Source organism: Callospermophilus lateralis, chromosome 8 (assembly GCF_048772815.1).
Source record: "Callospermophilus lateralis isolate mCalLat2 chromosome 8, mCalLat2.hap1, whole genome shotgun sequence".
NCBI lineage: Eukaryota > Metazoa > Chordata > Mammalia > Rodentia > Sciuridae > Callospermophilus > Callospermophilus lateralis.
The window spans coordinates 57,277,287-57,349,375 of NC_135312.1; the positions used below are offsets into that span (position 1 = coordinate 57,277,287).

At 36.2% G+C, this 72,089-nt stretch overlaps 3 protein-coding genes and 2 pseudogenes across 4 annotated transcripts in view; 4 read left to right on the forward strand and 1 right to left on the reverse strand.

Annotated features, from left to right (window-relative positions):
* The first annotated feature begins 2,641 nt into the window (after nt 1-2,641).
* Nucleotides 2,642-3,388, forward strand: LOC143406486 (large ribosomal subunit protein uL30-like 1 pseudogene; annotated as a pseudogene).
* Nucleotides 3,389-13,885: 10,497 nt separating this feature from the next.
* LOC143405684 (kazal-type serine protease inhibitor domain-containing protein 1 pseudogene) lies at nt 13,886-17,180 on the forward strand (annotated as a pseudogene).
* Nucleotides 17,181-23,300: 6,120 nt separating this feature from the next.
* On the reverse strand, nt 23,301-39,687 carry Rchy1 (ring finger and CHY zinc finger domain containing 1). The gene is made up of 9 exons (XM_076864317.2): nt 39,478-39,687; nt 34,475-34,594; nt 33,642-33,757; nt 29,018-29,096; nt 26,895-26,939; nt 26,730-26,788; nt 26,614-26,640; nt 25,565-25,685; nt 23,301-23,954 (listed from the first exon to the last, which is right to left on the reverse strand). The coding sequence occupies exons 1-9, from the start codon at nt 39,565-39,567 to the stop codon at nt 23,826-23,828; spliced, it is 786 nt and encodes a 261-aa protein (XP_076720432.1). The 5' UTR covers nt 39,568-39,687; the 3' UTR covers nt 23,301-23,825.
* A 46-nt stretch (nt 39,688-39,733) lies between these two features.
* Nucleotides 39,734-54,473, forward strand: Thap6 (THAP domain containing 6). Of its 2 annotated transcripts, XM_076864318.2 has the most exons (5): nt 39,734-39,799; nt 40,695-40,797; nt 42,151-42,358; nt 45,914-46,039; nt 52,103-54,473. In XM_076864318.2, exons 2-5 carry the CDS (start codon nt 40,718-40,720, stop codon nt 52,340-52,342), a joined length of 654 nt encoding a protein of 217 aa, XP_076720433.1. In that variant the 5' UTR covers nt 39,734-39,799; nt 40,695-40,717; the 3' UTR covers nt 52,343-54,473. The 2 variants fall into 2 exon arrangements, with proteins under 2 accessions (XP_076720433.1, XP_076720434.1); XM_076864319.2 differs by lacking the exon at nt 39,734-39,799 and having other exon boundaries at nt 40,727-40,795.
* Nucleotides 54,474-70,240: 15,767 nt separating this feature from the next.
* Odaph (odontogenesis associated phosphoprotein) overlaps nt 70,241-72,089 on the forward strand; it is a 7,399-nt gene continuing 5,550 nt past the window's right edge. Inside the window, exon 1 of the mRNA XM_076864044.2 lies at nt 70,241-70,307. Coding sequence (XP_076720159.2) covers nt 70,241-70,307 — 67 coding nt within the window. The remainder of the gene's footprint in view (nt 70,308-72,089) is intronic.

Consider the following 72,089-nt stretch of genomic DNA (forward strand, 5'->3'; position numbering starts at 1 on the left):
ACACTCCTCCTCACAATATTCTATTTTTTATCTTCCTCATAGTACTTATTATTCATTCATACAGACCTTATTTCTGCATTTGTTACCTGTCTTCTTCCACAAGAATAAAGCTCCTTCAGGGTAAGAACTTCATGCAACCTAATCGATTTAATCACTGCTGTATTCTCAGTGCCTATAAGAGAGCCTACTCATAGTAAATATTCATCAAATATATAACACGAATAGCCAATACTTTCTGCATAAAATCTAAATGTCTTATCATGGCAGTACACTTCTTCTTCACGTAGTGTTGGCTCACATCATCAGTCTCAAACCTTTCTTCTCCACCTTCTGCATGAAGCCACTGGGAATCAATGAAGTATTGCTGGTATTGTTTATTGCTGATAAACCTAAAAAGTAACTCTAGGGGCCGGGGTTATGGCTCAGAGGTAGAACTGCTCGCCTAGCATGCGTGAGGCACTGGGTTCAATCTTCAACACCACATAAAATTAAAATATTGTGTCCAACTATAACTAAAAAATAAATATTAAAAAAAGAGTAACCCTAGTTATATGCATGGTTTATATAAAATTATTAGCACAATCCAAATACCCAGAGGGAAGATGAGAAGGGAAGAATGGACAAGGAAGAAGGGAGGGAGGGAAATGCATTCTATGTGCTGGGCCTGTGTCAGGGTGGATGACATTTACAAAAGCACCAAAGTAAAAAGTTTATTTCTCATAGAAGAGGATTTGGATCAGGAAAAAATGAGAATAAAGAAAAGGTGAGCTTTTACTGCACATAGAAAATTACAATGCAAAAGAGAATAAAATCATGGCATTTGCAGGTAAATGGATGGCGTTGGAGAAGATAATACTAAGTGAAGTTAGCCAATCCCAAAAAAACAAATGCCGAATGTTTTCTCTGATATAAGAGGCTGACTCATAGTGGGGTAGGGAGGGGAAGCATGGGAGGATTAGAGGAATTCTAGATAGGGCAGAGGGGTGGGAGGGAAAGGGAGGGGGCAGGGGATTAGCAAGGGCGGTGGAATGTGATGGACATCATTATCATCATTATCCAAAGTACATGTATGAAGACACAAATTGGTTATCAACATACTTTATATATAAACGGGTATGAAAAATTGTGGTATATATGTGTAATAAGAATTGTAATGCAAAAAAAACAAAGTACCTGTATAAAGGCATGAATTGGCATGACCATATTCTATATACAAAGATATGAAAAATTGTACTCTATATGTGTAATAAGACTTGTAATGCATTCCACTGTTGTGTATTTAAAAAATAAAATCAATAAAACTAAAAAAAGAAAGAAAATTAGAATGCAAGATAGAAGATGTCGTAAGTGTTATAAGCAAGAAAGGCATTATAAGGCACTGATAATTTGCTGTGGAAATTTTAAACAAATCTCCAACTAGATAATTAGTTTCCCAAAATCAGCCATCACCTACCTTTCTTCCTCTCTTTCCTTCCTTCCTTCTTATCTTCCTTCCTTTATTTTTGTGGAATCCCCATCATCTTTATTATAGCATTCCTCATGCAGTGGGAAATCAGTAAATGCTTGCTGGTAGAAAGAGGGTTTGTGGGGTAGAAAGAGGGTGAGAAATGGGTAGTATGTGGCAAGGAAAAGTTGATGCCTCCTGCTATGAAATCAAGAACATCACCTTGGAGGCAACCATGAACCCATCCTTGCCAAGACCAGGGTCAGAACCAAGAGCCAGCCTTGGTAGAAAGTAGAAAATGTGTCCTGCCAAGAGTGAAAGTAAGCCCATAAAAGCATCCATTAATGTAGAGAAAAAGAAACCTGTACCTGGCCCTCTGACTGAAGCTATTGCATGCTTTCAGAGCAAAGAGATAATTTTCAAGCACAAGAGCAGAAAACACTTAATATAATGATTGGCCAAAAAGCACAATTATCTCTACTAACCTCCCACTCCACCACAGGCAGAAATATGGCTGCCTGGGTCAGAAATAAGGGTGCAGTGAGACTGAGCAGCAGCTGGAGGGAATCTGCCTATTTCAACAATCTATGGAAATGCATTCCCAGAGCATCTGACAAATGATGCTGAGTGCCTGGGAATGGCAGGCTGATGGGGACCGGCCACCCATCAGTTCCTGCTCTGCTTTAGTGTCTGAGCAACACTTTCCTCTGGGCATGTCAATAGCACTTGTCTCTCTATAGATGAGCAGCAAGTACAGATGTTTAAAAAGTCAAAGCATATTCTCAGTTTAAAAGCAAGGGGAGGAGACGAACATAAAGTTCTTTAAAAATAATGAAGAAATCAGTCCTCCTTCCCTCCCTCGCTCTCCCACTCCCTCATTTCTTCCTTTCTCTCTTCCTCCTTCCCTCCCTGCCTTCCTTTTTTCTCACATGAAAAGTCCCAAGCACTCTGTGACTATGAACTCGTTAATCCTTGTAACATTTCTATAATGTAGGTGCTTTAAACCTCTATTTTATGAGTAAGGCAGCTAAAGCATAAAGAAGTTATATGGTTTGCCAGGGTCACAAAGCAAAACAAGAATTCAAAATACACAGACTGCCCCCAAATGCCAGCCTCTTAACCAGTGCTATTTCAATTCTCATGGTTATGACCTGCTGGTAACTACCCTAGAATCAAAGTCTAAAAGTAAACTTGAGTAATTGTAGCACTGGAGAGATGGCAGAGGAAGAGCAAAGAAAAAAGATACCTTTGGTTCCAGAAAAATCTCCTGAAAAAGAGGAAGGCTTATCAGGCCCTCAAAGCTACCCAGGCAAAGCAGGTACTTTTGGCAAAGAAGGAGAGAAAAGGAAAAGAATTCGGATTCAAACGACTAGAATCATTCCAAATGATTCCTGGCAGCAGAAACGTGACCACGTGCGCATCAGACGACTAGAAGTGAAACCTCATGCTTTGGAAGCACCTGATAAACATTCCTTGGCCTTTGTTGTATGCATCCAAAGGATTAATGGGGTGAGTTTACTGGTGCAGAGGACCATTGCAAGACTTCGTCTGAAGGAAATATTTAGTAGTGTCTTTGTTAAAGTCACCCCCAAAAGCCTAAAAATGCTATGGATAGTAGAACCTATGTGACCTGGGGATTTCCAAATCTGAAGTCTGTCCGGGAACTCATCTTGAAACGTGGATAAGCAAGGGTCAAGAATAAGACCATCCCCCTGACAGTGATTGAGGAGCATCTGGGAAAGTTTGATGTCATTTGTCTGGAAGACCTCATTCATGAAATTGCCTCCCTGGGGAAGTATTTTTGAGAGATCTCTGGATTATGGCGCCCTTTCCACCTCTCTGTTGCTTATCATGCTACCAAAAATAGAGTGGGTTTCCTCAAGGAGATGGGCTTACCTGGCTAGGGGTGACTGCATCAGTCAGCTCACCCACCAGCTGAACTAAACCCAGAATATCTGAAAGCAAAGCATCAGAAGCATGTGTTTCTGTTAGATGGAATTGTTGCAAAGTATCTTCACAGAAGATTATTTTCTGCCTTAAGAAACTGGAAGGAAGGGATTGGGGAAGAGACAGTAGGTCATGATCATGGTACGCACCTCTCATCACAGCCCCGTTCCAAGGAAAATTGTTTTCCACGTTGACCACCTCTGCTCTGAAATCAACACATGCCGTGGAGAAAGGAGCCCTACTTTGTCTCATCTTCTGTCCTGCGGTTTAATATTGGTGAATGAATAACCCAGGCATGTATACAAGTCTCCCTAAGCCCCTTGCAGCAGTGGACCAAGTCCAGGAGCACACTTGAATCTAGATGTCCCAAGAGCCGTGTTTTGAAAAGATTTAAAATACTTGGGAAGAAAGCACAAAAACCAAGTACTCTTATGTCCCTGTTGTGAGTCCATGTTCCACCTTTCACCTGACAGCTTTATGAACTGTCAGACTTGCCTTGGCTCTAAGTGTATAGGGGGCTTTTCTATCCTATCCTGCAACAGACTTCGGTTCCCTTCACGAGCTCAGAGGTTGAGAAAGGAGGAACCCTTCACCCTGAACACAATGTACTCAAATTTTGCCTAGAATTTCAGGGTGTTCATAGACCCTTCTCTTTCAGGACTTACACATCTTCTCTGAGGAAGTCTTGTTCTTATTAGCATTTGGTCACCCAGGCCATGATCTTGCTAGACTTCTGGTTCCAAGACCTGCAGAAGACCAAAGTTTACCCAGCCAATTGTGTTTCTGTAAAGAACATAATGGCGGGCCAGGTGCAGTGGCACACACCTATAATCTCAACAATTTAGGAGGCTGAGGCAGGAGGATTACAAATTTGAGGACAGCCTCAGCAATTTAGCAAGACCTTGTCTCGAAAATGTAAAAAAGTGTGTGTGGGGTATAGCTTCGTGATAAAGACCCCTGGGTTTAATCCCCATTGCCAAAAAAAGAATAGAGTGATAGATTTTTCACTTTCTACATCATCTATAACTACATTACTGATTATTTTCTCCCCTGGGATTCAGGATGCAATTTCCAGGTTTCCCTGATCAGCCTTCTCCTTAAAATCCAGATTAGGAAAAAGGGAGCCGTTTTCTTGTTTGGGCATGAATGAAATTAGAACTATTTTGACTTTTTAGGACCCAGGCAGGCAACTCAGTTGGATTTCCACCCCCACTTATTCTGGACTTAGGAAGTATTGTCCTTTATCTTTCTAGTAATGAGGGAGATCAACAAGGCTTCTGAGGATGCTAATCCTGAAAAAAATAGATACTATTGATTTTCATCAGTGTCTATCCTTAAAGTGGTACTTCCCTCTATTCCCTCTTGATTGCTTCAGTGTCGAGTTCCACAACTAAACAATCAAGGTCACTCCAGGTGAACTGGGCTGACACAAAATAATCACTCAGAGACAGAAATGCCTTTTTAGGGGTCCTTGGAAAGAGCGAGCGAGGAGCATGTGCTGAACCCTTTTATTGGGGATAAGCCATTCAAATGAGGCAAGAGGTCAGGTTTCAGGGGATTGAGTCTAGCTTCATGATGCCTGCTGTCAGCATACTGACTGACTTTTGGGAAGGCCATGCCCATCTCATGAGCTGTGTGGGGATTGTGGCAGAACAAGCAAAAAGACCGGAGCGAGGCCCACCCAGAGAGGCCACATGGGCTCAGTCTACTTTGTGCGCTCAATGCTCAGTTCACACACACACAGCCCATGGCTGGCTTGCCACATCTCCACATTCTCATCGCTCAGGGCTAAGGGGCACTCAGTTCCCATATGGCAGCTCCCAACACTTCAGCTTATCATCTAAGCAGTTGGTGAGAATGTGTTAGAGCCCAGTTAAACTGAGAACATGCTTAAACATTACGTTTCCTGGTCCTTTGGGATCAGCTCTGCAGCAGTTTGGTTCTTAAGACCCTCGAATACAGCTATGAAAATTGAGTGAAAGATATAGGAATGCCTTAAAATGTGCCAGGTTATGAGGTAATTAATTGGGTTTGGTTCCAGAGTTTAACTTCCAGAAACAGATATTGTAATAAATGTTACTTTTTTTATATTGGAGAGCATTGTGAAATCAGATTATTTTAAAATGATGTATTGCAAAGTCATGGAAAAATAGGTGTAGGTAGGGAAGCCTTGGATTTATATCCCAGATCTCTTACTAAATATGGAAACAGGCTGGGCTATAGCTCAGTGGTAGAGTGCTTGCCTAATATGCTTGAGGCCCTGGGTTTAGTCTGCAGCACTGCAAAAATAGAGCTGATATCCTCTAGCTTGTTTGCTACACATGGTTGTTAAAACAAAAATGGTTTTAAATTTATAATCTTACATGAATAAATAATTGTCATAAAAAATAAATAAAATTAAAAAATAAAAGTAAACTTATCAGTACGTTGTTAATGTTTATTATGAAAAATACCAACTATATAAAATAGTAGATTAAATAATATGCCCTAGTACCTATATCTCAGCTTCAACAATAATCAAGTCACAGCCAACCTTTTTTCCTTCAGAACCTTAGCCCCTAATAATGAACTAAGTTCAAGCAAATCCCAGACATCATGTCACTTCATCTGAAATCATGTTTTGAATGTAGCTTGACCAGATTTGGTGGTGGTTGGGTACTAGGGATTGAACCCAGATGTACTTTATCTCTGAGCTACATCCCATCCCTAGAGTTTTTGTATTTTGAGACAAGGCCTTGCTAAGTTGCTAAACTTGGCCTCAACCTTATGATCCCCCTGCCTCAGCCCTCTGAGTTGCTGGGATTACAGGTATGCACCACCAAGCCCTGTTTAGCAGATTTTTTAAATAATAGCTTTATTAAACTATAATTCACATACTATAAAATAATTGAAGTATATAATTCAGTTGGGATTTTTGTATATTACACTTGCCTGATTTTAATCACAATTTTTTGTGTGTGAAAAAATATTTGCAATACACATACTTATTTGCAAAATATACAAAGACTGGAAAACTCAATAATCAGCAAATAACACAATTAAGAATTAACAAAACACATAAAAGGTATTTTGTTGAAGAGGATAATCAAATGAAAAATAAGCATATGAGACATAACTATATGTTCTATACATATATCATACTTTAAATATCAATACACCAATAGGTTAAAATCAAAAGGAGAAAATAAGCATGAGAAATCTGAAGTAGAGCTATTAATATAAAATAAATTTTAAGAAAAAATATTTTTAGAGATAAAGAGAACATTTCAAGACCATAATAGGGTAACTTCTTCAAGAAAGTATCACAATCCTAAATGTGTATGTACCTAATAACAAAATTTCTAAATACATGAAGTAAAAATTAAATAAGACTAGGAAGACAAATGATTATCACATTTGGAGATTTCAATCCCCCTCACTTTGCTGGAGGGAGTAATGATATAGAAGGTTTAACATTATCAGCCACCTTGACCTACTTGTTATTTATAGAGAACTATATACAAAAATTATAAGTAGAAAATTAATAAGAATAGACCATATTCTGTCACAAAGTAAGCTTTGAGAATTTTAAAAATGTGAAACCATGCAGACTGTATTTCCTGCATGATATATTACATTAAAATCAATCTCCTTAAGATATATAGAACCCCACCTCCATGTCTTAATTACTTCAAAATTAAATAGCACTTATAAATATTTCACAGGTCAAAGAAGAAAGCACAAGAAAAGTAAATAAAAAGTACTGTGAACTAAGCGATAATAAAAGCTTAAAATATCAGAATCTCTGGGACAAAATAGTACTCAGATGAACACTTAAAGTATTTGTATCAGAAAAAAACTTAAACAATTATTTTCAAATTAGGTAGTAGGAAGGAAAAAATAAGAGGAGGAGCAGAAATGTGCAAAACTGAAAAGAAATAATACAGCTAAAAGTTGATTTTTAAAAATCTAACAAGTCCTAATCAAGAAAAAAAAATACTATCGATGGAAAGAGAGCTATCAAATCACCCCTACAGATGCTAAAGATGCATTAAGGTAATATTACAATTATATAGCTTACATAACTTAGTGTATTTCAGAAAAAAAATCCTGCTTATTTTCTTGATCCATGAAAGTATGTTTTCTCCCATTCTTTCACCTTCAATCTGTGGATGTCTTTGCCTATGAGGTGAGTCTCTTAGAGACAGCATATGTTTGGGTCTTGTTTTTTATTCCAAACTGCCAGTCTATGTCTTTTGATTGATGAGTTTAGGCCATTAATGTTCAAGGTTATAATTGAGATATGATTTGTGTTCCCAGTCATTTTGGTTTATTTCTAGTTTTTAATTTGAATTAATGTCTCCTTTGTGACTATTCCTTTGGTGTAGTTCCCCCATTCATTGATTTTCATTTTTTTTTTCATTTCACCTTCATGGAATATTTTGTTGAGAATATTCTGAAGTGCAGTCTTTCTGGTTGCAAAGTTTTAAAATTTTTGCTTACCATGGATGGTTTTTATTTCATCTTCAAATCAGAAGCTTAATTTTGCTGGATAGGATTCTTGGTTGACATCTATTTTCTTTCAAAGATTGGTATATGTTATTCTAGGACCTCCTAACTTTGAGGGTCTGAATTGAGAATCAGCTGAGAATTGGTTTCCCACTATATGTAGTCTGGTATTTTTCTCTCCCAGCTTTTAAATTTTTATTCTTATTCTCTGTGTTAGGCATTTTCATTATAATGTGCCTTGATGTGGGTCTGCTATAATTTTGCACATTTAAGGTCTTAGAATAGTTTTGATTTGCATTTCTCTAATTGCTAGAGATGAACATTTTTTTCATGTTTGTGGATCAGTTGTATTTCTTCTGTGAAGTGTTTGTTCAGTTCCTTAGCACAATTATTGATTGGGTTATTTGGGGGTTTTAGTTTTTTGAGTTCTTTATATATCCTAGAGATTAGTGCTCTCTGAGGTGCATGTGGTAAAGATTTTCTCCCATTCTGTAGGCTTTCTCTTCATGTTATGGTTGGTTCATTTCTTTCTATAGCTGAATAATATTAATAATAATATTCATTCATCAGGTTAGGCTCTTTCAACTTTGGGGATGTTATGAATATTGCCACTATGAACACTCATATACACATTTTTGTCTGGACGTATGTTTGCTGTTTTCTTAGGTATATACTTAAGAGCAAAACTGCTGGTTCATATGCAACCCTATGTTTAACCCTTTCAGGAACTGTTGAACTATTTTCCAAAGCAGTAGCACCATTTATTATCATCAATATTTGAGGGTTCTAGTTTCTTAAATCCTCATCAATATTTATTTTTTTTTATTTCAGTCATTCTAGTAGGTATAAAGTGATATCTCATTCTAGTTTTGATTCCCTGATAGTTAATGATGTTGAGGGTCTTTTTTATGTGGCTAGCAGTTTCAGTCAGCTATCATTTTAGGCATCTCTTTGAAATTTTCATACTAAAATGGTCATCCTCTCAGCTGGGCACAGTGGCACACACCTGTAATCCCAGCGGTTTGGGAGGCTAAGACAGGAGGATTGTGAGTTCAAAGCCAGCCTCAGGCACTAAGCAACTCAGTGAGACCCTGTCTCTAAATAAAATATAAAATAAGGCTGGAGATTTGGCTCAGTGGTTGAGTGCCCCTGAGTACAAAATAAATAAAATACCTAAGAAAACAGCAAACATACGTCCAGACAAAAATGTGTATATGAGTGTACAAAAATAAAATAATCGTCCTCTCAATTTCTATCAATAAAATGTTCATCTACTCTGATATCCCATATCCTGCTTCCTTCATTGCTCATCCTCACACTTCCAATGAATCAAAATTTATTGTGTATCCGGAGGTCCATAAAGAGCTGTTTTTTTAAAGTAACCCCTCCAATATTGTGTGATCTCACTCATAGGTAGAATCATAAAAACTGACCTCATCAAAGTTTAGAGTAGGTTAGCACAGACTAGGGAGAATCAGATAGAAAGGGATCAGGAAAGGTTGATAACAAGTACCAAGTTACAGGTAGACAGGAGCAAAAAGTTCTATTGCAGTCCGTTGACTGTAAATAATAAGGTACTATACATTTCAAAAGTTAGAAGGAAGGATTTGGAAAGTTTTCACCAGAAACAAATCACAAACAAGGAGACAGATACATTTAATCTGATTTAAATATGACAGTGAACATGTATGAAAATATCACAAAGTACCCCACTAATATGTGCAATCTTTGTATGTATCAGTTAAAAATAAACTTAACTTAAAGTAACCCCTCCACTGTCTGAAATAAAATAAAGTAACACTCCACTGTCTGAAACAATCTTATTCACTTGTTAACTATCTTTCCGTACACACTCTAAAATATAAGCATTTTGAGAGGACAGACCACTTACCACTGTGTGCCCAATGTTAAAGGAGTCATAGCAGAAGTTCAATAAATATTTGGTGATTGAACACATTGTTCTCAGACTGTGATATTCTTATTTGATTTTGTTATGTTACAGTGAACAGTAACCTTTCTTACCACTTTAAATGACATATTTCTTAAAGATAACATCTGAAACATAGGCCACGTGTTGTGTATTGCACTCTTCATCACACCATATTTGCAAATGAAAAACACCAGTAACACTCTAAATGTTCAGCATCTATAAATTGAAACACTGTTCAAGACACTTAAATGATATTTACAGAGAGTTTGTAGTATTACAGGGATATGTTTGTACTATCACATGAAAATTAGCAAGATATAAATACAGATTACATTATGATCACAAACAGAGTTTTTTTTTGGGGGGGGGTGTTTAATGCTTAGATAAGAAATTATAAAGAAACAAACCAAAATGCTCAGAGAATTGTCTTTGGGTAGTACAATTAAGGTCCACTATTTTTTTTCCTTCTTTTCTACATATTCTAAATTTCTATCATGAACATGTACTACTCTAAGCATAAGAAAACAAAAATGGCTTTAAGAAAAATTGTCAGTGTTACATTGGCAATCTTGTTGCAGCTATCTTAGACTATTCAATCTGCCACATTTTATATCCCCCTTGGTAAGCCCATTTGATTATCTGGCTCTGAATAGTTTCCAATTATCAGCGGGTCAAACAGTACTTTCCCTGCTTAACACTATCATCTATTTGGTCCTGTACACCTCTTAGATTCCACATACTACCAAAACTCATTAGTATAGCAATGGTGCTTCTGGCTCCCAGATCCCTGCCCTTACTACTTGACCTCTTAATCTTTCCTATAACCCTTGCCATTCCAAAATGTATACATAACATTTGTAACATTAACAAAACATTGATCATATACTCTTGAAAATACTCTGTCTTTATAGACCTGACCCAAGAAATACATTAGACTTTATCCTATTTAAACCCTGCCACACAAACCCCATCTATCCCCATTTCACAAACAGGCAGATATGAAATATGTTGGCAACAGACATGCTTAATTAAATTTTAGAACTATTTAATGATTGTGCATTCTCAATATTGGTTTGTGTGACTATTATATAATTGACAATAAAAGTCCTCCTGTCAGTGTCCTGAAAAAGCTCTTTTAAATACCAGGTAGGGAAAAATCATTCTGCACAGGTTTCTGTCACTAAAAACATTATGGCACCCTCTGCTGTCAGGAAACAAAGTATAAGGGTACCCTGAGTTGGGGGTTTTTTATTTTTTTTTTTTTTTCCTGGAAGATTCTATAGCATCCTTGTACCATAGGCTGTGTCAGTCATCCAGATGTAAAAGTATAATTAAAGAGAGGAGGAAAGGCACTGGACTTCATGCAGGCAAGATACTAAAGGTAAAAGAATGAAAATCCAATTAGTGTGTGTAGTTAAATAGTAATAAAGGGGAAAGGCAGCTATATAGAGAATTTCAAGACTTAGCAGATATCAAAGACATCAAAATACAGCTACCTTTGTCTAAGTCCTTTATATAAGTAAAATTAATCTTGATAAATAACTCATGAAACACAGAAAGGTTAAATGTGTACACAAGGTCACGCAGCAAATTAATGGTTGAGCCAAGATACAAATTCCAGCAATCTGTCTCCAGAGCCTATATTCTTTTGCCACTACTTAATAAATAATTAAGACTACTAATGAGCAGCACAACTTCCTTAAATATATCAAGAATTATTGTTAGGGATTATTTCTCTTATCTAAAAAAAAACTGATTGCTAGGAAAATTTCTTGCTCCATACTAAGCAGAGAAATTAAGAATTCAAGTCTCACACCCACAATTAAGCCATTCTGAAGTTTAAGAAGATTCTTTTCCCTTCTATATTTAGGAACAAATGTGTTCTTTTGAGAAATAAAACTTTCCTACAACAACCTGAAAAGTAGCATCCCTCCTTACAACCCCATTACAGCACCTATAGCAGGCTTGAAGCTTATCCAGCCTGACTGTTTCATCCGGCAGCAAACCAGTCAACTGAGCAGAGTCACTCAGAGTATTCCAAACACAAAGAATGGTTCACTCGCAAAGTGACAGGGGAGTAGAAGTGGGGAGAAAATAGGTCTTTCCTTGTAAAGGGTAGAGCAACCAGTTCCCATCCATCTCAGTGAAAAAATGAACCTCTGAGCCAATAGAAGAGGGGGTTGGAGAACTCTAGGCTGCAGGCTGCAAGAAGGATGAAACTCTGGTATGGTCCTGGAAAACTACCTGTTCTAAGAGACCCTCAAGGCAGAGCAAGGAGCAAGTCCCAAACCACTCAAGGCTTTCTGTCCCTGGGAAAACTTCCAAGTCTTCCCTGCTCAGAACCCAGGTGATTAAAGGTAGGACCTAGACTATTCCAGCCACTGGAATTTGGAGAAATTGGTACAGCTCCCATATGCTGGAAATTACCTCAATGCTACAAACAGGAGGGGCCTGAGCATAATATCTACTGAGGCCCCATATGCACTAGCACAGTCCCTAGTGCATCAGACTTTATCCTATTTAAACCTTGCCACACAACCCCAAACTTTGCCAATTCACAAAGAGTAGTGTCTAAAAACTCAAGAACCATGGTCACACACCAGTGTATATTAGAATTCAAATCTCTCTCTGCTTCAAAAGTTAAGCCACATCTATCATATCGAGCTGCCTGTGCAAAAAATGATTCCTGAGACTGGGAAACTCTGAAAGTTGTTGCTGGGCCTCTACTCTGAAATTCTAGACCAGCCTTGAAGGTCAATGCTTTACAGCCTGATTGTGAAACCACTGCGATCGGGGAGGGAGGGAAACCAGCTTGGAGAGGATGTCTCCCCTATTTACTTACCTCTCCATGGTTTCCCTTCCCCTATCCTAGATGACCTCTCTTGATCTGTAGGTCTTGGGTAGGTGTTTCTCAAAGGGCACAATCCTATTATTCCAGCATCCATTTTATTCACACATGGAAACTTAAAGGATACAAATGCTGAAAATAAAGAATAACTTGTCCTTTGCAGGCCTTCTAAGAAAGCTTGGACAAATCAATTGAAGTTTTCTGGGTTTCAGTTTGGTTAGGCAAAATTAAACTAAGTTGGACTGTATGATGTCTAATTCCCTTTCAACTCTCAAGTCTGATTCTTTAAGTTTAAACTAAATCCATTAATCTTCACAATGAAATAGCCCCAAAGAAACACATCAGCTCATAAAAAGAATGATTTATTTCAACAAATACGGCTATGTGCCTGGGACATCAATGATTTAATCAAAAGATTTAAAGTGCACAGATTTAAGAATGGCCAGCACTACTTCATTCCTGAGATGAGAGAGGAAGCGGGTCTTGTCTGATGCCACAACCAACTGTCCCCAGAGGTCAGGCCAATTTTAGTCTTTTCTTGAAAAAAGTTATTTATCTCATCCACCACAAGTTACCTAATGCACAGGGACTGATTACCTTCCATCCATAAATGCCAGGTCAATATGAGGGCTGCATCAGGATCTTTGGAATGAAGATCTCCCCATCTTCTTTCCTCAGCTAATCAAACAAAATTCTGCCTACTTAGGCAGTATTCGGGAAGAAAACATTCATCCTTCATCTACCCCATCAGAGGAAACAGTTACCTTATTGTGAGATCTGGAAAAAGTCATTGCATTACATGGCCTAGGCACTTTGGAGGCACTAGCCTTCCCCAGACAACTGCAGTGCTTGTGACTTGATGCATCCCTCTCCAGGGGAGAGCGCCTGTGGAAGTAGGCCTGCAGTCAGTGACTGGGTGGGTAAATCCAATTTAGAGCAAAGAAGTACAAACTCAATTTGATTGGGTTTCCAAGCCACAATCTCCTTTCCAGTTTTATCATTGATATCTGCCTCCCACATCTACATCCCAATTGATTCCTCAGAACTCCAGAGGAACACAGCCCTTTAAAATTATAAGAGAAGGCACAGATCACATTAAGTTCAATATCAGATACTGTACTAGAAGCTCTAAAGGAATTCAGAATTCAGTAAAGAAAATTACCATGTAAATAATTTAAGAACATAAAAAGCCCTTCCAAGATTCAAGCAAATGTTGTTGTGCTGCCAAATGAGAGGCGTGGTGAAGTGGGTAGTAGACAATCATTCAGGATCACCAGGGATGGGTTTCCAAAAGAAATCTTCTGATGTGAGACCAGGTCCTCTGAGAAGACGCAGAATTTTACCTTATTTTCAAGGTTCTCCAGGCTCCAGCAGACTCAGCTTCTTAGGGCCTCTATATACTTGAGAGGAACCAATGGCCAAGTCCTACCTAAGCCAGCTCTACTGGCAAAGGCTGGAATTACAGTAGCCTCCAAACAGGCTACAAGGTGTTTGGCATTCATAGCACATTCTGAATTCTGACTAGAAAAACAGAATATGCATGATGAGGAAAAGTACAAAGAGTGAAAAATGGGATAGGATAATTGGAAGCAGGTGGATGATAACAGGAAGTTTTGACTCCAATTTGAACATCATATATTGTTTGCCTCAGGAAAAATAAAAGTGAAAGCAATCAATTTGATCTTATCAGATGTTTATAAGTCTAAGTGCTTGTCATGCCCAAGATACAAAATATGGGTAAATCCTTACTGAAATAAAAATGGCCACCACCACCCCCAAAATAGATAGATAGATAGATAGATAGATAGATACAGCCTGCCTTAGACCAGGGATCCCAGGCATCACCCACCACATACCAGGCCTCTGCTAATTGACATCTATAAGAATTTAGGCTTGACTGCTTATTCTAAAAGAGAAAAAACACAAGTCACAGGCTTGCACACCACCCAAAGACAATACTTTTGTGATCCCTATATGGCATAACCAAGCCAAAAATTTGTTGCGAAGAGGCCATTTCAAAGAACTCCCTACTGACAGTCACTAAACATGGATGTTAGAAATTAGTCCAAGCATTTTGTATCCATCACACATCAACCTCTCCTAGGTTAGGAATAACTTGAGGTCATTCACTATGTCTTATTCATATACTTTATAACCAAGCTCTAAATTGTCTCTGGCATGTAACTGGTCCAAAATAAATTTTGTTAAATGGAACAAATGAACCTATTAGCCAGATTTCAGCATGAATAATTGATCCCTGTCTTCTACATGATCAAAGTGTGATACCATCTCATATATTAGTCAATGTTCAATTAATTAAAATTTCTGGGGAACCTTTGCAAAGAGTCTTTGTCCATATATGTGCACACATTTCTAACCACATTTGCAACTATGGTGAAAACTTGGGAACAAATTATTTTTACATCTCACTAGAAATCAAACAGATTCTTATGAGTATCTATAAAACTAATGCTAAAAAAAGGTGAAAGGCTCCATCATTGTGCGCAAAAACAGGTTCTTCCTCTTACCTCCCCCACCTTAGGTTTAGGGTCCTCCACAGCCCACTTCCTTTACCACCTACTTAGCTTTCCTCACCATTATCTCCTGTGTTTATATTTTTTTGGGGGGGGGGCGGTACCAGGGATTGAACTCAGGGGCACTCAACCACTGAGCCACATCCCCAGTCCAATTTTGTATTTTATTAGAGAAAGGGTCTCACTGAGTTGCTTAGTGCCTTGCCATTGCTGAGGCTGGCTTTGAACTCCCGTTCCTTCAGTCTCAGCCTCCGGAGCTGCTGGGATTACAGGCATGCACCACCACACCACGCCCAGCCTTTCCAGTGTTTATCTTCTACAAGTCACTACCAGTAGCTATAGCTCTTCAGAGCTGTAGCTCCATCCACTAACCCAGCTTTTATCTATGGTGAGTTTTATATACATTGTTTAAATGAGAAAAGCAAAAAATGAATCATAATAAAGAAAACGCTTAAGTCCTTTAAGAGTAGAAAAAAGTGCTATAGAGTTTAAAATAGAGTGAAGGTACAAAAGAATCTGAGTATTAAATGATATTTATGGAGAAGGTAAACATGAGGTGGACCATGAAGACTAGGCCAGCCTTTTCTTTTTATACGTGGATGAAACTAGGCCAGCTTTTGACTATATTTTTTAAGAATGGTTGCTCCAGGGCTCGGGTTGTGGTTCAGTGGTAGAGTGCTTGCCTAGCACGTGTGAGGCACTGGGTTCAATTCTCAGCACCACATATAAATAAATGAATATAATAAAGATCCATCAACAACTTAAAAAAAAGAATGGTTGCTCCATAAGGGAACTGTACAAGCAAAGGCAAGAAGCAAATTAAAAAGGAGGCAAGGGCTTTCGGAAATCTTCAGGCGGGAGCAGAGGTGGCAGGTGGGCCCAGCCGACTGTGCACCTCTACTGTTTCCACCTCCTGCTCTTTCGGACTGGATTCACCAAGCTGCTCCTAAGGGCCTAGTCCGGGACAACAGAGCCTCAGATCGTGTTGCAGCCGTATGACATTTGGAATGTGACGGGGCAGGATGTGATTTTTGGCTGTGAGGTGTTTGCCTACCCCATGGCCTCCATTGAGTGGAGGAAGGACGGCTTGGACATCCAGCTGCCAGGCGATGACCCCCACATCTCTGTACAGTTTAGGGGTGGACCGCAGAGATTCGAAGTGACCAGCTGGCTGCAGATCCAAGCTGTGCGTCCCAGTGATGAGGGTACCTACCGCTGCCTTGCCCGAAATGCCCTGGGTGAGGTTGAGGCTCCTGCCACCCTGACAGTGCTCACACCAGATCAGCTGAACTCTACAGGCATTCCCCAGCTGCGATCACTGAACCTGGCTCCAGAGGTGGCTGAGAGTGAAGAGAATGAGGATTACTACTAGGTCTAGAGCTCTGGCCCATGGGGGTGGATGAGTGGGTATAGTATTCATCCCTGCTTGAGAAGACCTGGAAGAGACCTGAAAAGGGCAAGCGAGCAGAGAGCATACATGAAATAGCTGCAGATACCAGAATCCTCTTTCCACCAGACTTCCCTCCATTCCTGCTTAGCCAGTTTCTCCTAACTGCCTTTTCCCACAGACCCTGGTTCCTGCAGTTGTTTTCCGTGTTCCCAACCTTTGCCTAGCCTCAATTTATTCTTCCTCAAAACTCATATTCCATCCAGGCATGGTGGTGCATACCTCTAATCCCAGCCAATAGGGAATCTGAGCAGAAGGATCACAAGTTCAAAGACAGCCTTAGCAACTTAGCAAGGCCCTGACTCAGTGGTTAAGTACCCTGGGTTCAATCCCTGGTACCAAAACAAAACAAAACCCTCATATTCCAGAAGTTTTCTCTCTCACCCAGATATTAACTGTAGTTCTTTTTTGTTGTTCACCATCTGTTGTACAAGAGAGCACACTGAACATGGTTTAGTTCAGTGCAGTAAAAGGGGTAGGGCCAGCTCCAAATCTTGTATCATTCTGTTGTGGACAAAGCCTACCTAGCACAGGATTAGGCACAATAGGCAAGAATAAAGATTTATAAACCAAAAAAAAAAAAAAAAAAAGGAGGCAAGTTTAATATATGTAAAGGAATAACAAAAAATAAAACTAAAAAAGATAAAATTGGAACTACACTATAAAAATTTCAAAACAAAGAATCTGGGCTTAATAAAACAGTAGGGAATCTATATACTATTCTAACCATAATCACAATAAAGCCTAATCACAGGAAAAGTAATACAGCAGGATGGACATTAAGGCGAAATAATGTAAAACCAGATGTAAGTCCAGGTAGGTGTGAGACTACTATGAAAATAAAAATGGATGTATAAGGACAAATAAAGGCAAAAAGCAGTCTCACCAGTGGGTTAACTGGACAAACACAAGGGGGAAAATCCACTGCTTGCTTAGTAAGAAATAAACTCAGGTAAATATGATGGAACAGCAAAAATAAAAAGAACTTAAAAGGAGATGATTAAAGTGGCATAAAGTTCTTTAAAAGAAAAGCAAAATTAACAATCCTTTGGCCAGCTTAAGAAAAAAAGAACAAATTATAAATCGAGAAAAGAAAGAGACGACAAAACAACAGGTATTACAAAACTACAAAGAATGAGTCCAGTATGAATAATCACATACCTCCAAATTAGAAAACCTAAAAGAAATAGATCAATTACTAGGAACATTCAACCTGCCAAGACTGAATCAAGAAGAAATAGAAAATTTAAACAGACCAACAACAAGTAAGAAAATTGAGTCAATAATTTAACCCCTACCACAAAGCCCAGGACCAGGAGACTTCACAGCAGAAACCTGCCAAACATTTAAAGAACTAATATTAATCCTTCACAAACTCTTATAAAAAAAATCAGAAGGAATATTTTCCTCATTTTATAAGGTCATCATCATCCTGATAACAAAGCCAGATGAAGACACTATAAGAAAGGAAAATCAGGGGCTGGGGTTGTGGCTCAGCTGTAGAGCGCTCACCTAGGGCGTGTGAGGCCCTGGGTTCGATCCTCAGCACCATATAAAAATAAATAAAGGTGCAACAAAAAAATAAATATTTAAAAAAAAAAGAAAGGAAAATCATAGACCAATATCACTGATGAATGCAGATGCAAAAAAATCTTCAAAAAATACTAGCAAACCAAATTTAATAGCACATTAAAAGGAGATTCAATATGAACAAAGGGAATTTGTCTTGTAGTGCAGGATAGTTCAACCTATGAAAATGAATAAATAAAATATACCTAACAGAATGAAAGACAGAAAAACAAATGATCATCTCAACAGATTCAGAAAAAGCATTAAACAAAATTCAAACTCCTCTCGTGATAAAAAAGAAAAGTGAAAAATTGTCAATAACTTAGGCTAGAAATAATGTACCCTAAACAAAAAAGCCATATATAAATAGCCCACAGTTAGCATCATATTTAACAGTGAAAAGCTGAGGTTTCTCCTTGAATATCAATAACAAGACAATGATGCCCAGTCTCACCCACTGTTTTTTTTAACAGTATAGAAAATTCTAGTCAGACCAATTAGAAAAGAAAAAGAAAATCCAGAGGTGTTTAAATATAAAGAAATGTTTGCATAAGACATGATCTTATAACAGAAAACTCTTATTAAAGATTTCATCTGAAAAACATCAGAACTGATAAATGAAGAAAAAACTAAAAATCAAGTCCATTCATAATCACATAAATAAGTACATACATACATACTTAGCTGTGTTACCAAGAAGGTGAAAGGTCTGTATACTAAACACGATAAAACACTGATGAAAGAAATAGTAGACAATACAAATAAATGGAAGGTACACTGTGTTCATGGATTAGAAGAATACTGTTAAAATATCCATAACTAGGGGCTGGGGTTGTGGCTCAGGGGTAGAGTGATCGCCTAACATGTGCGAGGTGCTGGGTTTGATCCTCAGCACCACATAAAAATAAATAAATAAAATAAAGGTATTGTGTCCAATTACAACTAAAAAAAAAAATTCATAAACACCCAAATTGATCCGACAGACTCAACACAATCCCTATAGCAATCCCAATGTCATTTTCTACAGAAATTTTAAAAATAACTTAAAATTCATATGAAACCAAAAGACTACTTCCAATAGCCAAAGCAATCTTGAGGAAAAACAACAAAGCTGAGGCACCATACTGACTGATTTCAAAATCTATTACAAGGCTAAAGGAATCCAAATAATATGGTACTAACACACACACACACACACACACACACACACACACACACACATTAAAAATGGACCAGGACAGTGAGCCCCAAAATAAACCCACACACCTAACACTCTGGGGGAAGGGACACTATATTCAAGAGGTGGTGCTGGAAAAACTGGATATCCATATACAGAATGAAACTGGAACCTTATGTCACACCACATTCAAAAATCAACTCAAAATGGATTAAAAACATAAATATAAGATTTAAAACTATAAAACTTCTAGAAGGAAACAGAGCAAAATGTTATATATTTATCTGAGCAAAGATTTATTCGATAGACTATTAAAAGCACAAGCAACCAAAGCAAAAATATACGGAATTCCATCAAATTAAAAAGCTTCTGCAAAACAAACAACTGATAGAAGATGAAACAATCCACAAATTGGAAGAAATTGCAAACCATTGAACCTCATAAGGTGCTAATATTCAAAATAGATAAGGAACTCAATAGCAAGAAAATAAAGAAGCCAATTTTAAAATGGACAAAGATCTAAACATACATTACTAAGAAGATATACAGATGGCCAGTAAACATATGAAAAAATTATCATGTTCACTAAGCATCAGGGAAATGCAAATGAAAACCACAAGAGACATCTCCTTACACTAGTTAGAAAAGCTATTACAAAAAAGGTGAAAAATAAGTGTTGACCAGGATGTGGAGAAAAGGGATCCTTTGCACACTTGGTGGGAATGTTAATTAATAAAGCCATATGGGAAACAGTCTGAAGGTTCCTCAGAAAACAAAAAAACAGAATTTCCATGTCACCCACAATCTCACTTCTAAGTATGTATTTAAAGGATTTGTAATCAGAATGTTGAAGAATGACATCCGCACTTCTATGTTCACCACAGCATTATTCACAATAGATATGGAATCAAAGTATCCATCATTGGATGAATGGGTAAAGAAAACACGTACACACAAACAATAGAATATACTCACCTATAAAAAAAAATTCTATTATTTGTATTTACACAGATGATCCGAGAGGGCACTATACTAAGCAATCCAAAATAAAACCAAACTCAAAGAAGTAGAGTGGAATGGTGGTAACAGAGGCTGAGGGAGAGGGATGGCCAGATAAAGAAGAGATGCTGATCATAAGGTTTAAAATTTCAGTTAGACAAGAAGAATAAGCTTTAATGATGTTATTGCACAGAATGGCAACTACAATAAATAACGTACTGCATTGTTCAAAATTACTGAGTATATTGTAAGTGTTCATCACATAAAAATGGTATGAGAGGCAGACTTATTAACTATCCTGATTTAATCATTTCGCAATGAAAATCAGAAGGAATATTTCAAACTCATTTTATATGGTCATCACTATCCTGATAACAAAGCCAGACGATAACTAAGCACAGGAAAATAAGCAAAAATATCAAAATATCACACTGTGCCCCAAAAGTACATAATATATACAACTATTTGACATATTAAAATTTTTTTAAAAAAACAAAGTGTCATAGTTCTGAGCATCTATCATATCAAACTAATTCATTTCAAATCAGTCTATTCACCTCCTGGACCCCTATTAAGTGTCAGGTACTTATAAATTGGTTCCTTAGTTCCTAATTTTAATTCATGACCAAAATTTAAAGAATATCATACAAAGCTCCATGTACTGGTTAAGAAGTAACCAGAAACTAAAAGATTAAAAATGAATATCTTGATACATATTTCTTTAATTGCAAAAGAAGTTGATAATTAGCTATGCACCAAGAAACTCATAAACATTGAGCTACTGATTCTTAAAATAAGTAAACCATAGATAACAAATTTTGTGGCAGGGCAACCTGACTTATTTTAGGGACACACAATTCTACTAAACCTTATTTCACAAACTATTATTCTACTAAAGATCAAGCTAAGTGTTTAACATTCCTGTAAGTTTTTAAAGTCTTCATGTACAGTAAAAGACAGAAGTTTCTGTTAAAATACTAAAAGTATTTATTCCTGAGAGTGTTTTACCTTTGCTTCTTTCCTACAGCAAAAATATTTTTAAAATTAAAAATGTAAAAGAAAATTAAGTATTAGATTTCATATTATTATATATTATTATATGCTAAGGGACTGCTTTTATTCTGATTGTGAATGAGAATTGAATCATTTTAAGTGCTGGGTTGACATATCATGGACATATCCTTGAAGGAACCCTGAGTACCATACTCTGAGGGCAATTGAAAACTGTTCCAAGTATATGATTGGATAGAATTAATAAGTGATTGTATATTATTTTGCATTATCTTACACAAATTTGGATCCTGAATTGCAGATAAAATCAGATTTTGAAATAAGACATTTCTAAAAACTATAGTCACTGAAAAATAGGTCAATCAAATAAATCATGAGTTCTTCAAAAACAGATGATTAGCTATCAGGGGTATTTTAGCACAATGGAAGTTAGGGTCAAAGACAACGTGGTATAGTGAGTTTGAAGTCACAGTCCTGGATCTGATTCCCAATTCGGACACTCAGAAACTGTTATTTACTCAAGTATGTTACATTCTAAAATTAGTTTAGCAGGATGAGGTAACAGAAACAAAAAGCATTACATCTGGAAAACTAGTCTCTCTTCTCTGTACACTGGCCAGTAATACCTGGCAACATATCATACACCTTCTCCAAATCAAGACAGCACTGCTACCCTATTCAGGCCAAGGAAACACATAAAGGGAGAAAACACAAAGAGTATAAAACAGAAGATATAAACATTGGTGCAACAGTTTGGTGCAACAGTTTGGATATGAAACAACAAAAGTCTGTTAAAAAGGGTTGCTCCCATATAATATATCAAGAACTATGTAATGTTTTGAACAACCTACAATAAAAATTAATTAAAAAAAAAAAAAAAAAAAAAAAAAAGGGTTGCTCCCTAGCCTGTAGTGCTACTTAGAGATGGTGGAACATTTAAAAGGTGGAGCCTACTTGGAGGAAGTTAGGTCAGTGGGGGCATGAACTTGAAGGAGGTATAAGAACACTGGCTCTTTTATATCCCAACCATAATGTTCTGCATTACCATAAACCCAAAAACAATTGACCTTGGACTGATCTCTGGAACTGTGAGCTGAAATAAACCTTTTCTCCTAATAAGTTTATTATCTCATGTATTTTACCACAGCAATAGAAAGCTGGCTAAAACAATGGATAACATAAAAATCTGAGCCCCAATATTGTTACCTTTATCCAGGTAAAGAGATTTCAACTAAAGAAAAAATAAATATACCCGAACTGTTAGGATTTCTAGTTATTAGACTATCTTCTTATACATTGGAGATTCAACTGGTGCTTATTAAGTACTCATCAGTGAACATACATTTTACTTCCTAATGCTATCTACTGAATACTGACACTACTGCAAAAGTTAGATTATCAAGAATGTTAACTTTGTTCTTGAATAAAGTATATTTAATTCCATTACACAAGCCCCCCAAAAGTATTACAAAAACAGATCTTGCCAGGCATATCCAATACAAGCCTTTAGGGAAGAAATTAACCATTCATTTACAACAAGGACAAACAAGGAATGTGCTAATCAAATATGTGCAACACTAGAATGTACCGCCATGAGGGCAGGGACTTCTGTCTTTACTGTTCACTGCTGTCTGCAACTTTAGAACCATTTCTGGTACACAACAGTTATCCAATAAATACCTGCTGAAGGATGACTAATTCTTTGAAAAATAATTTTGGGCCACCTACATAAATTATTTTCAATATTGCTATTTAAGCAAGGCTCTGAGAAAGTCACAGTATTTTACATAACATTTTTCTAACTGCTCTCATAGAAGAATACCTCAAAAGAAAGGAGGATTTATTTTAGCTTATGAAACATCATATTGCCGTTATGAGTCAAAAATACACAATCTTGAGAAAAAACTTCTATAAAAATCTTTTGATATAATTTTATTAGCATTTATTACATCAAAATTCACTTAGAGGATCCTAAGGACTGTCTTAGAAAAATTGAAAGCATAGATAATTAGGTTTAAACAATTAGGTAGAACTTATTCTCATTATAGCACAGCCCTTAAAGTCAAGAACACTACTGAGAATTAAGTGCAGTTCTATCAATTCTGTGAACACAGTGTCACTTAGTTTCATGAAAATATATCATACTTCTATGAATATGTATATCAATGGCAAACATCATTGGCTTCCAAACAACTGACACTAAAGGAATTTCCAATCAAAACACAAGCACAGAGGCTTTCATCCAATAAAGAGCTATGATAATTCTATAAAGAGACCCTGAATCCATAAGTACTTGTAATATGATTTTATGCTGTGACACTAGTACAAAACACATCAACTCCAATGCACAGATTATGACACAGTATAACATCAGCCATTGAGCTTTTTTCTGTATCACAAAAGCTGAGTTTTCCAGTGAAGTATAGGCTGCTTATTGCTGATCTAGTGAAATTCTACGTCCTCCAGCTTGAGCAGTATTGTAGGATTCACAGATCTTACATTTCATGCCTAAAATATGGAACTGGACTGTAGATCGTCCATTGCAGTCATTGCAGAGAATCTGAAAAGTGAAGAGATGAATTCAAGGTAAGTACTTTAAATGTTATTGATATAAGTGGCATTGTCTGCTTATAACAATCTCTTGACAAGCATATTAAAGATGCAAAGATACACATACTTAAACATTTCCACAAGTAGAAATCTCTTTTTTCACTGAAAACTCTAAAAAAGTATCAAAAACTTCAAACTTAGAAAATGAAAATACAGTGCTGGGCATAGTGGCACAAGGTTGTAATCCCAGCTGCACTGGAGGACGAGGCAGAAGGATCACAAGTTTTAGGCCAATCTCAGCAACCTATCAAGACCCTGTCTCAAAATAAAAAAATAAAAATAAAAATGAAAAAATTTTAAAAGGAGTGATTTCTAAAATTGAGTAGAGACAGGAGACTCTTGTCTCATCCCCAAAATGACAATAAAACACCCTTTAATAAAATTCATCTCTTTAGGTACAAAGTGAGCTCATGAAAAATTAGGCATTAACCTAAAAACAGATCAATATCATCACTACACATTAAAAGCATTCATTTCAGTCATACCATCATAAGCAGAAAATTTCCAAATTTGCTTTAAATTATAATTTGGAAAACTATTCTTTTAAAAATACTGTCTAAATGTGGAAAGATTAGTGGTTGTCTAGGCCTGAGGAGCCCAGTGACTACTACTGGAAACAGGATTTCTTTGGGAGGTAATAAAAATGTTCTAAAATTATGGTGATCTTTGTATAATTCCATGAATATACTAACAAAGGAATGAGGTGTGCACATGAATTATAACCTAACAAAGCTATTATTTTAAAAAAAAAATCTACATGAAATAGCACACTTCAGCCTCTAGTAAAACATCACAGGATTCTCACTAGTCTAAAAATGATCATCTTTCACTGTCTTAACAATTCAATTTCCCAAATGAATTAAAAAACTTTCCAGAGTGAATAAAATTTTTAAAAATTGGTTTTATTCTTGTTTGAGGAAGTATTTTATATGTGCCAAAATTATTAAAGCATCAGAAAGCAATTTAGCTTTCTCATTCTGATCTATAACTCAATACTATGCTAAGAACAGACTAGTAGAGCTGCACATCTCAATTAGTAGAATAAAGATGGTCATTTTCTGTAAAGCAAAAGGCATAGAAATACTTCTTATACTTTAGGTTATAAGCTAATTAGTTGAGACCAAATAAAATAAGACTAAGATAGAATAAAAAGGGTAATAAACATCAAAAAACAAAATTTAAACTTCAAAAATCAGAGAACATGTTCTCCTTCAATAAACATTTGAAATAAATACAAATAAAAATGAAAATAAAACATCAGTGATCCACCTCTATCCAGTTTCATTATTGACTGGCAGGTAATGTGCAAATAATTCAGAATAAAGTTTTTGCCTGCCATCTAGTGTTGGGAAAAACCACACAAAGGTATTCTTAGGACTTTTTTCTTGGGTTTAGCTCAACACAACTAAAATTTAAAAATCATTTTGTCCTTCCCATTAATCATCACAATGCAATTTATATCAAAGTTATATTTTCCAGACAAATCTAAGTAAAAGGATAAAAATTTTTTAAGAATATCAATAAGAAACCTGAAAAGTTTTAAGAACTGATTCTACTCACATCCACAGTCATGTTCTGATATTCTGATGGCATAGGAGTCTGTGCTACCTCATCATCCAGCTGCCTCCAGTACCGAGTCATATCTAAAGCAGAGTGCATACATAACGGACATCTGTAGCCTCTGGAAGAGACAGAAAAGTTATTTTCTGAATATTTAATAGAGGGTATTTCAACTTGAGCATATAAGAAGATGCAAGCTAACTGGCACATAAGTCATCCAAGATAAGGCATTATTCTATAAAATTTATTCTATTTCAAGAAAAATCTCTTTAGGAACCCTTACGTTATAAAAGCTTTAAATTAAATCCAGTATCTTACAGTACTTTTAAACCCTAAGTCTTTTTCCTCAGTTTGCTAAAATGGAGAGAAATCAGTTCACAGTCTTTGTAAAATATATTTCATATACTTAAAAACATCAGTCAAGCTATTCCTTAGTTAAGCAACCTCAGGTTCTTAATACATTCATGCAAGGAAGAGACTGTATTCCCTAAAAGATATTCAGATCATATTATTTCCTTTCTAAAAATTTGAAAAAATGTTTCCTTCTGTTTGGCTATTAAATCACAATTTCTGATCATCAATTCATAGAACCAAAATACATTATACAGTCTCTTTTTTCCTAACTACTTCTCATATCATTTTAGTTCCAGTTTTAGATAATTTCTTTACCAATTTTCTTTGCAATTTATTACTGGACCAATACAATAACCAAACAAAAATTTCAGCAACATTCCTCAGTGTCTTTCAAACACCATGAACAGACTGTGTTTCCTGATAAGTATACCTACATAACAAGAGATATTTAACTCAAGTTATGGAATAAGATAAAGCATAATAGAGATGATAGAGACATGGGGACAAATGTGTAGCTCTATATCCTCCAAGATGCCTTACCTGGTTTAACACTATTCACCTACTTACTCATGTCAATTTAAGTATATGCCATGCCTAATACAGTGTGAATAGCAGTCATGTCTGCCTACCTCCCTACCCCCAAAAGCACACACAAAAAAGACATCTCACAATTACTTAAAATCTCAAATACTCACTCTTTCAGCATTTCTTCATAGCATGTTCTGAAAGAAAAAGTAATATTGTTTCAGTAAAAACAAAAACTCTCTTCACTATTTTCAAACATCTTTGAGGAAAAAGAAAGTTATTTTACCTATGTAAAAGATGTCCGCATGGTAAGACATGAGCAACAACACGGGATGTATGAATGTCCTATAAAGAAAAAAAATGTTAGTGCTTGTTTGATGACAATATAAATATCAAAGTATTCTAAATTCAAGAAGGAAGATTTCCAAAGTGAAAAATATTTTAAGCTTACCTCCAAACATATTGGACAATTCTGCCGGGAAACATTTTCAATACACTGTTTTAAAAGAGAAACATTAACAAAAGCTTAAATAGATAAAAATGCCAGATATAATAGTAGTAGTAATAATAAAAATGATAGAATCAACTTACTAAAAACAATAGGTAACCCTAATACACATTTCTTGTATGTCAGATAAAATTAATAATTCCTTGATTTTCACAACTATGTCAGAGCAGACACAATACCTAAAACAAGGAAAATGTTCAATAAATCTGCACTATTCAGAGTACCTTCATTAAAAAGATAAGGAAACTGAATCAGGGAATCAAGTATTACTTACACCCAAGCTCCAAAGATAGTAATGTTTGAAAACTTTCTATTTTATATGTGTTTTACTACAAAGTAACTGCCCTAAATTGGTATGCTAAGCCAATAAATAAGAATATTAATAGTAAAAATAATAGCTCATACTGAGATTTACTATATGCTATTTGTTAAGTAAAGTACCACATAAACTCAATTAACTCTCAACCCTAGATGATAAAAGGTAAAATTATAACTTCATTTTATAGATTAGAAAGGCCTAGAGAAGCTAAGTAACTGACAAAGTTGCACACTTAGGAGGCGGAATTAAATTTGAGTCCCAGGAGACTGACTTCAGAGCTTGAGTTCTTAGTTTAGTAAGGCTTAATATCTGATTACATGAAGAAAGAGAAGGGAAAGCATCATACCATCCCTTGCTTTTAATGGAAGCACCTGAAAAGAACTTACTAACATACAGGCAATACAAGATAACTTACCAAAAAAAAAAAAAGAACAAAAAATCATAAAAGAAAATATGTATAGTTAAAGACAATGGAGTATAATGCAGAGTAAAGTCCTCAAAATAATAAATTTTAAATCAGGAGATTGTAATCCCTGCTCTAACATTTATGAGCCCCTAAAATTTAGACAAGCCACCACTTCTTTAGTCTTATTTTCCTTATATATAAAATAAAACTAATAGATATTTCATTTTGTTCTAAAGCGTACTTCACAGACATTTTAAGATCTCTGCAACCATAATGTATCTGACAGCTTTGAGTTGATGAAATGTAAAAGATGCTGTAAGCATGCAATGAATTGGTTGTATGCACTTACACAAACTCTACACATGCTTTGGAGCATAGAACAGCACCACAAGAACACAATCTATAAGAGGCTATCAACTTCAAATTCTCTCCACTACCTTATCTAGCTCTCACCCTAAAATTAAGTTTATAAAGCCAAGTTCAATCTTTAATAAATTCACTATCTACTAATCAAGTACCTTAAACCAGGACTGAAAATCTTGGAATTCTTCTTTAAAAGCCCCAGTTCTTTTCCCCCAATTCCCTGTTACCATCTCCTACATGTTCATTACTCATCTTTATTATTTAGGCCAGGTACTAGCTAAGATTATATTTCTACAAGAACCTCTTTTCCTTGTCTTCTACTGAACCTAGTTGAGTGCTAAGCAAATTATTTCAAATACTTTCTTTCCAATCTCTAACACATGCACACAATGTTGATACTCACTGTTCTCCCTTATCTGGAATTTCCTATACCTGTAAAATATCATTTATACTTCACTCCACACCAATTCCCCATTCTCCAAATTCATATAGTAGGTAGAATCAGTACTATAAATTTAAACCTTTATTAGATAGTTTTTAAACAATAAGGGAGAGCCTGGGATTATAATAAAATACCTGTATCCAGATTTAAAATATTTGTCTTAATTATGGAAATATAAAAATCTTTCTAAATTTTCACAGAATGTTCAGTGAATAGGTTATACTGCTCAGTATTTTTCCTGTAAATCACAAAAGCAGCACCAATGATCAGAATCTATAAACCAACTTAGAATTTATCAACATTATGCTAATAACTGGCCTCAGCATTCTTACACTACAGAAAAGAAATTGTACAACATCATATGTTCAGGTGTATATTTTAGAATACCTACTTAATAGTGCTTTTTTAAAACGTAACATATAGAGTTGTACTTGCTAATATCTAAAAATTATCATACTTCCAAAATATATTAGAATTTAAGCTGATTTTTAAAAACATTGCAATATTTCAAAAATTATGCAAACTGAATTATATACCTTATGTTTTCCTTGAAGATTCATAGCTAGGCATAAGTTACATTTCAAACAGTGGAAAAAATCTTCCTTTGGACCAATCCTAACAAAACATATGAAAGCCAAAAGATTAGATTACTTTTTACTACAGTGACAACCTGAGGAATACAGGGTAAACCCCCATCTCGCCAATGTCCCTCTCCAAAATTTAGCACTGTAAACAGAATGGTATCTACCCTTCAAGGCTTTCTCTTTTCCCTATAAAATGAACTTATAGGGAGAAAAAGAGGTGTGAAAGATACACACAATTTGCATTACACTCCTTATATAAGTAGATTCTTTCCATATATGCTGTTCTACAACTTTTTTACTTAACAATTTATCCTGAGGATTATTTTACTGTCTGTATAAAACTACTTCATTCTTAATAGCTACAAAGTATTAACATGGTATGGATATATGCTAAAAATTTTAAGAATGGTCTCTTATTCATATAATTTACAATCTTTCGCTACAGTGATACCATAAACACTCTTGTCCAGATAACACTTAGCCTACATTTTGATTATTTTTTACAAGATTCCTAAAAATGAAACTATTGATTCAGAGGTTATTAGATCATTAATTGTGATGCAGTCAAACAGCTCCAAAAAGGCAGTACTAATTTACATTTCCACCAACTGTGCATGATAGCATCCTTGGATCCCATAAACTCACTAGAACTAGTTACATATATAACAGCCTTTATAAAATATGCAATTTTAATTTGTGTTTCTCAAATTATGAGAAAGAATACACTTTAATGTTTATGAACCATTGGATTTTTCTGTAGATTATCTGTTGATATACTCTGCCTATTTTTTAAATTTTACTGGAGTATTTGTCTTTTACCAAATTCAAAGAAGGTCTTTATATAGCCCAGATATTAATCTTTTTCATTTGCATTTGTTATGTTTACTTTTCTGGTCTCATCTCTTTGTCATACAGCCGTTTCTCCCACCAAACCCCAGACAGGGTCTCACTATGTTGCCCAAGCTAGCCTCAAATTCTTGATCCTCCTTTTTCAGAAAACTCACTTCAATTGCCTTAGCCTCCCAGCTAGTTGGGACTACAGGTGTGTGTCACCATGACCAACTATAGTCATTTTTAATTCCCACACACTAAAAATGGCATCAAATGTTTCCCTTTTACATCTTGTGCTTTCTGCCTATTATTTAGGAAAGACTTCTGTAAACTACAAATTATAAACACATCCTCCTTTGTCTATTAATACCTACAGCTTTTCATTCATTTATTTTTTCCTCAGTCCATTTGAGATTTGTTACATATGGTCCAGATGACATTGCTAGTTGTTCCTACATTTCTATTCTCTGCTCTTTCATGATAATAGAACATTTAGCTAGGCACTGAGCTTTTCGGAGTCATCCTAAATAAAGGCTATTTTCTAACCTTTTTGGAGGTTGCAAACAGAAGAGAAAAACAAAATTTTGTGTGGTACCCTTAAGAAGAAAGGGTTTGTCTTCCCCTCACCTACCCGCTTTCCACTGGTCAGAATATAAACCATTAGACTACACAGGCAAGAAAATGTCCTAGGGACACAAGAACAAGAACATGTAAAAAAAAAAAAAAAAAATACTGGGCTCCTGTTAACTACATAATTTAGACTTTCCCATGAGAAATAAACACCTACCTTGCTTAAGCCACTACTGTATGTAGTGTATTTCACAAGATGCTAAAACTACAATCTAATGAAAATACAGAGTTTTAAGAGTCAATTTTTTATTTCCCAGAGCGGTGAAGAGTTTTGCTGAATGATATTTCAACCACAAACAAAGCAGAGTGTTCTCCTTGAGAACACAGTGAATTCATGCAGGTTGAAGCTGCTAGCACAAACTACTTCTGTTTGGCATTTGCAAGCTCTTCTGGGCCAGCTCATTCTAAGCCCAGTTCAGCCCTTTCACAACTCAGTGCAGGCACAATATTTAACGTGAATTAGCAAGAGAACCTTTGTTAGTAGGTCACCAAATTTGGGGGGGAACAAGGAAACGTTAAGGGGATTCCTTCAACAAAGTTTTATTGAAATCCTTTTGTTAAACTTTTTCAGAAAATTCACTTCAATTGCATTTGCCCACTCCCAAAGAACAGGCAATTAGCAATGGCACAGATAATCAATTATCCTAATACTCTTTCCTCTGATTTAAAATGTCAGTTATTCATAAGCATAAATGTGTATCAGACCTTTAAATAAAAATGTAAGAATTCATACACTAATGAGATTATTTTTTTAAGTTATGAGAGGGTTTCCAACAATGCTGCAATTGCACAAGTTATCTTTTACTTGTCTTTTAATCGTTTTTATTTAAAAAACAATAGTAATATTTTGATGGTCTCATCACTTCTGAAAAAAGATAGTATTTATCAGTCAATCTTATTTAATTTTGCTCAGAGTATCTTTTAGCAAATTTTTAAAAAATCAAAACAAGAATTCTACAGCTCTTGGTGAATTTTCATTGTGCTATCAGCACTCACCAAAAACAACTGCAAAATAGACATTTCAAAGATTTTTGAACGATGACAACAGATATAATACCACCTAAAATACCCACTTGAAGTGGACTCTAAAACTTGAGTCACACAATTTTATAATAGTATAAAATATGAAACATTTTTATTTGAGAATTTCTTAGGTACTCTATACTTTAACTAGACATTACTAATTATGTTCCAGTGAATGTAAAAAGGACTTTATAACCAACTATTAAAACCCTAAAAACTCTTTGAGAAAGGATGTAAATTAAATTCAGCCTTTATCAAATCTTTATAGTTGCAAAAGCTTTTATCATACAACATCCAGTTTATTGTCATACCACCCCAAATGTACCCAATCTCATCAACTATACAACATCCATTCTGTACTCTGGGTCAGTTGTTTTTATAATCAATTCTATTTTAAAGATTAATAATTTATGACATTATTGAGATCTTCTGAAGAACAAGGAGAAAATGTATTTTCTTGAATAAGCTAAATTCATTCCATTTTGCAACTACCATATAGGTTGCTGAACCCTTTTATAAATTTGACTTACGGAATCTTAATGATCTTATTTTTCCTATACCTTGAAACATTCTGATATTTCAGTATCCAAGTAATTTTTTCACACTACTTATCAATTTTTCCCACTATCCCAACCAAAAGACTAAAATGGGAAGTATGTTTGGAACATCCAAAAGAATGATATACTATTAAATTAATCACTACTGCAAGATCAGTTTGTTTTTGTTTTTTTCATGCTGTGCTGTATCACATCAAGAAGGTATAAGAGTCTGGACACAGTTGAAAGATCAGAATTTTTCCTTTTTCACCCATAATGGCAAGTAGAAAAAAACCAACAGAAGAAATTTTAGACACAGAAAATAAATGCAAAGAGGCAGATAGCAACATTCTAATCTGGGGTTTCTCTCCACCGTTAATATTTTGGGCCTGATAATTTTTTTGGGTTGGGGGCAGGGGGGAAGGATAGTCTAACTTGCCAAGGTTGGCAATCCTTCTGACTCATCTCCCAAGTCACTGGGATTATAGGACTGTATCATCATGCCTGGCTAGAACAGAAAAATGTTGTGGTAGGGAACTGTCTCATCTTTAGCAGCATCTTTGGCCTCTATTCAATAAATGCCATGGTATCACCCCAATTCCTGGATGTGACAACCAAACAATGTCTCCAAACATTGCCAAATATCCTCTGAGGGAAAAATCAGTCCCAGTTGCGACCATTGCTCGGGACTCTAATAATGATGATAAAACTGATGCTCTAATCAATAAATCAGATTATGGTTTTCAGATGATGATATCTTAGATGAATAGTCTCAGTCAGGAAAGGACAGGGGCTAGAGATACAGCTCAGTGAGAGAGCACTTGTGTTCCATGTGCAAGGCTCTGGGTTTAATCCCCAGCACTCTCCCTCGCCCCCTAAAAAAAAAAAAAAAAAAAGAGAGAGAGAGAAAGAAATGAACCATGTATTTCTAAGAACAAAAGAATATATTATGGCATCCTCATCTAGTCACATTATTTATTAGGAAGGACTTCAAAACACAATTTAATAGGAAGAAATTCAAATCACAAATATTTTGAACCAATAATGCCATTTCACTTTGCTTAAACTACGTGATAGTGTTTTTCTATCTTTTATGTTTTTACCCAAAATTTACTTAATATGGTTTATAAATGGTCGAATGCTGAAGACAGATATGTATGCAAAAGTATTTAGAAGGAAACAAATAATGTGAAAATTTAAAAAATTCAAAAAAAATTTCTGCAATTAGGGAATAAAGAACACATTTTATGACCCAATATTAACTATATTTAATATTCCAAAGTTAAAATTTAATATAGCTACATAGTAGTTGATGGGAAAGTTAAATGATTATTACAAGAAGAGGCATGATAAAACTTTTTAGAATATGTAACAGATATATAGATATAGATAAATACAGAGATAGATATCAACAGAAAAAGATATCAAAACTCACTGGACACTTCAAATAAATGAATTTTATCAGATGTAAATGATATCACAGTAATGTTGATTCTAAAACATCAATTGCCCAGGTATATTAGAAGTATTAGAAAATAATATTTTACACACAGTACCTACAAATTCCACAGTTTTCACAATGATACTGCTTCTTATCTTTGTCAAACAGATGGCAAATACTGCAATAATATTCTCCAAACAATGTGCTACACTCTTCACAAGTCTGTTGGGCCTAAAAAAGACATAATTTAAAATTAGAGTAAATTTCAGAAAGTCAAGGGTCATGTTTTCTCTCATGTGTGAAAACTAGAGGAAAAAGGAAAGGAAAAAAAAAGGTAGGGGATCTCATGAAAATCAAAGGGAACGGGGGCAGGAACAATAGTGGAATGAGATGAAAATCATTACCCTAGGTACATGTATGCACTTGTGGTATGACTCTGCATTGTGTACAACCAGAGAAATGAAAAGTTGTGCTCCATACATTCTGCTATCATGTATAGCTAATTAGAACAAATATAAAAAAATAGAGAAAATTCAAATTGCTGATGATCCGATCACCTGGAAAATCACTGTTAACTTTTCATTGTGTTTCTTTATCATACACTGTACAAAAAAAAAAGGGAGACCAGTAGAGTAGAAGAAAGGGATCATTTGAGGGGGGGGGAATAACAGGGAATGATGTTATACCATATGCATTAACGAATATGTAACAACGAATTCCACCAGTATGTATAATTATAATGGACAATAAAAAATACAAAAAAATTTACTAAAATATTTTGAACTACTATTTGAATATCTAGAATTTGTTGAAGATTAGCTTCTTTTAAGTTTTTAAATATCTAACATATTGCTTACTTCAAGAGTTATGTCTAAAGTCTTATTTGCAATTTTTAGTAATATTTTTCAAATCTTTAAAAAAAAACAGAAATATGACATAAAATCTTACATGTTGAATTTTTTCACAGTTTATACACTGCACTTCCTTTACTTTAAAGCGGTCTAGCTGATGATCTTCATTGTTATCATGACACAACCGGCAAGTATAAAGCTTGTCACAGCAAGGCGCCTAATACCCAGGGGAGAGAAAGAGACATAAAAAGCAAGAGAAGACATGTTTACTATCAAAAATAGAAAATTTCTTCCTCCTCCTGGAACAAAATCAAAGAGTACAATCAATGGATCAGTTGCTTAGTTTCATTGTTTCTTGGACTATTTTATTTTAATGATTCCCTTCAATATCTGTATGTTTGTATAAAGTTAAAAACACTCTTAAAACACAAGAATTAAGAAGGATGGAAATACCTAGACTGACAATCTACTAAAAACAGTAGTCAGGCTACCTGTCTTGGACATGCATTTACATACTTCAACCCCTACACATAGAATATTATACTTTTGTTTCACTAATATTCATTAATCATCAACTATCTTCCTAATATTGCAAATAAAAGAGCTCTTATTTTCAAGAGTGGCAAAGACTGTCAGTTGTCCACAAAAAGCTACTCTTTCCATCCTGGACACATGAAAATCCAGCTATACTACAGCTGGATCACACAGACATAATACACCCTAAAACATGGAATGGTGACATTCAACAAAGCTTCATCACTAATTGGGACCACTCATCTTGAAATTGCCAAGCAGAAATAAACAAACTTTTTTTTATTCTTTAAACATTATTGTTGGGTCTTTTCATTAACTTCACCCTAACTAGTATATCAAGAGATTTTCAGGGGCTGGAGTTGTGGCTCAGTGGTAGTGCACTTGGCTGTCATGTGTGAGGCACTAGGTTCGATTCTCAGCACCACATATACATAAATAAAATAAGGTGTATTGACAACTAAAAAATATTTAAAAAAAAAAAAAGAGAGAGAGAGAGAGAGAGAGAGAGAGAGAGAAATTTCCAGATCAACACTATACTGTAATCTTGTTGGCTAACCAGTACAGGCTAACCCAGTACTATACTATAATCTTGCAGATCCTCTCACTTCTGAAGACTTCCTATGCCATGATATAACCACAACATAATTCATTCTTTAAAGATTTTAATACTTGACTTCCTTTTTTTCCAACACTGTTCTTGTCCTCAATCTTAGTGATCTACATCCTTGCAAAGAGAATTGTTCCAATAGCCTGAACTCTGAATTCTTTGCCTTCCTTACTTTCAATGGCCTAGTCCTCCAACCCTCCTCACAGAGAGTTATACCTCAGAACATTGTTCTACAGGGTCTCAGGATGACTTTATCCTCTTAAAAATTAAGGATCCTAATACGCTTTTCATGTTAGGATTATGTCTTTGATATATTCAAGCGACAGGCTTTAAAAAAATTTTTTTTTTTTTTTTTTGGTACCGGGGATTGAACTCAGGGGCACTCAACCACTGAGCCACACATCCCCAGCCCTATTTTTACATTTTATTTAGAGAGAGGGTCTTACTGAGTTGCTTAGTGCCTCACTTTTGCTGAAGCTGGCTTTGAACTCAAGATCCTTCTGTTTCAGCCTCCCAAGCCACTGGGATTACAGGCATAAGCCACCACACCTGGCTAAAATATTATTTTTGAAAAAATAAAAGTAACAAGTCCATTACATGTAAGACAAATAATAGGCTATAATGAAAAAAATAACTATTCTTTCCCCCTAAATAGCTGGATTCACATATCTGTTTCTGCATTCAATCAGCTGTAGTTGAAGCACATGAAGAAATTCTGGTCTCACACAAATATGTAAGCTGAAAAGCTTTTTAATAGCTTTTTCAGAGAATTGTGGATATTCTGATACTACACCAAAACTTAATAGCTCTTAAAGGTTAGCAGTAACACAGAAACTGAAATAATACCAATAAAAATTTCCTTCTTTTTTCATTAAAATTCATTATCTATCTTGCACTTGGAATTAATATTTTATCCATGCACTGGTCATCTGGAACACACCAGTTCACTTAGTTATGTAGATCTTCCAAATTTCACATTTCACATGCAATCAAAAAGTTACATTTATGGGGGCCATATGGCTCAGTTGTACAGAGCTTGCCTAAGATGTATGAGCCTCCAGGTTCAATCCCCAATTATTGCAACAACAACAACAAAAAAAAATCATTAAAAATCTTTAGGTATTGGGAAGCTTTCAAGCTCACAAAAGCTAATAAGAGTTTTCTAAAATTCTAGTTTTTGCAAAAAACTTAAATTTTATCACTGGCAACAAATACTGTCAATTGTTTTTCTTGTATTGAGTCTTGACTCTTTTGAGACTGTCTACCAAATGCCAAAGTCTAAATAATCAGGATTTTTCCAAAGTTTAAAAAAAAAGTTGTTTCATGAAAAAAGCAACTAGCTCACTTCACAATCCAATTGCACAAGAGCTTCTTCCTCAAGACAGCCAAAGCACTTGATAAAAACCTTCCTTTTTGTCAAAAGGGCATTTTTAAAAATGTGTAGTATTAGTTCAGTACCACAGTCTGATTGATGCACAGGTGCTAACAATTTTAATCATTGCCTTTCCACCATAAGTGCAAATGTCAACACACTGAAATGGACAATATTCTAGTGTTCCTTAGAAAGTAGTTTTGTCCTCACAGTCTCAAGGTGGTCCATTCCGTCCATTCATTACACTCTGAAAACCACTGCTTCAGAACAAGGACTGTATCTTCTTTACATTCAATTTCAAGCATGAAAATCTCTAACCACTACCTCCTCTTTCAAAGTAACTCCAAGTCTCCCCTTTTGTATTCCCTAGCTCTCTCCTTGCTCTTCCTCTACATGTCTGCCAAAATCAACCAGAATTAAATTTAACTCTTTCCTACTCAATCTATATCAGAAGCAGCTGACTATGGTTAGAGAAAAACCACCAACCACCACACTGTCTGGTCTCCCTTTTAAGTCAAAACCACTCAAAAAAGTAGAATCTTAACCAGTTCCTTAGTTAATCCCCTCATTCTTCTAGAGTCAAAGATCTAGGATCTAGATGATCATTTCATATCTTCTCTCTCTTTAAAACTCTTAACACTTCTTCCTCCCTCTTAATCCTCTGATGATGACCTTGTTCCTTCCCTATTAAACAGAAGTAATAAAAGGAAAACATCCTTCCAGAACTCTTATCAACCAACTTAATATACTTCATCCTCAGCCTTCTCTTCCTTTACAAAGAATCTATAGTCAGTTCATTCTTCAATCTAAAGTCAACCTCTCCACTTATGCAATGGATCTCATCACCCTTTGGCTACTTATGGTTTTCCCTCTTCCTCCTGGATTATATTGTTCTCTACTAAATTATTTTAAAGAATATACTACATGCTGTAACATCTCCTATCTTGAAGTGGAAAAAAACTCAGCTTTCCCACAGCTTTCTTCAATATAGAAAAATTTGAAGAATGGTCTGTGTTATTTTCAGTTTCACTTCCATTCTCTCTTGTACCCACTCCAGTCAGGCTTTATCTTGATCTCTCCATTACAGTTCTCTTGGCAAGATCACCATTGCTGACCTCTTTGCCAAATTCAAACATTAATTCTCAGTTCTTATCTTATTGAAACAGCTCCACTTAATCGAGTTGATCATTTCCTCCTTGAAACTCTTCATTTGGCCTCTAGTATTTAAGGAAGAGGAGGGGGAGAAACAACAAAGTTCATGACACTTGCCCAGAGCCAAGAATTTTAGTGCTACAAAATTTAGATTCAGTTATGTTGTTTCTTTGGAAAGGCTCAGGGCAAGATATTAAACATTAGGTTTTAAACATCAAGTATGAAAGAAGACTAGAACATCTTAATAAAAATGTAATCAGAAGGATAGCATTCAATTTCCTTACACATCTGATGAATGATCAACTTTGAAAAAGCTTCAACCAGTGCAGTGCAACAATGATCACCAAACTATAGCCTACATGGGTTTAGGCTGTCCTGCCTGAGATTGCCACTTGCTTCTAATTACTGTGATGGGTGATAAGCAGAGTTGATTGGTAAAGTGAGAATGATGTGGATATTCATGATGGTGGTAATTAACACTACTCACTCCAGGAATGCACCTACTAAACACTACACACACACTTTAATAGGTAATACTCATACTTTTTATGAAAGAGGAACTTCTAAGATCCCTAATTTACATGCTAACTAGCTCAAACATCACAGAAATATTAAGGGGCAGAGATAAAAGACTTGGGGATAAGGCTGCAGGACTCAAGCTTGCTTTCTTTTGGAGGATGGGGTTGCTGGGAGCTGAGCCCAGGGCCTCGATGGACTCACGCATCCTAAGCACATGCTCTGGTAATAAGCTACACTACCAGCCCAAAAGCTCAGGCTATCTCGGTAAAATCTTTATACTGCTTCTTCCAAGAAAAATCATGAAACTTTACTTGGATGGGTGCCAATTTAAAAAGCTCTAGATTGACTAAGACGTCTTCTCAAAGTAAATAGCAAAAATAACAATACATTCTAGGCACTTTTCTATACCGAATTTCCAATTTAATGGTAACCACATGATTTGTCTTCCATCTCACACATACTGTTTCTCATTGACATGAAGCTGGAAGGCTGTAAAGTTTTTTTACTCCAGGAATTGAAATTGTATTCCGATTCTCCACTTGCTTATCCCCATTTCATCATACACTTGAAAGGTGGTTCTGGAGACCAGCCTAGTTCAGGCCTGACGCTGCCTCAGTCTACTTCCAACAGCAAAAGACTCACAAACCCATTGGTAAAGTAATTTCGTGTAAGCCCAAGGTCTTGCCAACAAGAAGGGGTTTTGCTTGCAAAGTACAAAAACAGAAAAGAACCCTGGGGCTTATGGTCGCCCTGACAAAAACGTTCTCTACTAGTGGAACCTAGTTCCAGATGAAGGCGCAGGTATCCTGACAAACAGCTCAACCTCAAACAAATCTAAGCCTAACCGCTTTGCCCATCGCGTCCCCAGCCTGACCCAGCGGAAGCTCGTCGGAGAAAAGCCCACTGAAGTCGTCACCTTCAGGAGACATCCTCTGTCATAGTGCTCGCAGCCCCGCTGCCCTCGCCCTTGGCTGCGGACTCCATCTTCCTGCGCAGTTGCCGCCATCTCCTCCACCTCCCCTCACACTCCGCAGACCCTTCCCCCGGGTGGAAAACCACGCCCAGAGAAGAAGCGTCGCTCGGATCCCCCTCCCAGCCGCAGCTGACACCAGAATAGATATGGCGGCCGATCACGTGACCAGGGGCAGCCGGATTTCCGGTTCCCGGGGCTATGGGGCGGAAGCGAAGGGAGACGCAATCTCCGTCTTCGACGTTAGTCGTCGTCTTCGCTGCTAACGGTAATAACTTTTAGATTGGCTCTTTTCCCTTGGCATCGCCGCCCGCCCAGATCCCGGGGCGTAGTTCGGAGCGAGGAGGACCGCAGCGGCGCAGAGACGCCTGGTGGCCCCTGAGGAAGGGACGGTCTCCGGCCGCATCGGCACCTGTGACTTGATGGCCCCTCCCTCTCTCCCTCAGGCGGCGGAGCGCCTCGAGAAAGGGGCGGAGCTCGGCCCGTGGCGGGGCCCGGAGCTCGCTGCTGATGAACTAGAGCTGCTGCTGCCCCACGTTCCAGTCCCTTTTCTTGCTCTTTCATTCTTTCAAAATATGCATTAGCATTTATCATGTGCAGGTCACCAGCCAAGACGTGAGGACAAAAAGTGAAAAACAATAGGCATGCCTACTGTTCCTTGATGGAACTGACAGATGGGTGGGGTTAAAAGACAATCAGAAAATCCCTGCAGTAAATGTAAGATTTTTAATTTGGAGAAGTACTTGTAAGGAAAAGTGTGTATTCTGAGAGATCTGATGTTAGAGGGGATCTGCCTTAATCCAAGTGTCAGGGAAGATTTCCCTCGTGAGGCAGACAGGAGCTGAAAGATGAGTCGCAGATAGTATGCCAGGAGTTAGCAAAGGCTTAGGGCAGACTGGACCTGTAAGAAGATAGAAGGAAAATGTATATGTCTACAAAGATGAAATCGTACTCTCAGGGGATACAGATAAATATGTCCTATTAATAAAATGCCAAGCCCTTAGAAAATTTTATGAGCAAAGTTGCAGGCAGGTATTGGATAAAAATACTTGCCTTTGGCTTTCTAATATGATTTCTTGTTTCGTGGAATGTATTGGGAAAGGTAAATATGTTCCCCTTTAGCTTTGAAGTTACTAACTCTTACTATTTTAATTTTCTTTCAGTTCTGTTATGAGTTGCTAAAATCATGGTGAAATGTTGCTCAGCCATTGGATGTGCTTCTCGCTGTTTGCCAAATTCCAAGTTAAAAGGACTGACATTTCATGTGTAAGACTGCTGTAGTTAAGCCAAGTTCTTTTGACTGTATTAAAAAGTAGACTGTTCCTACTTAAGGTTTCAGTTTAGAACTTTAGTTCCCAAGTTCTTTTCTTTTTCTTTTTTTACTATTTCTTTAGTTGTTGATATACCTTTATTTATTTATACTTGGTGCTGAGAATCCAGTGCCTCACACATGCCAGGCAAGTACTCTACCGCTCAGCCACAGCCACAGCCACAGCCACAGCCCCCAAGTTCTTTTTAAATAACCTTCTAGTTAAATTTGACACCTGTACACTTAAAAGTGTAAATTATAAGTAATTTAGTGTAAAAGTTTTAAGATAACCACCAAGGTATCAGAGACTTCAACAAATATCATCAAACTCATTTTTGCTAATGTAATTATTCTGTTTAACTTTGTATTTTCTTTAAAGTTTGATGTTTACATCTGAATTACAATCTGAATGAAGAATCTTAGCTTAAATATATTCTTTTCTATTTAGAAATAGATCAGGCATAGGTTGTAAAATATAAATATGAGTTCAGAGTGAGTGTTCTTAACTGCATTCCAGAATAAACCAAGATGAGCCACATTTAGTATTTTAGCCATTCCTCTGACAGCTATAGGAGAGAAATATAGAATTTAATAATTGTTCAGTTCCTAAAGGTTCATTTTGCTGATTTTGTGCCAAGCACCATACTGTTTTTCTAGAGAAAGAACTGCTAGCTACTTTGTTAGGTATATGGAAATAAAAAATAAGTATGTATACCCTGCTTTATTCCAAAAAAGATTTCAACCAGCTTAGAAAATTGGGAAAGACAAAATTATTGGCCTCCAATTGTCTCAAAATATTTCTGATCTACAGAACTTAGTCCTGCAGCTAGCTGTTCTCTGGATGCATTCGCTAAGCATTTATGGACCTGCTCTATATTAAATTCTATACTAAGCAATTTTCTAATGCTGACAGAAGAATGAATGTAAAAGGGCCCTATTCATGTGAAATAAATTCTGGATATTACTTCAGATAGGAAAAGACCCAAGTGATATTCCTTATCATCTATAGATGAAGAAAATTCTTCAGTTGCAGATCTTACTATAAGGTGCTAAATATCCATTGGAACTTTTCTTCCATATAATCTCAGAAAAATTTAAATGAAGTCCATTTGGCTACAGAATGGTTGGCAGAAAAATCTGGATATTAAAATTTAAGTTATGAAGCACGAATCATAGTTTCCTGAATATTGCAATTCTCAAGAGTAATAACAACCTAAGGAATCAGTTTAGCTACATACATAGAAGACAGATTTAATTCAGGCATATATCAATAGTGTTTGTTTTTTAAATATTTTTGTATTTTTTCCTAGATTCCCCACAGATGAAAATGTCAAAAGAAAATGGGTTTTAGCAATGAAAAGACTTGATGTGAATGCTGCAGGCATTTGGGAGCCTAAAAAAGGAGATGTATTATGTTCAAGACACTTTAAGAAGACAGATTTTGACAGAAGTGCTCCAAATATTAAATTAAAACCTGGAGTCATCCCTTCTATCTTTGATTCCCCATATCACTTACAGGTTTGTTTACAAGATGCTGCTTGTCATCAGTACTCACTTTCCATGGTACCTTGAAGAATTTGCACCACTCTTTGCCTACGTTTTTATTGTTTGCTTATTCATTTGAAGCACATTTTGGGGGGTTTTTAAATTTACAGAGGGCAGCTTTAGCTTTCACGATATATGGTAAGAATATTTTATCAGTAACCACTCATAAATATTGGTTCATTCCTATAATGTGGTAAAGTGGACTAACTTTAGGAATTGGCATAACTCTTTGTGTCTAAAAAGCAGGGGGTTAACTTAAGAAGGTTGAACAGAAATTCCAAATTAGCAGTCCTCTAGAAATCAAGAGCTAAATTACTTACAGGTCCAAAGTATACTTCCATGAGCAGCCAATACACAGAAATTTAAAGCCTGGATAGGACAAAAGAAAGAAAAAACAGGAGAGAAGGATAAGAACAGAGAAATAAAGGAGAAAAGAGGTCAAGAAAAGAAAATAGAAGAACATTTTTGTCTCCATGATTGTGCCATGGGTTAGCTGCCTCCTCCCCTCAGTATCTCTCTTTACATAGATACCTGAGAATGTACTTACTTCCAAAAAGAATGGACTGACTGATGGATTCAAATATGGAAAACTCAAAGAAGTATGAAAGGTATTTCCTTCCTGACAGCTAAAAATATTATCCAGACATGCACCTGCTCCCATGCAGTCTTGGTCACTCTCTAAAGCCAGTTACATTCAGTGCCTGAGTGATTAAGTACAGACTGCCTCACTTTCTTCCATGTTAGTAAATGTACTTTAATGCAATTTGCTTTAAAGATTTTTCCTACCAGCAAAGTGTCAGCTAGCTATTAAGTAAGATAATAAATAAGCCATAAGATGCTAACTCTTCAAAGACTATTTCCTTATAATAGATTTTTCATAATAGGAATTTACGTAAAGAAGCAAAAGATTAAATAAAAAGAATAATCAGATAGTTCAGAAATAATAATGTAAACACTTGGATGTGTAGCTTTCCAGTCATTTGGATGTATGTTTTGTATAAACTCATCTATATTTATTTAGATAATTTTATAGAATTTTAGTGTCCTTTATTTGCTTATTTTATTTTGTGTTTTTTACATTTATATAGTGTTTGCTGTTTCAGGGCACCATTCTAACCATTTTACATATATATTAACTCAGTTAGTCCTCAAAACAACCGCATGAGGTAAGTGCTGCTGTTATTCTCATTTTATCACTTTAGGAACCTAAGACCCAGAGAGCTGGAATGCCTCCTGTAGAGTTACACAGCTATAAAACAGCAGAGACTAGATTTGAAAATATACATTTGAGTTCTGGAATTCACTCTTAACTACTGTTCTCCATGATATTAAATACTTTCCCACAACAATGGCTTTCAAACTTTAGTCTACATAAGAGTTATCCAAGGAATTTTTTTAAAATACAGACTCCTATGGCCCACTCCCAGAGAACTTAATTCAGTTTCTTTGGGTTGAAGTCCAGGCAACCGTACTTTTTAACAAGCATCCCACATGATTGTACTGCAGATTATGATCCCATTTTAAGAGAAATCTATGTAGAATATCATTCTTTTTAATTTAAGTTACATATATGTGTGTGTATGTGTATGGAAAATGAACACACCCTAAATGTGTAAATCACCAAGTTTTCACAGAGTAAATATACTCATCAAGCTCCCCTCAGACAAAATACAACACAGAAACTTCCCTTATGGTCTTCCTGAGTCACTATCCTCTCAGAGGTAACTACTATCCTGACTTCTATCATTATTGGTTATATAAATGGAGTCCTACCTACAGGTTGTACTCTGGCTTCTTGAGCTCAGTCTTTTATGTGATTCATCTATGTTGCATGTGATATTTGTCCGTTTATTTTTGTTGTTATATAGTATTCCATTATATTAATAAACAAATTTCTCCGTTCTGTTGGTAAACATTTGAATTCTTTTTTTCATTTTGATGCCATTGTAAATGCAACCGTGAAAATTTTTGTTCATGTCTTTTGGTGGATTTATGTACACATTTTTTATAGAATACATGTGTAGATACATCTGTTAAAAATGAGACTTGCTGGATCCTGGGATGTGTATGTTTAATTTAAATAGATATTGCCATAGTTTTCCAAAGTAGTTTCACAAATTTACAGTATCATCATATAAAAGTTCCTTGGATTCCTCTTGCCAATATTTGGTAGTGTCAGCTTTATAGCTCATATTTAATGACCATAGAGCTGTTAATCCTGCATATAGGCACAATAGTTTATATAATCAAGCCTCACTATTGCATATAGGCTATCATGTAACAGCAGGGAAATGAATATTATTGAAGTGAAATTTTTATTCTTATCCTTATTTTATTGAACTAAATTCCTGGAAATGAAGTTGTTAAGTCAGGATTACGTAGGTTTTTAAAGCTTTGCTCTTGATACATATCTACAAAGACTCACTATAAAACTTACACCAGCCTACTGGCTGTGTCAGTGTGTCTACCCCCCCTCAATTCTTAGTATAACTTATTTTATTAACCTTTGTGAAAATTTGATAGGGGAAAAAATGAAATCTTAATGTTTTAATTTACCTTTGAATATTGGTGATTTCTACATTTTTTTTTCATGTGTTTATTAGACATTTATATTTCTTATGAGTTACTTATCCAGGTCCCCTTGTATCTTTATCTTTTTCTAAGCTATTCTTTGAAAACATTGAGAATATTAATCCTTTAGCTGATATTTATGTTGTAGCTACCTTTGTTTATCATTAGTTCTGATTATGGCATGTGTTTATTTTGTTTTGATTTTTCAATTCAAACTTTTTTATATAGTCAGTTGAATATAATTTCTTGTGTTTTATGATTTTAGCCTCTCTATCTTAAGATGATATAAATATTCCCTACATTTTGCGGGGGGCACCATATTGTTTATTTCAACCTTCAAACAACGTAAGAGGTGACAATTTCTGATACCAAACCATGCAAGTAACAAGAACATATTCCCTACATTTTTGTAGTTCCTCATGGTTTTCCTTTTTACATAAATTTTCAGTACATAGAATTTCATTGTGGTTTGTTGTATATAAAAGATATAACTGCTTTTCTTCAGTCTAACACTCTCCCAACTAAGTGATTTCAGCACCCTTTTTGCTTTTCTTAACTGCTTGATTTTTTACAATGTGATTTATAACCTTTTTGTACTTGTTTAGAATGTCACTTTCATCCTAAAGACATTTATGAACTTGATCTATTTCTAGATTTTTCTGTCTAGTTCTAAGAAAGCACACTATTTTAGCTATTATCACTGTGTAATGTGTTTTTATTGGCTGGTAGAGCTCATTCCTTCTCATCACTCTTCATTTTTTACAACAGTTCGTTTCCAGATGAACTATTGTGTTGTTTTCAGGAAGTCCTTTTAAAGTAATCTGAGTGGAATTTATTGACTTCTAAAAGCAATTTTCCATGAAAATAAATGTATTTCTTTCACTACACAAAGTTAAGAAATAAGAATTTGAGAAAACATAGACTGTCTCAGTGATTGTTACTAACTATTCTTAACAGGAGAAAAGAGAAAAGATTCATTGTAGAAAAAACTTCACCCTCAAAACCCTTCCAGTCACAAACCACAGTCACCAGCTTGTTGGTGCTTCCTCATGTATTGAAGAATTCCAATCCCAGTTCATTTTTGTAAGTAAAATTGCTTACTGAACTAATGTTAATACTTTCAAGATGAACGTGTCCTATCCATTAAAATCAGACTTTTTCAGAATCTTGGCAAAAACTGGGGATTTAAGTATTTCCGTATTTTTTTAAATATGTAATATCTCCAAATAATATTGCTTCCCACAGCTGTTGTAATTTATATGTAGACAGAGCAATATAGAAGTAGTTAATCCTTTGGTTACATAATTCAAAGAATGCTCTCACAGGGATATTTCTACCAAGAAAATAATTCTTAAATATGTTTTCTGTACGGAAATATCTAATAAAAATAGCTATGTCATTAGATTTCCTTGGGTGGGGGGGAAGCCATACACATATAAAGATTCAAGCTTACATTCATTTATTTGTCTATTGCCTTTTTATGTTACAGTCAGATCTAGAATATAAATTTGTCTTACTATAGCTTTATAGTAATTCTTAAAACCAGGCAATATTAGTTTTTATACTTTATTCTTTTTCAAAAGTTATTGTAGCTATCATATATTCTTTTTAGGCATTTTTATGTGAGTTATAGAATTACTTTGTAAATTTCTACCAAAAAAAAAAAAACTGCTGGAATTTTTACTAGTTTTGTGTTGATTATATAGATCCATTTGGGAAGAATTGACAATAATAGTCTTTCAACACGTGATCTCAGAATATCTCCATTTATTTAGGTCTCTCAAAGTTGTATTATATTTTTCAGTACATAGGTATTCCACTTTGTCAGATGTATCCCTTAGTATTTCTTTTGGATGCTGTTATAAGTGGCATTTTGTTTTTTGCTGCTAGAATGTGGAAATATAATTGATTTTCCTGTATTGATCTTGTATCTAGCAAACTTGCTGAACTCATTAATTATAACAGGTTTTTTTGTAAAAGTTATCAGATTTTCTAGAGATTAACACAGATCATCATATCTTCTGTGATTAAAGAGCATTGTAATTCTTCCTTTCTAGGATGCCTTTAATTTCTTTTTCTTGCTTTATTGTACCACCTCGAACCTCTTGGGCTATGATGGATGTAATTATTAAGACCTGATCTCAATGCCTTGTTCTTGATTTTAGGAAGAAGGCACTTAGTCTTTCACTGTTAAATGTGATCTAGCTATGTTTTTTATAAATGCTTTTTATTGGGTCCAGTGCCCTTATGTTCTTAGTTTGCTAAGCAGTTTTATCAGAAATGGTTTTCAAATGTGAAACCAACTTTTTATTCATGGAATAAACCAAGTGGTGATGCATTATCCCTTTTATATATTGTTCAAGTTCAACTCAATATGTTAAATTTTTATTTTTTATTTTTTTTTGGTACATACAGGAGAGAGATATAACCTGGAGTCTTTTTTTTTTTCTTCTTGTAATATATTTGTCTGGTTTCAATATTAGAATATGCCTCAAAAAATGAATTGGAAATATTGCCAACTTTTTCAATTTGCTGGAAAATTTTGTGTACAGTGATACTATTTCTTCTGGAAATATTTGATATACTCTTCCATTGAATCTGACTAGACTAGTGGTTATTCTTTATAAGGAAAGAAAACTTCTTTAGTAGCTGTGATTTCCAGTGAATTTATCTATTCATCACAGTTATTCATAAACATGTACTTATTACTCCTTTTAATACCTACAAAATCTTTAGTGATGTCATATCTCTCATTTCTAATCACTTTTGGTAATTTATTTTTGTTCTTTTATGTTATTGATCAGTTTGCCTAGAGATGTAACAATTTCATTGACCTTGTCAGAGAACTAGCTTTCATTTTCTTTCTTCCTCACTGATTTCTATTCATCTCTGTTACTTCCTTTTTTGTACTTATTTTAGTAAAATTCACATCTTTCTAATTGAAGTAGAAGCCAAGTTCATTGTTGAGTCTTTTTTTTCTTTCTAACGTAGGTATTGCATATGATAATTTCCTGCAGTATTGCTTTAGTGTTATTGATTACTCCAAAACTTTGATGTTCCACAAATTTCTTTGATTTTCATTGTCATTTTCAAATTATATTTTAACTTGTTACTTGAACCATGGGTTATTTAGAAATGTATTATGTAGTTTTCATTATTGAGAAATTTACCAGATATCATTAATTTCTAATTTAATTCTATTATGGTCAGAAGATGTACATTGTATAGGTTGAACATTTCTAAACTTATTGAGATGTATTTTATAGCCCAGAATATGATCTGGCTTGATAAATGTTCTGTGTCCATTTGCAATTGATGTGCATTCTGCTGGTGTTACCTGGAATGTGCTATAAGTTTCAATTAGGTCAAGGTAATGGAAGGTATTGTTCAAATCTTCCTAATTCTTACTGAATTTCTGTCTGTTTTATCTGTTTTTGAGATAGGGATTTTAAAATCTTCTCAGATAATTGTGGATTTGTGTAATTTTCCTTAGAAGTTGTCAGTGGTTTTTTATGTTATACTTTGCAGTACTGTTATCAGGTATATAAACATTTAAGATTGCTATGTTTTGATAAAATAAGCCCTTTATATTTAAGAAATGACTTTCATTTGGTAGAAGACCAAATTTTATCTGGTAGAAGACCAGGTCTGAAATTTACCTAGATACTTTAATACCCACTGTACCTTGCCTTATTATTATTATTCTTGTTATTTTTGAAGTGCAATATTTTTAGGCAGGATACACTTTTGAATCTTGCTCTTTTTATAAAATCCAGTCTGATCTTCTCTGCCTTTTTATTTGGGTTATTTAGACTATTTTTACTAAATGTGATGGTTGATATAGTAAAGATTAAATCTGTCGTTTTCTTATTTCCTATTTGTTCCTATTCCTTTTTTCTCCCGCTTTCTTCTTTTCTATCCTCTTTTGGATTAATTGAGTAATTCTATGGTATTATTTCATCTTTTTTTTTCACTCACAAGCTGTAACTCTTTGCTTTATTTTAGTAGTTGTTTGTAGGTTTGTAACAATACATCTTTACCTTATCACAGACTACATTCAAGTAATAGTGCATTTACATGTAAATATACATATGTGTGGATATGTATATGCATGTATACATGAATATTATGATAGTATACTTGCAGTTCTCTCACAGTCCTTTTGCTGTTGTTTTACCTATGCTATAAACTATGCACTGTATTGTTACTATTTTTGTTTGAACAATAAGATATATTTTTTAAGATATTTTTAAAAAATAAGAAAAAAATCTTATATGTTCATGTAGTTCCCATTTTCACTGCTTTTCAATCCATCTGGTATCATTTTGCCTGAGGGACTTATTTTAACATTATTTATGATACATGTATGCTGGTAACATTACCTCAGCATTTCTATGTCTGAAAACATCATTTTTAATCTTCATTCTTGAAAATTACTTTCACTATATATTTAATTCTGGGTTGATAGTTTGGGGGGTTTTGTTCTTAGAGCTTTTAAAAATGTTATTGCATTGTATTCTCATGTGCATTGTTTCTTTTTTAATTTTTTTAAGTTTTTGCTGGACCTTTATTTTTTAATTATTTATATGCAGTGCTGAGAATCAAACTCAGTGCCACACACATGCTAGGCAAGTGCTGTGACACTGAGCCCCAACCCCAGCTCCTCACATGCATTATTTCTAATTAAAAAAAAAAAAAAGCTCCTATTATATTTTTTTCTTCCTTTTTTTTTTTTTTTCCTCCTCCTTTTTGCCTTTTTGCTTTTCTTGGTTTAGCTTTGTCTTGGTTTGTTTCTTGTGCTTGGGTTTGTACTTATTTCTTGAGTTGTTGAAGGGTTTTTGTTTTTATTTTTAATCTGAGCTCATGTTTTCTATCAAATAGGAAAAATTTTGGCCACAAATATTTCTTCCTATCCCAACTTTCCTTTCTTCTCCTTTGGGAGAAAATATATATATATATATATATATATATATATATATATATATATATATATATATATATATATATATGGCTGTATGGAATTGTACTACTAGCTGTTCTTTTTTGTTTTGTATTTTACTATTACCTCTTTCTCTCTCTCATCCATTCTCAGTAGTTCCTTTCGTTGGATCTTCATATTCACTAATCTTTTCTTCTGAAATATCTAATCTGTCACTTTCTCCAATGTATTTTTCACCCCATACATTGTAACCTTTAACCACGGATGTTCTATTTGAATCTTTTATACATCTTTCACATCTTTACTTTTTTAATATATGTAATACAGTTTTTAAAATAACCTTAATTCCCTCCTGTGCCAATAATTAACATTTATATCAATTCTGAGGTTGATTTTCATCAATCAGTTTATCTGTTAATGTGGCTAATTTTTTTTTTTTTTTTGCTTGTTTATATACTTGGTAAATTTTGTGTGCTGCGTGGTGTAGATTTTAATTTTCTGAATGCCAGATATTTTTGTATTCTCTCTTCTTGAGCATTATTTTTGAATACAGTTATTTAGAAACAGTTTGGTCCTTTCAGATTTGTTTTTCTTGGCAGGATTAGAACAGTGTTAGTCTAGGACTATTCATTATCCATTACAGAGGCAAGATCCTTTCATGTACATTACTCAGTGTTCCATAAATCTTACAGTTTCACATCTGGCTACTGGTAAATAGTATCCATACCCTATGAGCTCCTTGCACTGTAATATTTTCTGATTGTTCTTTCCTCACCCTTGAGTATTTTTCTCACATGCATGTACTTATCTTAATCAGCACAATATTTATGGTGAAGATCTCCAGAGTTTTCTCTCTGGGAGGCATTCTCCTTTTTAGTACTTTCTTCTTAAATTTTAACCACGTTGGTATCCCTGGATATTTGACACTCTCTCCTCCACTCTGTCTGCCAATCTCTGCATGGGTTTCCCCTCCTCATACCGAGACCTACAAACTTGAAAAGCAATAAGCTGGAGCAATCATGAGACTCACCTCTTTGTTTTCCTTCTGTCCACGATAGTAGGATGACTTCCTTGCCCAACATCAATTAATCTTCAGAACTGTCTTTCAAGTCTTTTGGCTATACATTGTTGTTTTGGGGTAGGAATCAGTCAACTCTTTTACTTCATCTCGGCTAGAAGCAAAGAACTGTTTACTAATTTTAATATTAAACATCACCTTTTCAAAATTATAGTAACTGTATAAAATATGTGTTTTTCTCAATTTTCAAATGAAAATGGGGAAAAAATTTATACCCAGCACACTTAAGCATAACCATAATAAATATTGAGAGGAATTAAATTATCTCTTTAAAATACCAAGACCAGAATCCTTTCTAAATACCTAACACACAACTTTAGGACCTGCTCCAGTACTCTTTTCAAAATTCATCAAAAGTAACTCAGGGCTGGGATAGCTCAGTGGTAGAGCACCTGCCTAGCATGTGTGAGGCACTTGATTCAATCCGCAGCACCACATAAAAATAAGATATTGTATCCATCTATAACTAAAAAAAAAAAATATTTAAGAAAAATGAAGAGGATTAAATTATTTTAAAATAGTAACTCAGTTAAAAATTTAACAATTTAAATGCATATGATAGATAACAATTAAGCTTATCATTGCCAAACTTAACGAATGAAAGCTATGTAGTTGTAGTGTCATGAAGTTCATAGCAGATATGAACCCCCAGATAAGAAATGCTTCCCATCCAAGTGTTCTGTACTCATGTATATCTAACCTTAGGAAAAAGAGAAATCTAGGCACTCTGATTTTTGTTACTACCCCCATCCTCTTCCTATATTCTTTAAGCCTTCAAGTATCACCAACTTAAAGACCTCTACACTTCATAAATGAAGAAACAACTGAAGCCTAGTAATAAGCTTTTTTTTTTTTTTTTTTTGGTACTAATGATTGAACGCAGGGGTGTTCAACCACTGAGCCACATCCCCAGCCCTTTTTTTATATTTTATTTAGAGACAAGGTCTTGTTGAGTTGCTAAGTGCCTCACTAAGTTGCTGAGTCTGGTTTTGAACTTGCAGTCCTCCTGCCTCAGCCTCCCAAGCCACTGAAATTACAGGCATGCGCCACCATGCCCAGCACGTTAGTAATAAGCTTTTATCTTACTACTTGTGTGTATGACTTAATAACTTGGTGTTTATGTTTTTAGGAACATAGCTACAGTGTAATGGACAGTCCAAAGAAACTTAAGCATAAATTAGATCATGTGATCAGCGAGCTTGAGGATACCAAGGAAAGTCTACGGAATGTTTTAGACCGAGAAAAACATTTTCAAAAATCATTGAGGAAGACAATCAGGGAATTACAGGATGAATGTCTGATCAGCCAAGAAACAGCAAATAGACTGAATGCTTTCTGTTGGGAGTGTTGTCAGGAGAGCATAGAATGAGACTATATATCATGAAATAATTTCATGTTCTACCTAAAATTGACCTTGATACAACTTTTTAGAGAAAATTCTCATGTACCATCACTAAACAATATCTATCATTAACAGTACTTTGGATTCTCTGGAGCATTATGCATTATAGTTGTTTTCCAAAGACTTTTTTGAAGATGTGCAGAAATATTATAGTTATCATGTTTTTGTGTGACTTCTGACAGTTATGTTTTTACAAACTTAAATTAGTGCCAAGTCAGTATTGTAAGATGTTAAAATCTGAAGAAAATTCTACAGAAATAAGAAAATGACATCAAATTAGCTACATTAAGATAAAATAACAGGAACTAGACACTTATTCAGTGGCATCAGATTTTTAGCTTCAGACAAATAGGTTTTATGATAAATACATTGAAATTTTAGAAGTATTTTACTAAAAAGCAGAATTCATAACACACATCCATCTTGGATCTTTTTATAAGTCTCATTTTACCGCCTATACCACTGACCCTGAGAATAGCACCTGGCAAAGATTTGCTGTATTTTGTGGGCCCGGTGGCCCAAGCCTGTCATCCCAGCAGCTCTGGAGGCTGAGGCAGGAGGATCACGAGATTTGCTGTATTTTAAAATTATTAAGAGCCAATTTAAGAAGACCGTTCATGAGATCTGTTTTTCAATACAGTATATCATTCCTTCTCGTGAGAGATACTTTATGTAAACCAGAATAGTTTGAAAACCAAAACAAAAGGGTCATAAATTTGATCTTTAGATGGTTAGCTGCTTTAACAGCTCTCAAATTTTGCTTCATGACTTATTTCATAAAGGTATATCTTCAAAATCTGAATGCCAGAATTAGCTGAATACTTATAATGCTGCTTTGTATTTTATAGAAGGTACTATTGCTGAAATTTTAAAATATAGAATAAATCATTAAAAATAATAAATGGGTCTTCCAATGGAAATAGGAACTAGAGGAGTGGATTTTTTGTTCAAAGGCTTTTATTGAGAAAAACAGGTATGTAAAATAGTTTTAGAATAGCTTCTTACCAAATATACAAAAGAATAACTCTTAGCTATTTTCTGAATGATCCAAGTGTCAGGAATTTATCTTCTTTCCTAATTTCTTACTGAAACAACTGGAATTAAGAGCTGTAAGTACAGTGAATTAGGATAAAAATATTGGCCAAAAGTCACACTGTACTTTGAGGCACATGTAAGTGAGCCTTAAGTTCATGCTATAATAGTGAGCATTTGAGTATCAGTTGTTTTGTTGTGTTAATAAGAAATGAACTGCATTTTGTGCTAATTTGTTCATGGTAATTTTATTTGTGTTACATTAATATCAATAAGGATGTGGTCACTTGAGGTTTTTTTGTATTTAAGAATTTCTGTTTTAAGCATTTTATTTTTATATAGGAGTCCAAAATTTCCCTCTAAATCAGATTTTACCCATATTTGAAAGATAAGCATAATGCTTAAGAGGAAATCACTTAGATTTCCTCTTTTTACTATCTAAAATCTTTCATTACTTCATTTATTTTAATTTAATGAGTACTCTAATGAAATGTATGGGTAAAATCGTAGGTTTTATGGAAATACTTTGATAGAAATTGAGACTTTTTCTTTACCCTATTCCTAAACATATGAATTAAAGCAAGTGAGTGGATAATGACAAAAAGTAAAAATCGAAACACAGTATCTCCAAAGTCCATCACTTTACTGGCTACTTAGATTAAGGAAGCCTGGAAGACATTTTCCCTTTTTAGTCAGGGCCCTTACCACCTGCCACTCAAAACAAATACATAAACAGTATGTACCTTAGTTCTCTGTCCCACAGATTCTAGTCCAGTTCTTCTGGGAAGAACTGTCCTGTATGTTGTGAAACCACATCATCCCCCATCCAACCAAGGCTGCCCCAAGGGTTCTCATTGCTTTTTAAAGCTTGTAGTGGCCACTAAATCCCAGAGCACACCAATACTACCAGTTCAGCTTCACTACCAAATCAGAGTGAAGAACTTGATGTGGTATTTTTCTTCATATCAGGTTAAATTTCTGAAAATAGACTTTGGTTGCTATTTCTGAAATTTCTGAAAATAGGCTTATGGTTACACCATAGTCTTCATTTTGAAAAAAACATGAAATGTACTAAATATATATTTCATATTAATAAAAAGAAAATTCTTATAGAAATAATTGAGTGAAAAATCTATTATTTATTTGAAAAATAAAATATTTTCTGTAGTAATGTGTCTTGACTTTTTTCACATCTTTCCCTCCATCAATAACTCTTAAGATGGGTATTCCCAGTTGGATAACCCAAGAGACAGTCTTGGATCAGACCACAATAAAAACTGGCCATACAACCCCCACTATTTTAGACCTCACTCAAAATTTACAGACTTTCATGTCATCCAGTGTATAGGCAAGAGCAATAATATTCCTAGGTGTGAAACAGACTACCTTCAAAATCCAAAGACATCTATCAGGCATTTGTGCCTCCTTCAGAGTTGGGCATACAAATTCTAGTAATTTGTCTTCACTTTAGAGAAGATGTCTCAGAGTGTACCAGATCACTGGACATAACTCCCCCAAGTTTTTTAGATTTTTATTTCACTCTCTAGAGTATGGATGCTTTATCTAGGCCTCCATTTTATTAGTCACTTCTTACTCATCTCATTGGATTAACATAATCCAACCTTGTAGTAATCTAATTTTCTTTAGAATGTGTATCTGGTCTAGGTTTCTTAATAACAAGCAATAGCATTAACGTCTTGGGGCAAGACTACATACTGTTGTCCATTCCATGTGAATATGAACTGTTTCTGATCCTTTTATAGGGATCAGTCTAAATTTTGCAGAGGCCAGAGTGGTGAATCAAATTGAGTTATGATGAGGGCTACCACTCCAGCATCTTGTAGCCCCATAGCAAATCCACAGAAAACTGAAATAGGGGGATAGTATCCAAAAAACTGTTAACAGTAGAAGGCCAGACACTTGTCTTAGGAAGGCCTATGGGATTGCAAGGTTGGGGAGGAGGGAGTTGAATTTGGGGAGGGATCCCATCATTCCCTAACTGATAAGAATGGCTCACTCTACCTTAACTAAAAAACAACGTGGTTTGTAATTGACATCCGCTTGCTTTCCGGAATCTGGAATTTTGGAATGTGTTATGCAAAGTGTGCCTCTATGACCAGCCCCCAGGAAAACCTTGGACATTGAATCTTTCACACACTTCCATGGTATACACCATTTCATATAGTCACAGTTTGGTGCTATAAGAATTAAGTGTGTACTGTGTGACAACACTGAGAAGGGACTCTTGGAAGCCTAACATCTGATTTCCCCTAGACTGTTCCATGTGTTTTCCCTTTGCTGATTTTGTTTTTTGTATTTTTTCCCCTGCAATCCTAGCCATATATACAACTATATGCTAAATTCTGTGAACCTTCCCAGGAATCATCAAACCTGGGGGTGCTTGGAGACCTCAACACAGGTGTCCTTCTGGAATTGCTTGTCATAGTCTGCATTTAAAAAACAGAAGATAAATTAAGCAATCTGCAAAACTATCCAAAAACTTAAAATAATGCCTTCCTATAGTCCTGGCACCCTGGCACTATTTTTATTGGGCTATTCTTACATAATGTCTTTTATCCTAAACAGTCTTTAAAGTACCGTCCTCCCTTTTTCTCCCTGAAATGTGTATGTATGTAATCCTCCAAACATTGAAATCCATCCAGGTACCTCCAGTATGACACTAATCCATCCAAACTCCATTCCAATTGGTGGGATTTCACCTAGAGTTCTCAAAAGAGCAATATCCCTGCCTTGAGATGGCTCAAACAAACCCATAATTCATTCACAGCCCCCAACAAATGTCCTGGAGAAACAACTGTCTGTCCCCTGCTCCCATATCACTCATCTTTCCCAGCTGTGCCTCTGATCATAGAATTGTGCCTGATGCACAACAGGAGTTGGTGGAAATGGACGTGGAAGAAGAAAATGTTGAATCAGAGCCAGGAAACTCAGGAGCAGAAGTGGCAATTTGTAATCTAGGAGCCACATGGAAATTGATGGTGAACATTAATAACAGCAGATGAAGAAGAGACACTATGGACCTAGTACATTTAACAGTTCAATTCTCAATTTTCAAGTATAGGAACTACATTACCAGAGAATGTACTAGACATTGGAAAAACAACAAAGACCCAGTTGCTGTCCTCAAGGAGGATACAGACTGGTAAAAGAGTTCTAAAAGCCATAATCCAGGAATGCCAAGAATTATTATTTCAGGAGGATAACTTCTTGTCTTCACTGTGCCCTGCTTTGATGGACAACACACATACTCAATAGATTTATACCATTACATGTTGAAGTGTTTGTTCATTTATTTTTAAAACTTACCTTGTCAGGCACATGAAGAAGTATCTACTAAAATATTCCATGTAATAATCTATGGCATTGACTGGTTTCAAAGCCCCATGCACTATCATGAAGGATACAGAGATGAATAAGATGAAGGCATTCACAGCCTCTCTTTCAGGTCCTACCTGGGCAAGGGAATGGGTACCCATCTGATGAATGGGCTGGCTGCAAAATAAAAGCTATGAAACTAGCACCACAAAATAAACACAAAAGACCAGAAACATTTTAAAGAGTGAAGGCAGTGACAGATCAAGTCAACCTGAGGGGTACAGCTTCTAACAAAGAAGGCAGTACAGATCAAAAGGGATATGTAGGGTTAAGCTTTCAGTGTTGGGGGAGTCTTGTCTCAGGGCTTGCTTCTTCATGGAAAACAGGATATAGGTGAGGATAAGGAGGCTGTTTGATTCTTAGTGGGTCACTCTCATCTTGGGGGCTGTGCTGGAATGTGAGCGGTGAACTAGAACAGGGCACTAAAGTGAACTGCACATTCTGGAACCAGTGGATTCCACCTGGGAGTTCCCAAGACCTGCCTTCTCTGCCCAATGGCTGGAATGTTGTGCAGTTCACCCACAGCTCCTGGATGACTTCCCGCAACAATCCACAGGGACATGCAGCTATATCTCATACAGATATTGTGGCAACTAAAGATATTGAGAATGAAACTGGCAGAGCTCAAAACTCCACACTGAAGCATGAGTGTGTCAGCATGCACACCTGCTAAATCCTGTCTCAGAACAGGATTCTGTTAGCACCTTCATCAGATGCGAAAATAGACACTGGGAGTTGACCTGAGTTCAAATCCCAGGCAGGTCTGTTATTTATTTATTTATTTATTTATTTATTTATTTATTTATTTATTTATTGGTGGGGGTGGGGGAGTCTGGATGTAGAGGTTCTGACCATGGAAATGTACAAGGCAGCTTTCCTTTAGTGAGCAACCTCAGGGAAGTGCTTCCCACGTTTGGTATATTTTACAGTCTTTCCCAGGCACTCTTGAGATGACCAATGCATCCTGGCTGAGCACATGTCTAATCATAAGCAAAACATCTTATATTGTGAACATATGTAACCTATTGATATAAATAAAGCCAGCCACTCAGATGAGCAACTATTTTGCCACTTAGCCATTGCTGCCTCTGCATCTTCTGTCTCCTTTTGTTTTCTTTGCTGGCGGGTACTGGGGATTGAACTCAGAGGCACTCAACCACTGAGCCACAACCCCAGCTCTATTTTTTGTATTTTATTTAGAGATAGAGTCTCACTGAGTTTCTTAGCACCTTGCCAGTTGCTGAGGCTGGCTTTGAACTCATGATCATCCTGTCTCAGTCTCCTGAGTCTCTGGGATTACAGGCATGTGCCACTGCTTATTACTCATGGAATCTAATAGCTGAAATTCTCTGACCATTTACAAAGTAGATGATAATATCTTTGTTACTCAGTTGTGGAGAAAAAAATTATTACATATAAAACATAACATATAAAACACAGACCATACAATGAGCCTTCCATATATTGTTGTCTTTCTTAAATCCTATCCCAGAAACATGGGGAAAAGAGTAAGAACAGGAAGAAGGGCAAAAAGCAAGAGAAGAAAACACATTTAACAGGAAATGATAGTGGTATAGTCAACAGGGACCAGATAGGCTATTTGTGCCTTAAATACCCTTCCCTTCTTGTGGCAGTTCAAAAACAGGCAAGGAACGTTGTACTATTTAAAAAGAAATTTTTATTTAATCACCACTCTTACTAGGTATGCTGGTGCACACCTGTAGTCTCAGCAATTTGGGAGGCTGAGGCAGGAGTACTGTAATTTCAAGGTCAGCCTCAATAACTTCTCAAAAAATAAAAAGGGCTGAGGGTGTATCTCAGGAGTAAAATGGCTCTGGGTTTAATCCCCAATAACAAAAAAATAAATTAAAAAATTACCATCCTCCTCTCCATCCTCCCACCCCAACTCTGACAAGCTATGTAATCCATCTTAGACATGTTTAATTCATTCACCCATTCATCCAACTTTATAAAACACCTTAAATAGGGCTACCCAAAATGTGGCTCACAGACCAGCATAAGAGTTGAGGAACTTGCACCAGAATGCAGATCAACTACATCGTGAAGCACACTATTTAATTCAGTCAACATTTTTTTTCTATAAGTGAAACATTATGTTGCTTGACATTCAGCATAAAATGTTTATCTCATTCTTGGACCAGTCAGAAAAAGTTCACAGATTGGCTACTTTGAGGAGCGCTGTCTCAGAGTGGCAAGTCACTAAACAGGCAATATTTGAACCCACCTAAACTATGGTTTGTGGTCAATTGACAGCAGAGGAATTCCCGACAGATTTGTGTTGGATAATAAATTCCCAGATCTTGTGGCAGAGCTTAAGCATTTGAAAGGTAACATCACATCTGACTCAGCAGATCTGAGCTTCATGATTCTCAAAACAGAATTAGTTTTATTAAATAAAGAGTGAGCTGTACAGACTGTGCAGGATGCTAACCACAAATACTAGTGATGAGTACCTTGTGAAGAAGGCATTCAGCTATAGACTTGCAGTAAATGTACTCAACATTCAATTTCAGTAAAATTGAAGGGTACTGGTATTTATTTAAAACGTAGATTTCATAAAGGTACAAAATGTTGATAAGCTACATAGATGAAAGAATTTACCTCTGAATTTCTGGGGATTTTTCAAATTTTTTGGTTGCCACTCTTACTATGACACCTGTAAATGGGTCTGAAAAGTGGGGAGTATCTTGATTTTTGAAATACACATTTCACCTTTTGGTAGCCATCACATTATCTGGCCATATTTCCTTGCAAAGATAGGAAATGGTTTTAACTAGAAACAAAATGTGACTATCCAAAGGATCAAACTCAGCAAGGCACCATAGAGACTGATTAATTTAAGAGTGAAATGCAAATGTATTCTATAAGTTAAAACTAAAAACCATTTTAGCAAGTTATTTTTAAATGTACCTGATGGCAAAAGGACTCTGCTTGTGCCCAAAACGGGCTGTGTGAGGATTATTTGTAAGGAAATGGAAGGAAACCCAAATGTCCATCAAATGATAGCTGAGTGCATAAAACTATGATGAGTCCACAGAATCAAATAGTAAACAAGCAACAATTCCAAGGAAGATTAATTTATATTTATCAACATGGGGAGAAATTTAAATGGGGGGGAAAAGCACAGTTTATGGACAACTCAAAATAGTACCTCATTATATCACATTGCTTAAAACTCAGTTACAAAACAATTTCTATATCTGTGTATAGACATAAATGTCTACATAAATATAGATACATATATATGTATAACATATGTAAGTGTATAGAAGAGGGAATGGAAGGATATATGCCAAATTATTAAAAGTGATTACTTTTCCAGAGGGGTGCATATACTTCCTGTGAGGCAGAAAGAGAAAGATGAATGTGGTAGAGGGAAAAAAGAAAAATGGTAGGCAGAGAGAGAGGGAAAATTTTTCTATTTTAAAATTACAACAATTTGTTATCATTTGAATACAATTTATCCCTACCAAAACCCACATTGAAAGCTTGTCCCCCAGTACAGCAGTGTTGGAAGTGGGGCCTAGTGGAAGGTGTATGGGTCATGGAGTGGAGCCCTGAAAGCATTAATGTAGTTCCCTTGAGAGGGGGCTCATTATCAAGAGAACTGACTATTTTAAAGCATCCAGTCCCTTTTGTCCCCTCCCCGCTTCCATCCTTGCCATCATGTTATGATGTAGCATGAGGCTCTCACCAGATGGAACCATTAGATCTTGGAACTTTCCAGCCTCCAGAACTGTGAGCTAAATAAACCTCTTTTCCTCAGAAATTCTACAGTCATAGGTGTTCTGTTATAGCAATAGGAAAGAGACTAAAATAAGCATTCTACAAATTTAAACAAAACCATTTCAACTCTAAAAAACTAAGGGCTGCTTATTGTTACTTTCATCATTTCCCTGGGACATAGGCTGAAGTTAGTTCCAAGTCTTGAATTACTACCATGTCCTGTGACACCTGGATATTTTAAAGAAATCTCCCAAACCCCTGCCAGCTTAACTATTGAGATTTTTACAAACCACTGTCTGGGGAGGTGTGGTTACAAGGTTTTACTTAAGTTAGCTATGACAGGTGACCTAAAAGAACCTGAAAAATACCTCCAACCCCTGTGAAGAACATTCAGATAGTTTAACAACTTAATACCTCAGAAAACTAAAAACATGCCTTCTAAATCCTGCTGAAAAGTGTTAACACACACTCATAGAGCTAATCAGAATTTTCATAAATCCTCATATTTCTTCCCTTCCTTTGTTTTGCTTCAGATGTCTATGTTCAAGAAGAAACATTTGTTTGAAGAAGAAAAATATTATTTTCGGTCACACTGACAGCTAACCTATATAAGGTGCCAATCAAAGTGTTTACGGTTTTATTAACTCATTTAACCCACAACAACCCTGTAAGATAGGTAACTGTTGTCATTGTTTTACAGACAAGGACTTTTTTTTTTTTTTTTGACTTGTAATGTTTTTATTTTCATCATACAAAACAGATTATTGCCTAGAAGGCCTAAAAATAAATACTATATATGTATTATATATACATAAATATTATATATATCATATAATATATATTGATCTTGGCTTGGAGGGAGACCCTCATTGCTATACAAAATTACATATAAGAGGTTGTGAGGGAAATGGGAAAATAAACGAAAAAAAAAATATATATATATATATATATATTTACTAAAATAAGTTGATTCTGTATGCAGACAAGGACTTATCAGAGAAAAGTAACTTGTCCAAGGTCTCACAGCTGGTTGAATGATAAGGATTATGAGAAGAATTCCATTATTGTCCACTCAGATCTGCAATGCCAGGCCCAGAAATTTCAATTCACTCAAGGTTGAATTGTTGTGGATCTTCACAAGGTGTTGAAGGCCAGACTCCAATCATTCCATTCAGAAGCTCCAGCAAGGGCATGTGGAGGCCAAAGGATGAAATGTGAACTCATCCTGCGTCTGAAGCTGAGGGGAGCCCAGAGTTACTCATCACCACAATCTGAATTTGTCTGATGCTGCTGACAGGCACAAACAGAGTGGTTGAGCACTCAGGGTGAAGTCACCTTACCACACCCACAGGCAAGACACTCAAGTATCGTGGGTATAGGAATCTGTCTAGTAACCTGGTTTCTCCCAGCCTGCAGAAAGGATTCATGGAATGAGAAAAAAAAAATGATCTTGATCTTTGCTAATGCTTCACTCAATATAAAACAATGTTCCACTCCATGACTACATCAATAGTCTATGATCAAATACAAGAGTATAAAAGTTAATCATTCTTTTTTCCACTTTTTAATACTTGGCTTAATATAGAATTTTCATTCTACCCAAATGGTTATGTTTCAGAATTTGTTTTAGCAAACCATCTGCAAAATAGAGCAGGCACATGAGTTCAAATGGTGTTGTCAGAGTCTGGTATCTCTCCACTTTGTTAATCACGAAGTAATCACAAAGTCTCTCAGGTAGGTGTGTCTCCTGACAACTTCAAGTCCAAATGCAAAATGTGCGCTGTCTTTCTAGTCACTCATACAAATGTCCCAGGCCTGCTCTTGACGGCCTAATTGACTTGGCTTGTGTTAAACGCCTAAATCATGTGCTGTGGCCACAGAAATGCTATGTTATGACTGGTAGGCATAGGTTACCCCCCAATTCTGGAATAAGGAAAGTAGGAAATGAAGATTTTGTAGGGGAAACTTAGGTAATTAGAATTGGAATGGGTGTTGGACTGACAGGCACAAACATTGGCAGTGGAAATGAGAGAAGAAAATTGTCTCTGAGAGGGATGGTGGAGGCGCATGGCTGCAGAATGAAGATTTTTTTTTTTTTTTAGCAAATCTCTTCATTGACATTTGTCCAAAGGAATAAGGGGAACAGTAAAGAAGTATTTCATCCTTGTTATGATCACATGGTAGAGAAAGCTGCCTTTAAATATACAATTGGGTCTACCAGGAAATATACAGAATTATTTTATCATTATATTTAGTTTAAAAACTAAATTCTATTCCTAATCTTTTGACAGAATGGTTCTCCAATTCACTAAGAACCAAATTCACAGTGTTCATTCATATGCTTATGTACTCACACAGTCCAGATCAATCTACTGAGTATCTGCCATATGTAAAGCACTGTGAGTCACCCCCAAATAAATTATACCCTTGGGAGGTGAATCTTTTAAGCAGAGACCCACCCACTCACTCTCTCCTTTTGGGCTATTGCTCTATCAGGTAGGTAACTGTTGTCATTGTTTTACAGTTAAGGACTTAACAGAGAAAAATAACTTGCCCACACTAGCCCAGTGAAGTAGGGCTATGGAGCTTTTTATGTTTTTCAAAGAAAATAAAAACTTTTTCAGGGCAATTTTTAAAAACTTTTTTATAATATTATAGTTCCAAACAAAAAAGTGTAATTAACCCTAATGGCAAAGCCATGTATCACTATCAGACCTAAAAATATTTCACAATAATCCCTTAATATCATCAAATACCCACTCAGGGTTTCCCCTGTTGTCTTAATTTTTAACTAGAATTTATTTATTTGAAAATGAACCCAAATAAAGTACAAAGATTATAATTGGTTGATACCTCTCTTATCTCTCTCTCTCTCTCTCTCTCTCTCTCTTTTTTTTTTTTTTTTTTTTTTGATAGTTGTAGATAGATGGCATGCTTTTATTTTACTTATTTTTGTATGCAGTGCTAAGGATTGAACCCAGTGCCTCATACATGCTAGGCAAGTGCTCTGCCACTGAGCCACACCACCAGCCCTCTTATATCTCTTTTATTCTACATCTCCCTAACTGTCAGGAAACGTGATTTGAATTATGGTATCTGATTGTCCGGCCACAAAAGTGTTCCTCTGCTGGGAACTCTTGGTGCAAAGGCAGGAGTGAGACTGCCCAGTTGCCATGGTGACGCCCTGTTCAAAAGAGGTTCATGTTTGCCACAAGACTATCAGTCTTGACCCTGAGTTCAGATACCAACTGCCAGTGGTAAAGAATCATGAGCTTAAGTTGATAATTTTAATTGGGCCACTAGTCTTCAACCTTGGTCCTGCTTGCTTTGAAGAAGCTTTCTCACAGAAAACCCTTTTGATGTTAAAACCTATAAAATAAACATGCTGAGCTAGCTCTGGGTCATTACATCTCCCTCAGGGTGTAATGAACCACCTGGTCTCAGCTTTCTCTCTCTGTGTGTCTGTCTTTTCTAATCCCCCATCACCCCTCAAAGGGTTTCTAAATTAAGGGTGGTGCAGGTGGAAGCACCTATTTCCCTCTTTATATTTATATATTTTATCTAAGAATATTTTCCTTTTCTCTTCTTTTTTTTAACCTTGATGGTGGGAACCAAAGCCAGGTGCTCACACATGCTAGTCAAGTGCTCTACCACAGCAAACTGAATCTTTTGTGCTATAGTACATGAGCAAATTTTAAGGATACTTTCATGGAATGTTTGCTGAAATAAGTTGACAGCAAAGGGAACAAAACACACCCGACACAATGATTAAGGGCAAGAATTCTGAAGCTAAATTGCCTGGGCTTATAGCATGGCTCTGCCACTTGTTAGTCCCTGTGCCTCAGTTTTCTCATTTTGAAATAAATGAGGATGACAATCGTACCTCACTGAGTCAATGTCATTTGATTTTGTTTTGGTTTTTCGCAGTACTTGGGATCAAATTCAGGGCCTCGCACATGCTATGCTCTACCACTGAGCCACACTCCCAGTGCTCATTGGGTTGTTTTAATGAATGGGTGATTTAATTATATCCAATGTTTAGAATGTAGTAAATTAAATATAGATGAGAAAATTAAGAGGTAATAAGGCTGACTGGTCCAAGGTCTCGTAATTAATTGGTAGGACGGCAGGGACTAACATACTGACTTATCCCACTAATTTAATTTTGGGTTTCACACCATTGACAAATGAGGGCTCTGACCCTGACCAGGATGTTACTCTCTTTTGTTGTTAAATCACTGGGATGATTTTAGGATCCTTCTCCAGGTCTCAGTCTCCCAATCTGAAAAATGAGGGAGTTGGAAGTGTGGCTAAGATACATGAAACCCATTTTAGGAGAAATCCCAGCAGACAATTCCCCAGCAAGACTTGCACAGAAATTATCCAGGCCACAGAAATTATTCAGCTGCACCTTCATCTGAGCGCCAGCCACAGAACATTTATATTCCCCCAAAAGAGCATCTATCCTGGCCAGGCTAAAGCTTCCCTCAGTGTGGCTCAACTCCCCCAAACACACACACACACACACACACACACACACACACACACACGCAAACAGAATCCTGACTCATAGTGGGCCTAAGGGCTGCTCCTCGGATTACTGGATTACTCGTTGGAGCCCCTTGAGTGTGGGATGTTTCTTTGAGGCCACTGCAGCATTTCAGTTACAAAAGGGAGAGTAGCTAATGCTGTTTAGGGCAGTTCACCTTTGCTTCTCCAACTCCTAGCAGAACAGGCCTTTCCCACAGCAGTGGAGATAAGACTGGCAGGTAAAGCAGACTCTCCCTTGGGCAGACATCCTATTAGTCCTTAAGGGCCTGAAAGCCAAAAATGCAAGCTAGCCTAAAGTAATGGAGTCTGCCAACCTCTGGAGTCAGACTAATCTTCTGAAACCATGAGCCCAGAATAAACTGTTCCTCCTCTACGTTGTTCTTGTTCTTATTAGGTATTTTTGTCAACATGATGAAAAGCTGACAAACAGGGAATTACAGGTAATAAAATGGGGAAACCAGAGAAGCCAGAGCCCACTGTGTCAGCAGAAACTGCCTCACTCCCTGACTCAGCTGCTCAACCCCCTGCTTTCTGTCCCCCATCCCGAGAAAACTGCTCTGGACATGAGAATCTCCTGGCACACCATCAAGCAGGCTGCAAGGCAAATCCTTCTTAGAATCCAGATATGAAAACCTCACTTCTTTAGTGCTACAGTTTCATGGAACTCACCTCTTAGACATCTCTCCACAGACTCTTCAAAATGATCTTGGGTTATACAGTTTCCTAGTATTTACCTAGTATTTCTGCATCCTCCAGAAAAGACTTTTTTTTTTTTTTTTGGTACTGGGGATTGAACTCAGAGGTACTCAACCACTGAGCCACATCCCCAATCTTATTTAGTATTTTATTTAGAGAAAGGGTCTGAGTTGCTTAGTGCCTCACAGTTGCTGAGGCTGGCTTTGAACTTGTGATTCTCCTGACTCAGCCTCCCAAGCCACTGGGATTACAGGAGCGTACCACCGTGGGTGTGCTATCGCACCTGACAAGAGATTTTTATTCTTCCAATAAAATGTATGTATGTATGTGTGTGTATATATATATATATATATCTCACAAAATTTTTAATTTGACCATATCATATTCTCATCATCTGAACATACCCAACCCCAGTGGTCAAATGCTCAGACCAAAAATTATAATATTATTTATGATTCACACTCTACTTTCAATTCACCAGGAAATCTTTTCCAATTCAAACTCCAAAGCATGCCTGGAATGTCTCATACCTCTATTGCTACCAACCCAATCTGAGTCACTATAATCTCCCTCAAGACTACTGCAGCCCATCTACTATAATGGGCTTTCTTGCCCTCCAACAATCTGTTCACAAGGAACAGAGCTGTCATTTTAAAATATAAGTCAGATCATATCACACCCTTTTTAATTAAAACCCTCCAGTGGCACCCTGTTTCACTCATTAGAACAGTGATCCAGCCTCATGTTACTCTTTACCCTCTTCTGCCTTTCCTTGACCCAGCTAAAATGCTCTCTGTGCTATTGTATTCTACATGCCAGTCCTACTTCTACCTCAGAATCTTTCCACAGTCTGTTATCCTTTGTCTGATTCATTCTTCCCCTAGAAACCCACATGGATAATTCCCCCACCTCCCTCAACTCCTTATTCAAGTATATTCAAATTAAAATTCCAACCTCCCCACATTTCTTCCCTGATCATCCTCTATTTTTCTGTAGCACATATTACAGAATGTTCTAACATATTCTAGCATGCTAATAATTTATTCCTGTGTTATATTTATTATTTATTCTTTGTGACCACCATACTAGACTGCTAACTCCATTGAAGCAAGTATTTTTGTCTAGACCCCAAGTGCCTGGAATATCATGAGCACCCAGGAAGTAACTTGATTGAATGAAGTAATGAGAGTTAAGTTCGCATACCCAAGACAAACCTCCTCAGTGCCAGGTGCTCTACTTCTCTAGTTGGGAACCTGGGACAAGTTTCCTAAAAAGTTCAACAGCACCTTTTTAGATTAGTATTGCTTCTGTTATAGTATGTACCACCACAGTGTATTGAAAATATTTGGCCAAGGTGATATAGATACAGACACTAGACAGACTGAAACCAATGAATAATCCCATCTTGATTGACATTTGTTTAGAACAAGTTATCCTGCCAAATCTGTCTAAATCAGAAGACCCTTCAGTCACCAACAACTATTTACTTGTATCCTCCCTCATAAAATAGCATCATAGGTATTGCTATGTTTATTGCAACCCCAAGCAGCAAATAATAAAAAGTGTTCTTTTTTATTTTTCACAGCAACATGGATTGTTTTATTCCTGTTGAAAGGCGTTCTGGGTAACAAACACATACAGCAGATTGATTATTTGTGCAGGGAGTTCACATGACAGCATAGATATACTGCACACAAACTAACAGAACCCGTGACAGAGTCACTGCTACCATTTCCTAATCCTTCTTGCAATAACTCATCCCTCCCCCATCTCCAACCACATGACCCAGCTTGGCCAACCAAAGTTCTTCCCAAGGACTTTCTAAATTGTACTGACAAAAAAGAGCTGTTCCTCACAGGTTAAGCCAGAGGACATAAAACAAATGAGTTATTTAAATAAGAAAATAAATGCACTAATGAATTTTGTGCCTTAAAGATTTTGTTCCTTTGTTTTATAAATTTCAGAATAATAGTTGCAAATAGAAAATATATTACTTTGCTTTTGTTAGAGAGAAAAAAAAGAAACAAACAAACAAACAAACTAGGAGTGGTGGCACACACCCAGGGACTCAGGAGACTGATAGGAGGATAAAAAGTTGGAGGCCAGCCTCAGCAACTTAGCAAGACTGTCTCAAAACAAAAAATAAATAAATAAATAAAGGTCTGGGGATGTAGCTCAGTGGTAGAGCATCCCTGGGTTTAATCTCTAGTATCACAAAAAAGAAAAAGAAAAAACTTCAAAAGAAATAATGCAAATGTCTGTCAAGTAAAAGTTTGGCTAAATAAATTACCACGGACCTATAAAACGAAACACTGTGCAGTAGGTAAGTAATTAGGTGGGATCTAGTTTTACTGGCATAGCAATATGTCTCCAGCACAGGGGACCAGACAGACCATATAATACACTCACAGTTGTAAAATTACAGATGATGTTTCTGTGCTTCATGCTCCTGTAGCTGGCATACTTCTTCTCTCATAACACTCAAAACTCTTCATGTTATTCCTGGGTTAATATTTAATGTCCCTGCCAGACTGGAAGGAACACTAATGTAAGCCCCCACCCCTTGACCCGTGTCTGGCCTTTGAATAAATAGAGTCAATAAAGAGTCCTGAGGTGGGTTGATCTAATGAACCGAGCCTGTCCTGGATGTTTTGTGATTCCATTTCTATCTGGTGACAAGTTATCACTTAATTATCTGTCTAACCAGGTGTGGCACCACAGGCCAATCATCCCAGCAACTTGGGAGGCTAAGGAGGAAGGATCACTTTATCCCAGGAGTTAGAGATCACCCAGGATAGCATATAGAGGGAAAAAAAAAGATAAAATTCAAAAAATAATAATAACAAAAAAATTATCCATTCTAGAACTTTGCATAGGACTAACATCAAGCCTGTGGAATTCATCACTTCCTTATTGGTGAGTGTTTGCCTTCTAATTTATCCTGATTGAATGACGGAATGATTGGTACCTCATTAGATTATCCTTGCAGATTTCTTATACTGCCCTTCAAAGCTGGGAAGTATATTTAATTTTGCTTTTTCTACAATGTGCCGGGACATGCTCTGCTCAAAGTGGGGATCGTCTGAGTGACTGGATTATTTGGCAAGTATAACCTCCTAAAAATTAATTAGAAATTAGGGTTATTATAATTTGATAACCACCACAAACACTCCCTTTCACAGGCCTGCCTCTGTGGTTGAAGCTTTATGTCAATTTTCCCCTTTATTCACACTTCTCTAAGGGAAGCACTTGCCATAGTTTGAATCCTGAATGTCTCCCAAAGGCCCATGTGTTAAAGATTTGGTCACCAGACTATGGCACTCTTGGAAGGTGGTAGAACTTTGGGGGAAGATAGTAACAGAAGAATGATCACTGAGGGATGCAAGTGATATGCTAGAACCTCGGCCCTCTTTCTCTCCCTCTTTGCTTCCCCTAATATCTTGTGGTGACCAGTTTTGCTCCATCACACACTCCCTGCCTCACCCCAGGCCCAAAGCAATGGAGCCAACTAACCATGGACCTGAACTTCCAAAACTTGAACCAAAATAAACTTCTGCTTCTTATAAGTTGATTCTCAGGTATTTTGTTACAGCAACAAAAACTGACAGAATTGCAAACCTCACTTTACAGATAAGGCACCTAAGGCCTCAGGGACTCACCGCTGCAACTCCACTAGTAAGAAAAGGAGTCAAGATTGGAGTTTTTCTTACTCTGAGGTCCAGATTCTTAATCAGTCGTGAGCACCACCTCCCATTCCCCCATCAGCTGACAGTCTTCTCAGGAAATCAACCAGGTTTAGATACACCATGTCCATCTTGTAGGCATTTTGGTGAATTAGAGGGAAACCTGAAAGGAGAGCTTACTAAGTTATGCTCCCAGGTTTCCATGTTATTTAAACAGAGACTGTGATGGAGACAAAGGAAGATAGATAGTTTTCTGACTCTGCTGCCCTTGCATCCTGGACAAAAGCAGAGAAGGATCATAAACTCTGGTCAGAAACAAGAAGAGCTTCTTAACACCCCCATCCCACTGGGTCAGGAAGCCCCAGGACAGTGCCCTCCGCCCTCAGTCAGCTCCAGAGTGGGAAGCAGTGTTGAGCATTGCCTAGACAGCTCCCTTCTCCTGCAGAGGAAGACTCATACACACGGGTAAAGAGAAAGCACCACCGTGGGAGTAGATTTGAGGGATTAAAAGGATAGCAAGGATGTGGTTGTCCAAAATCAAGGCATGATGAATGATGCTTGACTGTCATAACAAGACACTTCTAGTTGATACATACTGTCTGGTATGTCCTTACGGATTTGTTGCCCTCACACCACAGGCCCAGATAGTTGTGGTCTACTAAGCAAATGCAAATTACCTGAATCAGGCTGCTGGTGACTCACCAACTCCCATTTAAAGCAACATTGGGGTTGGAGGCAGTGAGAGCTCAAGGTAGAAACCATGGCTCACAGACCCTGCTTCACCTCCTGGTCACTGGTCTGCTGGTTGGTAGTAGCTGTGGCAGAAGGTAAGGGTTTTGGTTTTATTCTCCTGTGGGCCCATTAATTAATAAGCCATCTGAAAAGATAAAACTGGCTCTGTGATTACACATTCCCATAAGCTGAAAATGTTTATATCTGCTTCCATCAGCCTGTGTGCTTAAAGAGAATGATATATTTTATCATCTGAAGACCTGGATCCTAATCTCAGCTCTAGCTCTGTGACTTTGATACTCGAAACCTCTCTGAGCATCAGACTCCTTCTATGTGAATTGACTGTCTTAATAACATGCATTGCTATGGGGGTTGAAAGGACCAGGTGAGCTTGTATGTGAAAAGCTCTTCACACTAAAAACTGCACAAGCACTCATTATTGTCATGAAGCTAACAATTGCAGTGCTGTCCTTTTCTCTCCATCTCCAGCTGTGCAGTAATTTGTACAAGGCTGGTGTTCAGTCTCTGTTAATTGCTTTAATTAATCATATCTAGTGATCTGTGTCTTGGTGCTCTTGAGGTGAATACAAGTTTTAGGATTATTTGAGATTAATTTCTCCACTGTTTCAATTCTCTCTCTACACACCAATTCTAAGGCTCAGGTCACCCACTACCAAATCTCCAGGTGACCTGAGCCTTAGAATTGGTGTGTACACACACCCTTAGGGAAGGAGAGAGAAGAAAGAAAAAGGGGAAAGGAAGGAGGAAGAGATCCAGGAGGCCCTAAATTTAGCATTTTTTCCCCACATACAGTTCATCATAGTTGCTGTTCAGGGAGGAGAAAATGGAGTCAAGCAGAGCGCTTCACCCCCTCCTGTGCCCTAGTCTGGGGATCTCTGCTGGGGCTCAGCCAAACCCTACTCATCCCTCAACAACATCCTTGCTCATGACAAATTAGGCATGGGTATAGCCCTCAGAGCTGGTTGTAGGACACCCAGAGATTCCCTTACCAATCTCTGCACAAACTCAGCCCATCAGAAGACATAGATTATAAATATCACTTGCTCCCAATCCCCAAGGCAAAGTCCCAGTTATTACTTACTAAAAGTCATATGTAAAAGAGGCATTAAAAAACAGATTTAGCTGAGACAGGAGGATCACAAGTTCAAAGCCAGCCTCAGCAAAAGCAAGGTGCAATTCAGTGAGAGCCTATCTCTAAATAAAATAGAAAATAGGGCTGGGGATGTGACTCAGTGGTCAAGGAACCTTGAGTTGAGTTCAATCCCTGGTACTACCTTCCTCAAAACAAAACAAACAACAACAACAAAAAAAAACAGAAGTAGCCACTTACCACCTTCTTTCCAGTTTATGGGTAATGTGTAATCATTGAGACAATTTTGTCACCTTCTCCACTTTTCAGGAGGCTTTGTAAATATGTAAACAACTTATAATGACATTAGAGCTTCTTTTTTGTCATTTATAAAAGATAGCAATTCCAGGCACAATGGCCCAGGCCTATAATCCAAAAGACTTGGGAGGCTGAGGCAGAGGACAGCAAGTATAAAGCCAGCCTCAGCAATTTAGTGTTTCCAAATAGAATTCAAAAAGGTCTGGGTATGTAGCTAAGTTGCTAGAGTGCTTAGAGAGCATGTGCAAAGCCCTGGGTTCAATCCCCAGTAACACAAAAATAAATAAATAATAAAAGATATCAATTGAAATGTGAGGTTTGGTTTCTGAATTGGGCAGACCTTCCCATCTAACTTCACTCTATCCCAGCACTGGCTCCTGTTTGTCATTCACTTATGCATATTCAGTGTCTACCAGACAGGGTCACGTGTGGCTCTTCAAACTTATCCTCTTCTCTCTCTCCTCCATGG

What these genes read in the sequence shown, in the direction of transcription:
- Rchy1 (XM_076864317.2), bottom strand. Translation starts at nt 39,567, where the DNA reads ATGGCGGCAACTGCGCAGGAAGATGGAGTCCGCAGCCAAGGGCGAGGG. An exon ending in GAAAACTGTGGAATTTGTAG is followed by an intron (nt 29,097 to 33,641) that starts GTACTGTGTGTA and finishes ATGTTTTGTTAG; the next exon opens with GATTGGTCCAAAGGAAGATT. An exon ending in TGCGGACATCTTTTACATAG is followed by an intron (nt 26,641 to 26,729) that starts GTAAAATAACTT and finishes TTTTTCTTTCAG; the next exon opens with AACATGCTATGAAGAAATGC.
- Thap6 (XM_076864318.2), top strand. Translation starts at nt 40,718, where the DNA reads ATGGTGAAATGTTGCTCAGCCATTGGATGTGCTTCTCGCTGTTTGCCA. An exon ending in AAAGGACTGACATTTCATGT is followed by an intron (nt 40,798 to 42,150) that starts GTAAGACTGCTG and finishes ATTTTTTCCTAG; the next exon opens with ATTCCCCACAGATGAAAATG. An exon ending in TCCAATCCCAGTTCATTTTT is followed by an intron (nt 46,040 to 52,102) that starts GTAAGTAAAATT and finishes TTATGTTTTTAG; the next exon opens with GAACATAGCTACAGTGTAAT.